At 38.3% G+C, this 53,490-nt stretch overlaps 2 protein-coding genes across 2 annotated transcripts in view; both read left to right on the top strand.

Annotated features, from left to right (window-relative positions):
• LOC139745660 (solute carrier family 25 member 16-like) overlaps window positions 1-5,666 on the top strand; it is a 14,217-nt gene extending 8,551 nt beyond the window's left edge. Inside the window, exons 7-9 of the mRNA XM_071656054.1 lie at window positions 235-397; window positions 3,196-3,258; window positions 4,810-5,666. Coding sequence (XP_071512155.1) covers window positions 235-397; window positions 3,196-3,258; window positions 4,810-4,990 — 407 coding nt within the window. The 3' untranslated portion in view covers window positions 4,991-5,666. The remainder of the gene's footprint in view (window positions 1-234; window positions 398-3,195; window positions 3,259-4,809) is intronic.
• A 7,727-nt stretch (window positions 5,667-13,393) lies between these two features.
• Window positions 13,394-50,469, top strand: LOC139745658 (isovaleryl-CoA dehydrogenase, mitochondrial-like). Its single transcript, XM_071656053.1, has 11 exons — window positions 13,394-13,586; window positions 35,981-36,070; window positions 36,971-37,022; window positions 37,878-38,047; window positions 38,699-38,792; window positions 40,219-40,352; window positions 40,958-41,054; window positions 43,445-43,538; window positions 44,827-44,908; window positions 45,903-46,080; window positions 50,278-50,469. Exons 1-11 carry the CDS (start codon window positions 13,410-13,412, stop codon window positions 50,421-50,423), a joined length of 1,314 nt encoding a protein of 437 aa, XP_071512154.1. The 5' UTR covers window positions 13,394-13,409; the 3' UTR covers window positions 50,424-50,469.
• Window positions 50,470-53,490: the final 3,021 nt, after the last annotated feature.

Raw genomic sequence — 53,490 nt, 5'->3', positions numbered from 1 at the left:
GGTATATGACCTCTTTGTTGGCAGACATCTTAGTCATTTCAAAACTGATTTTCACCACATAAACTTTCCATTCCGTGTAGTGTATGCTCTTAAGTACAATGTATTTCTTAAAATTGGTTCTCATTGTCTTACAAAAGGTCAAAATCTGAATCTCCACAACCAAAACAATACCATCCCTTTGAATATGCAAAAGTCTTGACAATTTCTTACCACCCCTTCCCTTTGTATTGCAAGGTACTGCCTTCTACACCTACGAGATGACCAAAGTCTTCCTGCTAACGAGAGGTCCACCAATGCTCTCCAAACCATCCCCAACTGAGCCTGGGGAGCGTGTCCTCATCATCCCTGCTAATCTCTGTGTCGGTGGCGTAGCCGGGGCAATAGCACAGACCATTACGTGAGTTAGATTGGAAGTTGTGGGTCGAGCCATGTATGGTGCACTACAAAATCTTTGACATGTGCCTTAGCCATGTGCATGCATGCATGAAACTAAAAAATGCTTCCAGCATCGTATGGGTACAAATGAAAAAAAAACGGTGTACAGGCAAAGTGCGTGTGTGTTTTATGTCTGTGTAATGTTTAACAAGGTTAGCAGATGATTTGAATTTTATTTATATATTCAAATTCTAATACAGTAGAATATTCAATAATTATCCGATATGCTTGATAGTATGCATTTCTTGTGAAATGTGAATATTTCATCATTGGTTAGTATATGAGATCCTTACAGCTGTGAAATTTTGTTGTAATCATGTCTTTATTGATAAGTAAAACAAAGGACATGTTGACATACTGTATATACCGGGTCCATGGTCCTATCCTAGTCACATGGCAGGTAATGACACACTTACACATACTTACACAGTGAATAAATAACAATATAGCTGTATTCGCAACAGATTTGTGAGGTTGACAACAATTACACAAAATTAAATACATTTCCCCACGCAGTACACATACACTGTAGTACCAATGACCAATGTAATAATTCTACATAATTACTACATTATTACTAAGTGCCTTTCATTCTTACATGTTACTTTCTAAGTGATTTACATCCCCCAGTTCTGTTCTTTTCTTGCATAGAATATGGTGAATAATGAAACTATTGCATATCTGCTAATGTCTTGATAGAATGCAGTGGGACTTTGTTTGGATTAATATGTTTTTGAGTATTAAGAAGCAAAGCCATCATTAGCCATATGAACGAGAATATTGACCAATTTTCTCCCCCATTGCGATGCATTTTGCTGAATCTTAGGCTGCGTTTATCAACTTTCCCCTGTTTAAATGACATTCGAAAGCCGTTTTGATAGCCCTTTCCATAGCCCTTTCCATAGCCCTTTCGAAAGCCTGTCCACTCCCTGTACTATTAATGTGCCGCTTGTTTTCGTCGGCTGCGTTTATCAACTTTCCCCTGTTTAAACGGCTCGATAGCCCTTTCGATAGCCCTTTCGAAAGCCCTTTCCATAGCCCTTTCGAGAGCCCTTTCCAAAGCCCTGACTGCCTGTACTATTAATGTGCCGCTTGTTTTCTAAGAAGGGACGGCGAAAAGCAATTACCATCATAAAGACATATCTTCCTTTGAGAGTGACGAGTCATGATACAATGCCACATGAATCAATTGTCTTCCTATCTGTGAGGCAGCTCCAGCTTAGCACATACTTCAAATATTTCTTAGTGGCGGCATGAGACATGGGATCAAAGGGAATGAGACTGTTGTTACTTTATTTCTCAAATCTTGTTGGTGAGAGAAACATCTCCTTGTTCCAAGCATATGTGTGCATTACACACAGCTGTATGTATACACCTGTGTACACGTACTAGTGTGCACTTTACGTGGCGCGCGTCTTTTCAGAAACCGGAAACGCATGGTTGCGTAACCGCAGTAGGGCGACCTAAAGGGCTTTCAAAACAGCTTTGTGTTTATCAACTTCGAAAGGCTTTTACAAACAGGTTTCTGATAACCTGTTTAGGAAACCTGTTTGGATCGTCACAAATTTGGGGCTTTCAAAAAGGCTTTCCGTAGGCTGCGTTCACATAGAAGTATACTATTCGGGTATTCGGGGCTCGTTTTCGAGGGCACGTGAATAGCTTGAATCGAACGATAGGATTTCCTCACACCGGTTCACATAAGAGGGCACTATTCGAAAGTACTGAATAGCTGCGAATAGTATAGCAAAGTGGGAATCGAGCTTGTTCGATTTTCTTGCAGCGTATACCGTCTCTTGTTTATGAAATAATGACAATTTTGGTCTGGATTTGCCCTTTAGCAAAAATAAGCATGTAGACTGACATTCTGATGCAGTTTAGAAATTTTTAATAAGATTTGCTGGGATGTAGGGGGAAGAAATCCTCACTGCAGGATGGTGAGTTGACGGTGGGGGCGATGGTGTACTCGGTGCCCGAATAGCGAATAGCGAATAGCGAATACCGAATACCGAATACTTCTATGTGAAGGCAGCCTAAAGGGCTTTCAAAACAGCTTTGCGTTTATCAACTCGTGAAAATTCCTTGAAAGCTGTTTGGATAACCTGTTTCTGCCGAGAAAGGAGAGTTGATAAACGCACCCTTTCGTAAAAGGCTTTCCTGAAGTGCTTTCAAAACAGCTTTGCGTTTATCAACTCGTGAAAATTCCTTGAAAGCTGTTTGGATAACCTGTTTCTGCCAAGAAAAGGAGTTGATAAACGCAGCCTTAGAATGATAATTATGTCTAGGTTTACATCATGTTTTTAAACTGGGTGATACATTTTCTGAATTTTAATATTGTCAATGAATACTTGATTATATTTTATCTGTGCGAGATGATGTGCTGCCAGCTGTTGTTACTATGCCTTGCTCAGAAATGATTAACGGTGCTGGCTTATCTATTTGACCTTTGTTCTTCCATCGCCGTAAAGTCTGTTTCACTTTCATACACATTACACCAGGATGTTTTAATGTTTTACATTCCCTGTCTATTTGAGATGTACATGTACACCTGTTGTACAACTTACTGGAACTGTAATTTGTTTTTATCATTTTCTATAGAAAATGTATGTATCATCAATTGAATGCCCATTTGTTTCCAACTTATTGTCTCAGCAGTGTAAGCTTTTTGTTTTCATGGAGATGTAATGTATAAATACAATGTACTATAATCAAGATTTGATGTCTCATGTACTTGGTTTGTTTCCTAATTTGTTGCGCTCTCAGCTATCCACTGGATGTCGTGAGGAGAATAATGCAGCTCGGGACTATGGTACCACACGCTTCAAAGTAAGATTCTCCTCAGTCTTCTCTAGCTGTGAATGTAATTGAGTACATGACTTTCTGTGCATAGATATTAGGGGCTTCACACATACACCAATTAGCGGGATACAAATCTCGAGATTTGCATCGCGATCGGTATCTCGAGTTTTTTGCATGTGTGGACACAAAAAACCTTAAAATTAGCGCGATCAGCATCGCGATGCTAATCCCAAGAAATCTTGCGCTAATTTTCCCCACGCTGGTACGTGTGAACAGTCGGGTTTAGAATCTCGAGTTTTTATATCCCATCATGCAATGCGCACATCACAACAGCCAGGCCTATGCGAAGAGGTCCTTCACCTCTTTGGCGCACCACAACAACAGCGCGTGAACCATACCACTTATGCCAAAAAAACAATGGGCAAAGAGAAGCGCAGACAGTGAAGCGCGCTGTGTGACCCAGTTTGCAGGTTTGGCTGTTATCTCGATCGGCAATTAGCGGGATAATTCTATACGTGTGAACGGTTGCAAAACACTTGAGATTCCGAGCGCGATCGCTATCCCGCTAATTTGGAGCGTCTGAACGGTTGCAAAAAATCTTGAGATATGGAGCCCGATTGTCATCCCCCTATTTTGTACCTGTGAATCCGGCTATTGTATGTTCAGGCACATGCTATCTGAGCCCCTATTGGATAGGACATTTCATGCTTAGCCTGATCTATTGCCCTGTGTTACTTACGTACATGGCATTGGGAGAAATCTCTCTGATACTTCACCAAACTTTTTTAGAGATATTAATTTCAGATTATGAAAAGGAAGCAATGCAAGACTTGTTGATAAAGTGACATGTGGGATTGACTAGAACCCTTGCCTCAAAGCTGATATACTTTTGTATAGCTCATACCACAGAATGTAACTACTAGATGGATGATTTGTAAATATTTTGTGTGATGCATTGAGTACAGGCAGTCTGCAGCATGCTGACATGGGGACATGATATGTCAGACCCTAATCATTCCCCAAATAAAACCAATGTATGAGTAGTGAGGATGCATCAATTGACAAAGAAAATGCTGATACTGGAAACTTTAATTGGTTGGAGGAAGATATATCCCTACAAAATTACCTGTTAGCTTCAACCAAAGTTTGTAAATGACTGGCTAGCTTTTGTCCATGACTGTGGAAATTTCCCAGTGGAAGAATGTTTCCTTCACACCTTTGCTGCCTGCCTGTTGATGCTTTTGGATCAATGAAACAGAGATAGGTGACAAGGTCTATCCAGGAGGGAACCATCTAGAATTCCTTTTCAGTGGTGGATGAAATGTAACCAGTCAAATAGAAAGATTGGTTGAAGTTTAATTTTGTTACGATATGATAAAGAGAACAATGTTGTGTCATTATTCTTTTGAATGCATGAAATGAAATCAAGACTTTATTAGTGAGAATTTGCATGCCACTGTTTCTGTAGGTATTCCACTCCTTGAATGACAGGAGTATGTAGATTATGTAGATTATGGGGAAGCTTTTGTTATGTCAACAAGTCATTGGATCATATGTACATTGTACCATTCTATGCAGCTACATACTTCAGAACCTGATGACCGTCTACAACGAGCAAGGCGTGAGGGGTCTCTACCGGGGTCTGACCATCAACTACCTGCGGGCCATCCCGGCCGCGGCCGTCTCCTTCACCGTCTTTGAGAAGATGAAGCAGTTCCTCACAGTGTCATTCCCCTCGCACTTTGCCCACGGGTCATGACCAAGAACGGGACAGTGCAAACTTCCTTTCTAAAGTCAGCAAACTGTCGGTAAACTGTGATGATGGGATCACTTCAGTTTCCTAGAGAACAGCCCCAGCTATGACGGAGTGAGAAATCGTAAATCAGCTCATGACTACTGGTGGTTGTTTTAGACCACCTGATGTCTAGATCTGAAATAAATTCAGGCTGTGGAGCTTCATCGTCCCTATAAAGCTCCAAAGGAGGGTAAAGCGGTGCTGACTAGAACTTTTCAGTACACAGGATCTGGCAAGACGGATCAAACATTCGAACTTCACGTTATTGCACTATCAGTGGAATGGCATATGTCAGGTGTCTCTTGCCCCACTGATGCTGGGAATCACTTTTTATTCAGTAAAGAACCATAAGGGTGTTAGTGCTGTGCAAAGTCACTGTGTTTAATGCCCTTTCTTGCTCTCAAGTGGTGAAAGATTCATATATATGGGGAGTTTTTGATGCAGTGTAACATGCTCTGAAGGGTGCAGCAGATGAATGATCTGAAATATGATTGCTGTTTGTGAAAATGCAGTGAGATTTAACAGAGATTTTCAGGTTAAGCTCTTAATCAAGTGCATATTGACCAGTATGACAATGACTTTTTAGGTTTTTAAAGATGTGCACTGCTTCAAAGGTTTTGATAATCATGGACTTCTTCAAAATTGGGGATTATGGGTAATTTTTATCTGCTTTCTATTGATCTATCTGAAATATGCTGCACATGGTCAATCACATGTTGAATGTATATTGGATGTGATGTGTGGACCATTTCAAAGAAAACAAGACCAAATTTGTTGAGGATTGTATTTCTACTGAAAACTTATGTTGTATGTTCGTACAAAGTTTTAGGCTTGTCAAAAAACTAAAAAGCAGAATTTTAAGTCTTAAGAAAAATATCACAATTCGGTAATTTGCTCACGAAATACTGGCATGCACTGACATTATATGGGGCAGTCTTATCCTTCCCTTATTTATTTTTCTCCTGTTGGATATTGTATGGATGTTTGAGGGTGTGAGTAGATATTTTATGGCAAGTGTGCAGTAGTGCTTTTTCTCATCAAGACTAACACTTTGACATGGTCATTACAACTCAGTGTCTGCATGAAAACAGCAAGATAATGCCTGTTTTCTTTACAACAATTAGCCAAATGTGAATTGTGTCCTACCATGAGGGAAAAAAAACATTAAAAAACTGAGAGATGTAGAGATTAACATCTTCAATAAGTCACACTTATTCCCATAGCAGAGGAATGCAAAATGTGTTTTATTATATACTTCTATACATCTCTACATCAGGAAGAGTCTTCTGTATCAGTTTACTGAGTAAATTAAGGTATTTATTATTGCTCTCACTCTTGAAGTTTCTTTTATTCTTGTTTTGTTTGTGTCAGTTTTTGTGTGTGTTTTTTTAAAGCAGAATTATATCAAGTTTGATGCAAGATATGGGCAATGAAATATGCAGTATTGTGACTGTAGGCTGCACATCAAGATGTTCTTCCTGATTAACGCTGAAGTCCACTTTTTATTTCATGTGACGACTCGATTTATGTGATTTTTTTCTTGGTGGTATATTGCTGGTTTATGTTTTTCTTGTCTTTATGTAAAAATGACATTACACAGATGGTACTGACTCACTATGAATGATACAATTGATTAAATTTCTTGCCTGTGTATTTTCATATTTTGATATTTAGGTGTGGTACATTCTCTCAAAGTAATGAATAATATAATTCAAACATGAGACTTGTTGCCATTAAAATTAATAAGAATTGTTAGGTTTCTTGTCACTAAATTCTCTGGACTCTAGGCTCTTTGATTATATATGGACATAATTTGTTTTTCGAAAAACTACCACAAAAATGATGTGAACGCTGGCTTATAGAAAAACATAATGAGAGATATTGAGTTGAAAGTTTAGTTGCGATTAAATATGCAGCCAATTCGGTATTTAAACACAATAGGCGAGTGAAAACACAATAGAAGCGTACTTAATATGAAATGACAAGTTTTGTAAATCTAACACATATTCAAACTTTAAATTTTGGATAAGTCATTGAGATTTTAGCTGTTTCACTCTGAAGGATTGAACAAATGTGAAGTTATTATTTTTGTAGCCAGTGACAATATCCTCCAGCTTTCTTGGCTTTTCAATATTGGGGACTTTATCAGAGCAACACCCTGCAACAGGTCACGTATGTAAAAATGTGATGATTCTTTCCTTACATGATATGAAAGTGGAAGGAAAACAGGGATGAAAGCATGACAATAATAGGCTTCTTTTCTTCCACTCACTGACTTTTATATGACCTCAAGAGTTTAATGTATTTTATTGTATTCAATTTTTTCTATCCACCATCAATCATTGATCCTATTCATGTATGATAGTTGTTGCACGTTGCACTACCTTTTATAGAAGACTCATCATCTATGAGGTGTGAATCTTGGTTTTCTCTTGTATGTATTCCCTGTTTCTTAATTTATCTCTCTGGTTTCCTGATGACAGTTTTAACATGACGGATATTGGTGTGGAGCAAAGTTACAAGTTTTTAAATAGCCTTGAGTTATGTCCGACCCTTTACGTGCTCTATGAGCTAGGAGACAAGTTTTTACAACTTTATGTCATTTGCTGACTGGTGTGCGGAACTTATTTTGCTCAACTTTTTTGTCACAGTGACACATACTAGTATATGTGTGGCCATGCAAAAGAGTTTGAAAATGATAATTGAAATTTGTGATCCATGAACCACACAGTTGGAGTATCACAGTTAGCTACTTTGTATGTTGCAATGTATGCTCAGGGCACTTTAAATTGCATTATTGTGGTAATGAACCAGCTCTTCAGTCTTCTGTAATATCAGAGACTCCAATTCTCCCACATTTGACAGGAGATCTCCTGCTTTGAGGTCATTTTTGCAAAGTCTCCCATATTCCTGCCTGAGTTTAAATTTCTTCCACTTAGTCTATGTGTGTCCCACATCAGATGGATTTTTCTCAGGCTTGAAATTCAGCTTTCACCCCATGCAACTTAAGTTTTGTAATATATGTTAAAAAAGGGGGCTAAAAAAACACCAGAGAGCATGATAGAACCCTAGATCTGGACTCTTGCCACAATGGACATTGCACTTCACACTCCTGATGTTGGCTGCGGGCAAATAATATTACACGCATGTTCGTGCGATGAGAGTCTCCAGTTTGCTAGAGTGTCCAGGCAAGAGGATCCCCAGTTAAAGAGATGCCATTAAATACCAATGCCAATGCATGCAGATAAGTTTGCCAATGATAAATACAGAGATAGAAATATTACAATGTCATATTGTGTGTGAGTGTGTGTGTGTGTGTGTGTGTGTGCAGAGGGAGGGGATGGTTAATGTAATTTCTATGAACCTTGATGGACCACTTATGTGTTAACTTGTATGATGGTACTTTGTAAGATATCAAAATGTCTCTATTGAGATATATATGTATTATATAATGACAGCTTCCTACATATATACTGTATACGCCGAATATTTCACGAGGTTTTTATTTTTGCAAATTTTGCGAATCGGGTGCTGTTCGCGAAATTAAAGACACGCGAAAATATTAACTCTGATCCCGATGTGAATGTGACGTACGCATGTACATTTCTCCGTTCAGTACAGGACTCCACGATCGCAAATTTAACCACTCGCAAAATCGTCAGGAATTCCCGATTCGCGAAAATTTAGACTCGCGAAATATATGCCGTATACAGTAGTATGCAATGGAGGGGGTTTGTCGTGGCCACAGACCTCTAAACTACATGGACAGCCATGTCAGTATGAGGAATGAGAGTTTATTGTAACAATAGCTTTCTGATAAAATGTGTATCAGAATGGCACATTTTATGTCTGGAGGATATAAATATGATTAATTTGTACCAATACAGTGGAAACTCAGTATAACGAGATCCTTGGGACCAAGACAGTTTGTTCTTTAGATCAGATATTTTGTTATATCAGCAGTCAATAAACAATACAAAACAAAGGAAATAAATTCATTGGGACCGGAGAAATCAATTTGTTATATTAGGTAATTTGTTACAGCGGATCTCTTTATATTGGGTTTCCACTACTGGGCCCTGTTTCATAAAGCTGTTCGTAAAGTTACAAACAACTTACGAGCAACTGGTGATCAGTTCTGATGTGCTATACTTATCTGAATTTCCATAATTCAGCACAAGAACTGATCACCAGTCGCTCGTAAGTCACTCATAACTTTACGAGCAGCTTTATGAAACACCCCCCTATGTCCACAATGAATGGACAGTCCATACAAGTCAATGAGTTCCCACCAAACTCTTAAAAATCATTTCAGTCATTGATCTCAAGATGATGTAGACACACAAATATGAATGTGAACCTTTATGGTATTACTGAATTGGAGGTTCGATTAATTTATGTGTGATTGAATTGGAAATGTGATTGTTTATGTGTGAATTAGTTTCTGTGATACAGATGTGAGGCAAGTTGCAAGCAGTTCTGTTCCCCTGTGACATTGCTCACAAAATGCAGGGCAGTTTTAATCATATAAATATCTGGTATATCACAACTTCAAAGGCTCTAGTAAATTATTATGCATGAAAATATTTGTTCATTCTTTGTTTTTTTTATGTCTATGTTTTCTTGACTTGGACCACATTGATGCAGCGATGACAGCATTTGTGTTTGGTGCCATCTGTCCCTATGTGTAAAAATGATATGAATACATGCAATTTTCATTCTTGGATATTGTTTTTAAAGGGATGGTACAGTATTGGTGGAGATGAAAATTGGGCTTTAACTTTTTGCGAGATACCAAGAAAACACTTATGATATAGTACAGAGCATACCAGATTAAGAGGAATTCTAAGTTTATTTGATGAAAATCATGTCTGGAATGACTGAAACATTCAAAAATAGAGTAAAGCAAAGCGATCGTAATAAAGTGTGGGTCCCACACTTTATTAGAATTGCTCTTTTTTGGATATCTCAGCCATTTCAAAACCAATTTTCATCAAATAACTTTGAATTCCTCATAGAATTACATGCTCTTTCATATTTCATATAAGGTTTCTGATTATCTCACCAAAAATGTTAGAAACCTGAAATTAGGTCTCAACCAAAACTGTACGATCCCTTTAAACTATCTTGAGAATTTTAACTCAGTGAAGTTCATTCAGAAGTATCACACTCTCTCTGAACTTCCATTTTCCATTCTGACATCATTTTGAGATATCTCTGGATTTTCATTGTCTAAGAGATCTTTCCTGAAGTTTATGTATAATTAAATGATTTCCAAATCTGTGGGCAAGTCATGGATGAGTGTTAGAGATCGACTCCATCTGAATTTTGCTTGAAATGTCTCATCCGAACATATTTCATAAGCTTCTTGCCAGATGAGTGGAATGTCTGATGTACAATTCATGAAAATCAAATTGTCTTCAGGTTATTGACCATTTGATCACACCTGACTTGCTTTTTAAATGAGGGGTTCTTTTCAAACTCATTAATAATAGACCCCGTCACTCCATAACTTTCTAAAAACAGGTATGACACATAGGCATTGCCACGTGGTTCTCGTAACTAGAAATTGTATGTGCAATGATTCGAAGTAGCCTCTGAATTTGTATGCCAGAGATTTTACAATTTTTGAGTAAATGGGTTGAATACAGAAGTGTTAGCTCATTAAAAAGAAGGCACTTCACATTAGTAGCAGCCACAAATAATTAATGGAGAGTCATAGTTGGGATTGTGGTCAGTGTGAGACAAGGGATTTAGTGAACATATGTAAGTTGAGTGGTCCATTTCACATGAAGGTTTGCAAAAGTTATGAAAACCTCAGTATGAAATGGACCTCTGATATCATCATGTCTTTTATGTGTGTAATATATTCTCACATGTATTTACAGACTTTATTTGGACATATTAAAGAAGTCCAATCAGATGATATTTTACTAATGTTCATATACACTGTGTTCATGTTCAGTGATTTACGTGCTTACCAGTGCCAGGGTGTTAACATGATGTATTTTGGACCTGTCACCAACCACCCCTCCCCCCCCCACACACACACATAGACACACACACACACACACACACACACACACACACACACACACACACACACACACACACACACACACTATATATATATATATATATATATATATATATATATATATATATATATATATATATATATATATATATATATAAATAATGTATGTAATGATAGTTGTAGTGTGTTGGTACCAGTATAGAAAAGATGAACTTTTTTTCCATGCATTTTGACATAAAATGCATTTTTTTTTTCACACCAATAATGATATCTGGTGGCAATGATATGCCATTCATGTTATGAGTAATAAAATTCCCTATCCATTCCCGTTTGAATTATGAAAATCGGTAAAATACTTTTTGAGATATATCCAAAAATGCTAGGGGGGAACTTACTTTTTTGGTTGAGTGTACCGGTATATATATATATATATATATATATATATATATATATATATATATATATATATGTATATATATATATATATATATATATATATATATATATATATATATGTATATATATATATATATATATATATATATATATATATAATTATTCTGATTGGTATATTTATATTCCCCAGACTCGCAGCCCTGTGATATGTCTCACATTACCAAGTATTTCTGATAACCCACCACAAGAAAAAGGTACAATGTTTGGTCTCCAAATAGATGATTTTGGGAAGGGTAAGCCTTGCAGTTCAGATGTGGTCAAATGTGCAAGTAATTTGAAGCATTCATATAATACAATCAGTCACTTCAAACACTATGGTTATGTACTTCATCAGAATATGAAGAGTTTCAAATTTTCAACATACATTTGTAGACTATGTGAATGAAATTGGACAGAGAGTATTTTGGATATCATACTTTTGGCTTTGAGTCAAGTTCTCTAAGTCTCTTTTTATTTTCATCCACTCATTGTGTGCTGGCAGGTACATGTATTTCACCTGTGGTGTCTGTCATTTTATCAGGGTAGTATGGTTAGAGCCGACAAACCAATATATTGTGTGTGTGTGTGTGTATATATATATATATATATATATATATTGAACAAGGAAGGAAAAACTGACCAGAAACAATTGTAATAATAAATAGCGAAAACTAAAGAAAAAACAAAACAAAATAAAGAGCAAAGAGAGTTAAGGGTTTGGGTCTAGTAATCCGGAGGTCTCGGGTTCGAATCCAGATGAAAACCCATTTTTTTTGCTCAAAGTTTTTGCTATATATATATATATATATATATATATATATATATATATATAACATACTCTTTATATATGTATTTACATAAATATATACATATATATATATATATATATATATATATATATATATATATATATATATATATATATATATAATATACTCTTTATATATGTATTTACATAAATATATATATATATATATATATGCCACTATATTTATTTTTCGGGCCACCAAAATTTGAAATTCAAAGATTTAGGGACCCAAATGGGCTGTCAGAGAACAAAAAGTTAGTGCTCAATCCATGACAATAGGCATCTTGAATGAATAAAAAGCATCAAAGAGCAACTGCTTATATGTGTACTAGTGAATATCAGTCATTGGAAGAAAAGTAAAACTACTTAAACTTTGATATTTGGATGTTGTGGTTTTATGATTCTTCTGATATTTTTTATATTTTTCCCCCACTTCACATTCTCTTCATTGAAGTTCTCTCTACAGTATATCTCTCTTTCTTTATCTTCCAAGAGAGATACGAGGAAAGCTGAGCTTCATATGCACTGTTGAGAAAAAAGTATGTAATTATACCTGTGACTGTGCATTGATCACAAAACTAGCAAAAAGTCATAAGACATGGATTCTGAAAAAGCAGACTCTAAGCTTTAAAAATGATTTGTAACTCAATATAACTGGACCTTCCTAACCTGTCTAAATAATGAAAAAATATACTCTTTGGAAGAGTCTTTACTTGGAAAAAAAGGTTTTGAAATTTAGTGTCTATTCAAGTGCTTTACAATCTCACCAAGTTGCACGATGTGCAATAGATGGGGGGAAAAATATAATGTAAAACTTTGTCACAACCACAACGAAAGGATTGTCAAATTAAGCTGAGATTTTCTACACTCTTTATTACACATTCTATTCATGACTGATCCTGTACCAACTTTAGATACAGTAGCACTATCCTTTCAAAGTTTTCAGAGCTGAAAAACCACTCCCACCGCCTCCCCCTCCCTCCGCCCCTCCCCCCGCCCCTCCCCCACCCCACACACAAACACACAACACACACAAATACCTACTATCAACTTTGCTGTTTACCCTTCATTCTTGGAGCACATGCAGCCGGTGTGTGGACATCATGGCCCTGACTGCTCTCCGTAATCTGCGGAGGACGAACCCCTCACTTTTATTGAAAGCATTCCTCCCTAAACCTCGATTATCCTCCGCGATATATTCAAGGCGACCAGCAAGTACTGTAAGCACCTTTTTTGAGGTTGATGATATCGTTTCGGGACTTACGGATGAAGAAAGACAGGTAAGTACAGAACAATCAATCCCTGGCTGGTGGCCTTGTCCAGCAAGTAGACTTTTGTGCGGAGTCGAGTCATCGTAACCCCGGTGGCGGACGGGGTAATTCCCCGGGGTCTCGGTGTCGGGGCACCGGCTCCGGCTGCGAATATTTTTTCTTTGGAGTACGTGGAGCATTTTACAGACCCAGATAACTATCGATCGGGCTAAGACCCAGACTGTCATAATACTAGAATTTAGAAACGAATTACAGTCCTATATAGGTACCGGTAACGGCTCTCCTCTCAAAGAAAAAGTACTTAGATCTAGTACAGTCCACCATGAGGTGTATCAGCGTACTGGTTGGGTTAGCCCCGGAGACCCGCCGCTCTGCGGCGGGCTGCCGGTCGCAGTTATGGTTGGGTGTGCAGTGCAGGCAGTTTACAGTGGCAGTGCTCCAGATAAAATTCATTCATAAGAAAGAAAACAGGTTCTCACTACAACCTCTCTTTGACCAATAAGATGTTTGGAATTCATAACGACGAGATCCATGATCAGGGGATCGATAAACTGTTTGTTTTTGTATATGAAATTCTACATTTATAGATGTAGATTTCAGAAAAAGCAACCAAATTTTCATGCTTTTATTGTGTTTATGAAATATAAAATAAAGATCGGGTACAAAATAGCACAGAAACAAAATAAGTTAAATGCCCACTTCAAGAAGTGGTCCTTCTCATTACACGATGTAAATCAAGTCTGACCTCAATCCTAGTTTGTTTAGTTCTCATATGTTAACATTATATAGCCACTAAACCACATATGTTTCATTTTACAATTCTCATGTGTTACTGCTCCTGTGCTTCAATCCTTTTGTTAGAAACTGTGCACTATTTTTGTAAATATGTTACTTATTATTCTTCTTGTATCATCCTATATTATACACCTAAATACGTTAATAAAAACAAAAAGATTTAAAAAATACATGTGGGCTATGTACAGTGCTAGAAAAAAAAAAATGTGCAGCTAAAAAATACTCCCACTGTCTATAAAACGGAGCTGAAGATTTTGCACCTCCTCCTTACAGAGCTACCAAGTCTCACGCATTCTGCGTGAGACTCAAGCATTTAGGGGCCATCTCACGATTTCACGCATGACACCCATTTTTCTCAAGCATAGGGCGAAGTCTGCAACTTGGGCCTATGATAATGAGCATAGCTCAAAATATTAAAGTGATAGTTGCAATTGAAGGTATATTTCCCTTTTGTCTTTCAAAATAAGTAACAAATAGTCACTTAAGTATGCACCTGATTGCACCATTAAGAGCTAAAAATTGAAAACCCTCCCTACCGTGGGAGGCCACAGGGGAGAAAAACCCCTCCCACACCCTCGCTCGCGCGCACATTCGCATGCCGAGATGCCGAGTCATGAAATCTCACTCATAAAATTTTTTTTGAACTTTACATCCCTGTCCTTAAGATGTAAGTGGGGAGGTACATCCTATGAGCTGATCAGGTAGACTGTTCCAGAGTCATATTGCATCTGATATGAAGCTTTTTTGGTATGTCAGAGTGCGAGCATAATATGGAATATACAGCGTTTGTGAGTGTCCCCGCGGGTATTTATATGTGCAAGTAGGAATTAAGTCAAGTGGAGTATCTACATGTGAGTTCAGGATGGAATAAATCATGTACACTTTGGCTTGGGCTCTTCGTTCTTGGAGCAGGGTGGTCCACGAGGGGTTTCAGCATGTCGCTGCAACATGCTAAAATTCTTGTGCAACATCCTAAAAAGCCAGCAACATGCTATGCAACATCCTCAAGAATTTGCAACAAGCTCAAAGTAAAAGTATTCAAAAATGTGCAAAACATGTGCATAACATAAGAAACATCAAACTACTAGGTACTTTAGATATTTGTGTGCAAAACATGAGAGAGAACATTGAATGTAAGCAGCACAAAGAGAGATAAGCAGCAAAATATTGCGTACGATGTACTCATCGTGTGCGCTCCGCGCATATTCAATTTCTGCAATATTCTCAGATTGTGAGCTTGCAACATGCTAAAATTTCAAGTTGTGGACCACCCCGTTGGAGTGTGGGCCATCCCAGTTTAGCCATCATGTCTGTTACACTGATTGTGCGTCGTAGTCGGTAGTCTTGGAACACAAAGTGAGTGTAGCGGCGTTGGATCTTTTCAAGCCTGTTGATGTTGCACTGTGTGTAGGGATCCCATATTATGCTGGCATATTCCATAATTTTTCTTGGGCATGGGTGGATGTTTCTTTGGAGGGAAAAAAAGCACTGGTGGAGTTTACTTTCTTTGTAATTTGATTGATATGATGATTCCAGCTCAGGTTTTTGTGTATAAATTTATGTGGATGCCAAGGTACTTTGCTGTATTACTGTCTGCCAGTGATTGCCCATAGATGTTGTATGTCTCAATGATAGGTTTCCGTTTGTTGGTGATACGGAGTGCCTGGCACATGCTTGGATTGAATTCCATCAACCAGTCATTTTCCCAACGTTGCAGGGTAATCATGCTGCAGTTTGTGGGTGTCTGCTTCTGACTCGATTGTCCTGTAGACCATACAATTGTCAGTAAATAACCTAACAGTGCAGCTGCTGGACAGGTACATCAGGCAGGTCATTGATAAACAGCAAAAACAACAAAGGCCCTCTAACACTACCCTGTGGAACACCAGAGGTTACATTCTTGACGTCTGAAGTTGAGCCTTCAAGTATTTCTCTTTGGGTTCTGTTGTGAAGAAAATCTGACAGCCAGTCATGGAGCTTTCCCCTGATGCCATAATACTCTAATTTGTGTAGTAATCTGGCATGTGGGACCTTGTCGAATGCCTTAGAAAAGTCTAGTAATATGACTTCGATCTGCTGCCTGTCATCTATACCTTTGGCCAGGTCTTGGATTGCGAGAAGAAGCTGTGAGATGCAGGATCTCTTCTTTCGAAAACCATGCTGTGCTTTGGATAGGCTGTTGTGTGTGTCAAGATGTCAAGATGTCAAGATGTTCAAGCATTTTGCAGTGGTGTTACAGATGTTAGGGAGATCGGGCGATAGTTTGACGGGTCATGCCGGTCACCAGACTTGAAGACTGCATGGGGAGACATTTGCTTCTTTCTAGTCAGAAGGAATCTCGCCTTGATCGACCGATGCTTGGAAGAAGAAAGTAAAGATTGGTGTTAACTCCTGGGCTAGTTCTTTTCAAGAAGTCTAGTTGGAATCTCGTTCGGTCCTGAAGCCTTATGGGAGTCAAGTCTGGAGAGTTGCTTGAAGACTCCGGCAGGAGAGACGCATATCCTTTCCATGGACGGGAATGGACTCCTACCCTTGTCTGGGATAGTTGATGTATCCTCATCCTATTGAAGACAGATGAAAACTGTTGGTTGAGAATATTGGCCTTCTACCAAAAGAAGAAGAAGAAGAAGAAGAAGACTTTTTTTTTTTTTGACTTTTCAAAATGGTACTTTATTTACATCACTCTTGCACAAAATACAAAATATTTCTAAAAAGGGGGTACATATTCACCCTTGACATTTTATTATAACCATTATTATTTTGCATTTAATGCATCACGGGTGGTTTACAATTTCCATGGGGTAAAGTCGAGGTGTTAAATGCAAATCAGGTCAAGTATAACAATAATTAATGACTGCGTTTGCAGTCGACATGATTACATTATCATAACAACTAAAGGAGGTTTTTACAACAGTGCTGCAGTCAGCTTGCTAGCAGAGTGTTCGTAACGATGCTATTGAAAACTAATTGTTGTTTTCAGTGGGTATACATGAGTAACTCAGATATTCTTATTTGGCCAGGTTATGGCGTACATGCTGTGGTGGCAGCGGATAGTACTGTATATTTATAAACGTCGCAAAACATTGTGCAGCGTTATGGGGAGGCAATAAGCTCTACACCGAAGAAAAGGAAAACTTTATGGCTTTTCAAAAAAATACTTTGTTTACATCATGCTTGCAAGCTATTCACATTGGTACACGTTATGATGCGTACATACAAGTCAAAACAATTGATGACTGTGCTTACAGTCAGCATGAAGATTTCTCATGCTTTCGCTTAAAACGTGTTGAGCTAAGAGTGACACAGAAAACAAATATTAACTAGAGAGGGGCCGTCAAAGGCGGCAGACCCACGCCTAAGTACAAAGTCGGGGTAAACATAATGTGCATTCGGTCATCTACCAGAATTCGGCCACTTAATTGCCAGTGTGCTTTATCACCAGCCAGTGAGTTCTACCAAAGATCGTACACTGAAGTGTACGATCTTTGGTTCTACAGTCACATCACACGCAAATCACATAATTACACATACGGTATTAACACTCATTCACGTACAGGAAAGTCCTTAAGTCTCCTCCAAAAATCCATCGAAAATCCCAAATTCCACCGTCAAAAGTGCAGAATCGGAACTTTTCCAAGCGCGCGCGAATTAAGTCCAGTTTTAAGAGTATTGTCTACGCGACGGGTCGCGGAAAAAGCGCTAAAAATCGAGAAATACGCCGTTTTCTTGCGGGATATTTTGATTATAGCAAGCCGAGAGTGTGATGATATCAAAGGTCGTATGAGTGTACGATCTTTGATGGTATCCACAAAAGCAAAAAAGAAAAACAAAATTTACGTTCCCCCTAGGCAATTACCCCTATGATTAGTGTCTACGGGAATTATTCAATGCAAGGGTTGAATGCAAATGTCTACTGCACCAGTATTCGGCCACCAACGAGCGCCGCAACGTCCCCGGTGCAATTTTGCACCAACAGTGTAGAGCACGATGCATTTTCAGCGGCCTTGCACACGCATTGACATTGAGCACGCATATCGTGCAGTGTGACTGCGACCGAGCAAAATGCTCCTCCAACGAAAAAAACAATCAATGTTAATTTGAAAAATCATCAAATATCAAAGGTCGTATGAGTGTACGATCTTTGATGGTATCCACAAAAGCAAAAAAGAAAAACAAAATTTACGTACCCCCTAGGCAATTACCCCTATGATTAGTGTCTACGGGAATTATTCAATGCAAGGGTTGAATGCAAATGTCTACTGCACCAGTATTCGGCCACCAACGAGCGCCGCAACGTCCCCGGTGCAATTTTGCACCAACAGTGTAGAGCGCGATGCATTTTCAGCGGCCTTGCACACGCATTGACATTGAGCACGCATATCGTGCAGTGTGACTGCGACCGAGCAAAATGCTCCTCCAACGAAAAAAACAATCAATGTTAATTTGAAAAATCATCAAAATACGGGCCAGTTTGTGATGACGGAGAACGAACTTTCATAAATCTAGAAGGACATAGTCCCTCAAATAGGCCTAAACGTAAATTTCGGAATTCTTACGAACATTTGAGCAGCGAAGTCGGATCGTTGGGGAGTTTATGTCTTCGTATGGTAGCGGAAAATCGCAAAGTGAGAAACGGGAAATTTTCGGAATGGTCACTATACCATGGGGTCAAAACTTCAAGGTCACACAGAATTTGCAAGGGTCAACCGATTATCACCAAAATCTAATCGATTCTTTCCTGTCATTATCCAAACATTCCCTGAACATTTCGTGCAAATCCGTTTACCCGTTCTCTTGTTATCTTGTACACAAACAAACAAACAAACAAACAAACAAAAAAACAAAAAAACAAACAAACAAACAAACAAACAAACAAACAAACAAACAAACATACGGAACCCTTTACATAACCCCCTGCCGATTTTCATCGGCGTGGGTAATTATTATATCAACCATGTGCAGGGATGCCAAGTTCAAAAATTTTTCATGAGTGAGATTTTCATGACTTGGCGTCTCGGCGAGCGAATGTGCGCGCAAGCGAGGGTGTGGGAGCCTGGGAGGGGTTCCCCCGGCCCCGTGGCCTCCCACGGTAGGGACCTTTTTCAATTTTTAGCTCTTAATGGTGCAATCAGGTGCATGCATACTTAAGTGACTATTTTTTACTTATTTTGAAAGACAAAAGGAAAATATACCTTCAATTGTAACTATCACTTTAATCCTTTGAGCTATGCTCCTTATTATGGGCCCAAATTGCAGACTTTGCCCGATGCGTGAGATCGTGAGACGACCCCTAAATGCTTGAGTCTTACTCAGAATGCGTGAGACTTGGTAGCTCTGCATGTGATGTTTTCCCCGTGCATCGTGAAGAGTGAGTTGTTGTGAGACCATCGTTTTGTGAAGGTGCTCGTGTTGTTCTGTAACTTATAAAATTCATATTCAATAGTGATCCTGTTCTTTATTTTTGTCGTCCAAAAGGGGATCGGGTTTAGGAACCGAGAGGTACGATAGAGCCAATAGAGGGTGCTCTTTAGGCTAACAATCAAATAATTGGATAGGCACACGGCTTCCCTGTTTCGACCTCGCGCGTGTGGCACCCAGTGTCCAGTAGAGGTCGAAGTCGAGCTTGGTCGTAGGCAGAATATGTGATAGCAGGTTGTGGAGAAGGTCCAAGGCAGGTTGTATGGCCTGGCAGGTGAGAAACAGGTGAAGAATGGTCCCCCTTTCATCGCACCATCCACACATTGGTGAGATATCAGGGTTGAAGTGGTGGAGGACTGTGAGTGGTGGCAGGACATTGTGCAACAGTTTATACTGTATATCTCCATCTCGTTTGGAGGAGGGGGGACGATGAATGTCCGACCAGTGAATTGTCTTTGTTGGTGACAGCACGCTGTTTTCGTGCCAGGCTGTTGAGGTGAAAGACGGCAAAGAGTTCACTGATTTGTTAAGGATGCGGTATATGGAATGGGTGGGCATGATGAGGAGGTTTCGATTGTCACTGGTTCTGGCCGGAAGGGGGGAAACAATGCCTGCGGAGATGTGATGAGGGGGATGTGTGGATGACCGAAGTCCGTCAGTGGTGAAGAGGGCAGGGAAGTGTTCGATGAGAGATTCGTGTAGGTGGGGGAGTTCGTGATCAAGAAGGCGAAGTGAAGATCGTCGCAGAAGTGGGGGGAGCTTGATGTCGCTGGCTGGGAGCCACTTGCCATGGGTCGGGTTGATGAGATCTTTGACGAGTTTGGAAGAAGAAGAAGAAGAAGAAGAAGAAGAAGAAGAAGAAGAAATAGAAATAAATTTACAGTTTACTGCAGTACATGTGTTCCATGCTGTGCATATAGCCATCAATTCATAGCCATATCCTACTACTAGCTAGGCTCCATGCCATGACCATGAACTCTTTTCATACTTCATCGGTCGACGTAATTGTTACAAGTTTAAATGCCTTAGTTGATGCAATACAATGTCAGAGGGACACATTGCATCCTTGTCTTATTTGTATGTAACAGATTACAAGAAAAGGTGACTCCAAGCTCATTTTAAGGGTACGAATGCATTTCTTAATTAACTAGATTTTCTTTGGGTTTGTTGATTGTTTGTTTGTTTGTTTGTTTGTTTGTTTTAATTTTTTAGTGTAGCATAGCCCGACCAGATGTCGTGCGAAGCACAGGTTATACAGCGACAGGGCTGTGTATAGTTGAGTGTAGCAGTGATGTTGTAGGTCACAATGACCAATGCCCCTAACATTTCACTAACTTACAACGTAGTAAATATGTAAATTTATTATCATCATGTAATGTATTCACCATCTCTCCATCATATCAAATTGTATCCCCACTGAACATTTCTTTATCATATATTTCAACATGATATTCCAAAATATGCTATGAATATTAAGCGATGATGTCATCACCTCACATTTCTTTCAATATCCTTTAAAAAACAACAACAAACAGACAAACAAACAAAAATTCTCCACTACCAGTAAATATTTATACCAGCGTACTGGGACCATTACGGTATTTAAAAGGATACAACATGAATGGCTGTGTCTTTGCAGGTAGCCAACTCATCATACTGTCTGTAGAACTGTAAGAAACTGGTTTTGTTCATGCCGCAGCTGAGTTGTGATGAGTAAATTAATGTACATTGTTGTGGATCAGAGTTGATTTAAAGGACCCCTGAAATTCAAATGCATGTTGATTTGTGTTGATTTATGATACCCTCAACATCACTTTTGCAGTGAAATGAATACATCTAGAAACATTTCATATATTTTTAATGATTTTTTCTTCTATTTTTCTTCAGATTACTTGGGAACGCCCACAAAAAATCCTTCCAAACCAATATTCCTCAGATGACCTCATATGGCAATCATTGCTAAAGTACTGAAATGTTTAACAAAAGATATTGGAATGCACCTTCCCCTCGACTCAACATAACTTGCATGTTCCCTCGCCATGTCTTTTGTTAGTCACATTAATATCACTGAAACATGCAAGTTATGCTGAGTCGAGGGGAAGGTGCATTCCAATGTCTTTTGTTAAACATTTCAGTACTTTAGCAATGATTGACAGATGAGGTCATCTGAGGAATATTGGTTTGGAAGGATTTTTGTGGGCATTCCCAAGTAATCTGAAGAAAAATGGAAGAAAAAAATCGTTAAAAATATATCGGAATGTTTCTAGATATCCGTTTCACCGCAAAAGAGATGTTGAGGGTATCATAAATCAACACAAATCAACATGCACAATGGATTTCATGGGTCCTTTAAAGATAAGTATTGATGACTGAGAGGCTGAGGCAATGCAGGCTTTCCCAAGGCGATGACAAGCATGATTTCAATAACATATATGTGGTACACATAATATTTAAGCACTTGGAGTATTGTTTGCCATTAATGAACGCAGGTGTGGTCGCCCACATCTTGCAAAGGGAGAGGATAAGAAATTTCTTTCGGGTCTCATAAGGCGCTTTCACATCAGCCCGATGTTTCGAAATAGCGCGCTATTTTCTGACTTGGGAAAATAAAAAATATCTCGAACTTGGATTTTTATCGGGCTGATGTGAAAACGCCTATAGCAGCTCCTGTGGAGTGTTGGTATCAGATGGGTAGGGATGGTGTCTGCTCGCTTCTTTTGGTTCGAATGTCGATCAAATCTGAGGTCAGGGTGGTTGATAGTAGATCTAGAAGTGACGCGAATGTCAGTTTTGTGTTTATCATCGTCACTGGTTTGAGTGCCAGGTAGAGAGCACCTGCACACGCAAGCTGCCAATGCCAATGCATTAGGCTTTTACAGACCAGGTGTATCAAGTAGTTACAGTCCATATTGCAATGAGAAGCAAGTATGTCATCAAGTTAGTACGTATTATATTCCCCATACTAAGGATCTTGCTATATGATTGGTCAAGAGCTGATCGCGTGATAAAGCGTAGTTTTGCCCATCACATCACCTGAGAAGAACTAGGTCCCTTGATAGTACACAGTGCAACGCACTTTCCCTTCAGTGTCACGTGGTGCGCGCAGCAAAGTCATTGTTTTGTCATCTATAAAGACATCTGTTTGTTTTGCTGATCTCTGGCAGTCCATACAGTCTTAATGCGAGAGGAGTACGTGCGAAATAAAAGTGCGTTGCACTGTGGACTATCATTTAACTAGGTCACTTGATAGTACACAGTGCAACGCACTTTCACTTCAATGCCGCGTGGTGCGTGCAGCAAATTAATTGTTTTGTCATCTATGCGCACACGTAGCCTAAGTCCTAAAGATACCTAAAGACAGCTAAAACGGTTTCAGATGTGGAATAAAATGGGAATTTCTAGGACCCTAGATGTGGAATATAAAGCAAATAATCAACTTTTAGTTTCAGGCAATGAGACAAACTATCGCTTCCTTGGCGATCTGAATGTGTACGCTATCTTTCCTCAGCTGCGCTTCAGAAAGATAGCGACATCCAGATCGCCTCGGAGGTGATAGTTTGTCCCATCACCTTCACCAATGTTGATTATTTGCTTAATATCACAGTAACCACATCATTTGAGACCCCAACTCATTCGTGTTACTGGTACCTCGAGGTTGATATCACATAAATGGTGCCCCTGGCATTAATAGTTGTGATACATACTCAAAATTGGAGGCAAGTATATCATGGGTATTCTTATTTCTATATTATATTAGTTTAAAAGACAACAGATGTCTCCAATTGCACAGTGATATATTGCTTAAGCAATTTATCACTGTGACATATTTTGGAACATCATGCCAAAATATCATCATTGTACAAATGATGCACAGGACAGAGTGGATCAGTCAGAATTGGATGCGCAAGTTTAACTTTGGAACTGTTAAACCCACAAGCGCAGTGAGTGGGTTTTAGACGGTTTCCAAAGTGAAATGAGAGCATCCAATTCTCATCCATCCACGAAACAAGCCTGTGCATCATTTGTTTTATAAAATGAGCCCATAAATACTTGAAATTCAACTCTTTGCCCCATCATGCGTCCGATACGTGTACAACACTGTCCAAGGCTTGAGCCATGCGTTTGTATTTTACCGGAAGCATGGCTCAGTGTGGATCAGTAAAAATCAATGCATGACAATTGACCAGTCAGATTGCAGAGATTCTAAAGCCCATTTTATAAAAAGGAATGTTCAATGGTGATATAATTGTACAGGGAGGAGAGATGAATACATGATGATATTAGTAGAATGTCAGGGGCTGAAATTTCATTTTCTTGTATAACATTAGCTAGGAAAAGTGCAAATGGAAAAAGCTCTGTGTGAGGACGAAGGCTGGAAATAAATGAAGATAAATTTCCATAGAAATCAATGTGAACAGGTCAGTAGTCAATCGGTGTGTATCATGATCAATAAGCTTGTCAATCAGTCTGCATTATGTAATTACAGGGCCATACTTTGTTGGAATACAGTGAAATAGTGTGATCTTTTGAGGAGGTGGGGGTACATGGTCCTTATCTCCAGACATTATTATCTGTCTTCTTGTCATAGATTAAATATTGATGTGGTACAAAATAGCTGCAGTGTAAGCCTTGAAGTGCTCTTAACCTGTGCTTAGAAAAGTGTAATCACATACAAGCTATTCTTGTAGTCTGTTGAGAGGTCAACACTCTTAATTGTCCCCGCCGAACGAGTTCGAGCAGGGGACTATGAAACGGGCTCCGTACGTGTGTGTGTCCGTGTGTCCGTCCGTCCGTGTGTCCGTCCGTGTGTCCGTCCGTGTGTGCGTCCGTGTGTGATCAAAATGTTCAAAATGCTACTCCTTCGCCATTTCTAACCCGATTTTGATTCTGTTTGCTTTATATGATAGCACTACATGGGAGCTTTGAAACTTGTATACAGAATTTCAGTTGTGACCTTTGACCTTGACCTTTGACCTATATTGTACATTTTGCTTCAAAATGCTACTCCTTCGCCATTTCTAACCCGATTTTGATTCCGTTTGCTTTATATGATGGCACTAGGTAAGAGCTTCAAAACTTCTACACAGAATTTTGACCATTGACTTCTTTGACCTTTGACCTTGATTTTTGACCTATATTGTACATTTTGCTACAAAATGCTACTCCTTCGCCATTTGTAACCCGATTTCAATTCCGTTTGCTTTAAGTGATGGCACTAGGTGAGGGCTTCAAAACTTCTACACAAAATTTTGACCTTTGACTTCTTTGACCTTTGACCTTGATTTTTAACCTGTATTGTTCATTTTGCTACCAAATGCTACTCCTTCGCCATTTCTAACCCGATTTTGATTCTGTTTGCTTTATGTGAGGGCACTAGGTGAGGGCTTCAAAACTTCTACACAGAATTTTGACCTTTGACTTCTTTGACCTTTGACCTTGATTTTTTTACCTATATTGTACATTGGCTACAAAATGCTACTCCTTCGCCATTTCTAACCCGATTTCGATTCCGTTTGCTTTATGTGATGGCACTAGGTGAGGGCTTCAGAACTTCTACATAGAATTTTGACCTTTGACTTCTTTGACCTTTGACCTTCATCTTTTTACCTATATTGTACATTTTGCTACTAAATGCTACTTCCGGCGGGGACATATATTACGCACCGCGTAATTTCTACTTTTCCTTGTTCCTACTCTCTCAAGTAAATAAAAGATACATGTAGTTTTTGTGCATGATTTATCCTTTTGCATTGTGTTAGCTGTTCTCTTACACTTTTTAGTTGATATTAATGTCTTAGTTTATTGTAGAAGGTGTTGTGTATGTTTTCTTTTTGCATTTATAAGTGCATATATATAAGAACAGATCATTTAAGTTTTATTTACCACCAAAAACAACAACATGAAAACTGTATGCAGACGAAAATGAACTTCATTTTGTCACAATTCAAAATGCTGCACAAGTTGCACGAAGTCACACAAGTTTTGTAGTGACTTGTTTTACTGTTGTACAGTGTCAGTAAACATCAAAGCAAAGCAATGTTTCTGTACCGTTTCTGAAATTTGTTCTTCATTTGTTTTGCAGTCACAAGTCAGACATTGATTAAAAATCACTAGCAAAAAGGTAACAATGTAAATGACCCTTGACTGTAAAATAACCAGCGTCTGGGTAAGGATGGAACAAAGCAAGTAATGTAGCCTTATGTATGGATCAGAGCTGCCATTCAGGATTTCATGATGGCTATTGTGTTTATTGAATTCTTCCAAGTACAGATCTCTCTTGACTCTGTGTAAGCAGAATATTTTGCTGTGTGTTTGTTTATTCATTGCAAATTATGGAAGTCAACCAATATTCTTGAAATTGATTTTACAAAATACTACCTCCTGTATTAAACACAAATATATTATCTATTGCATGTAAGGTGGGAAATATCCAATTTTCTCTTAAATAGTAGTGATACTTCTATCTCATTCCTTCGGTGTGATTCTTGCTTGTTAGTTCAGCCACTTGCCTCATGAACCTGATCCGCAAAATATCACACTCGCAAAATGTGTGGTGCACATGATATTGATGCTTTGCTGGGGCTTTTGCTTCTTGGTCTCTTTGTCACTGGACTTACAGTCAACAAAATTCATGAAATTCAACTCTTTGAAATTCAACTCTTTGCCCCATCATGCGTCCGATACGTGTACAACACTGTCCAAGGCTTGAGCCATGCGTTCATATTTTACCAGAAGCATGGCTCAGTGTGGATCAGTAAAAATCAATGCATGACGATTGACCAATCAGATTGCAGAGATTCTAAAGCCCATTTTATAAAAAGGAATGTTAAATGGTGATATAATTGTACAGGGAGGAGAGATGAATACATTATTAGTAGAATGTCAGGGGCTGAAATTTCATTTTCTTGTATAACATTAGCTAGGAAAAGTGCAAATGGAAAGAGCTCTGTGTGAGGACGAAGGCTGGAAATAAATGAAGAGAAATTTCCATAGAAGTCAATGTGAACAGGTCAGTGGTCAATCGCTGTGTATCATGATCAATAAGCTTGTCAATCAATCTGCAGATCATTATGTAATTACAGGGCCATACTTTGGTGGAATACAGTGAAATAGTGTGATCTTTTGAGGAGGTGGGGGTACATTGTATGCCATTGAACATGGTAACATGTAGCAGCAGCATTACTCTAGCTGTTTTTAGCTCACCTGAGCCAAAGGCTCAAGTGAGCTATTGCGATCGCCCTTCGTCCGGCGTCCGTCGTGCGTCGTGCGTCGTGCGTCGTGCGTCGTGCGTAAACTTTTTACATTTTCATCTTCTTCTTGAAAACCCCAAGACCGATTTTCATCAAACTTGGCAGGTAGCATCCCTAGGGGGTTAGGAACTCAATTTGTTAAAATGGGCACCATGCCCCACCCAGGGGGCCCCCAGGGGGGCCCAAACCCCCCAAAATTAAGGAATCTGTAAAAATCTTCTTCTCTAGAACCAGAAGTGATAGAGCTAAGTTAATACTATGAGTTAGTACATTGATGACTGTAGTTTCAAGTTTGTTCATGGCAGAATCAGGGGTGCCCCCCTTGGGACCCAGGGGAGGGGGGTGGGGAAGGGTTCTAATGGGGCCTAAATTGTACATTTTCATCGTCTTCTTGAGAACCCCATGACCCATTTTCACCAAACTTGGCAGGTAGCATCCCTAGGGGGTTAGGAAATCAATTTGTGAAAATGGGCACCATGCCCCACCCAGGGGGCCCCCAGGGGGCCCAAACCCCCCAAAATTAAGGAATATCTGCAAAAATCTTCTTCTCTAGAACCAGAAGTGATAGAGCTAAGTTAATACTATGAGTTAGTACATTGATGACTGTAGTTTCAAGTTTGTTCATGGCAGAATCAGGGGTGCCCCCCTTGGGACCCAGGGGAGGGAGGGGGTGAGGAGGGGTCCTAATGGGGCCTAAATTGTACATTTTTATCTTCTTCTTGAGAACCCCATGACCTATTTTCACCAAACTTGGCAGGTAGCATCCCTAGGGGGTTAGGATCTCAATTTGTTAAAATGGGCACCATGCCCCACCCAGGGGGCCCCCAGGGGTCCCAAATCCCCTAAATGAAGGAATCTTTATAAATCTTCTCTAGAATCAGAAGTTATATATAGAGCTGAGATAATACTATGAGTGAGTACATTAATGACTGTAGTTTCAAGTTTGTTCATAGGAGATCCAGGGGTGCCCCTCTTGGGTAGGGGGGGGGGGTGGTGGTTGGAAGGGTCCAAATGGGGGCCTGAATTGTACATTTTCATCTTCTTCCTGAAAACCTCATGATGGATTTTTGTCAAACTTGGCAGGTAGCATCCCTAGGGGGTCAGGATCTCAATTTATCGAAATGGGCACCATGCCCCACCCAGAGGGCCCCAGGGGGCCCCCAATCCCCCCAAATTAAGGAATCTTAAAAAAATTGGGCCCTTATTGTACATTTTCATCTTCTACTTGAGAATGCCTGGTCAAATTTTGGTAGAGCTGTGAATAATTTAGATTAGTGACTGCGTGAAAGGTGAACTTGCGATACTCAGGTGAGCGCTAGACCCGCGGGTCTCTTGTTTGTTTTTGTTTTTCTAAGAAGCATACAATCTACGTGTATGGTCCTTATCTCCAGACATTATTATCTGTCTTCTTGTCATAGATTAAATATTGATGTGGTAATAATAGCTGCAGTGTAAGCCATGAAGTGCTCTTTACCTTTCGCTTAGAAAAGTGTAATGTACAAGCTATTCTTGTAGTCTGTTGACAGGTCAACACTCTTAATTCCTACTCTCAAGTAAATAAGAGGTACATGTAGTTTTTGTGCATTATTTATCCATTTGCATTGTGTTAGCTGTTCTCTTACACTTTTTAGTTGATATTAATGTCTTAGTTTATTGTAGAAGGTGTTGTGTATGTTTTCTTTTTGCATTTATAAGTGCATATATATAAGAACAGATCATTTAAGTTTTATTTACCACCAAAAACAACAACATGAAAACTGTATGCAGACGAAAATGAACTTCATTTTGTCACAATTCAAAATGCTGCACAAGTTGCACGAAGTCACACAAGTTTTGTAGTGACTTGTTTTACTGTTGTACAGTGTCAGTAAACATCAAAGCAAAGTAATGTTTCTCTACCGTTTCTGAAATTTGTTCATTTGTTTCGCAGTCACAAGTCAGACATTGATTAAAAATTACTAGCATAAAGGTAACAATGTAAATGTCCCTAGCTTACTGTAAAATAACCAGTGTCTGGGTAAGGATGGAACAAAGCAAGTAATGTAGCCTTATGTATGGATCAGAGCTGCCATTCAGGATTTCATGATGGCTATTGTGTTTATTGAATTCTTCCAAGTACAGAACTCTCGTGACTGTGTATAAGCAGAATATTTTGCTGTGTGTTTGTCTATTTTATTGCAAATTATGCAAGTCAACCAATATTCTTGAAATTCGGTGTGATTCTTGCTTGTTAGTTCAGCCACTTGCCTCATGAACCTGGTTCGCAAAATATCACACTCGCAAAATGTGTGGCACACATGATATTGATGCTTTGCTGGAGCTTTTGCTTCTTGGTCTCTTTGTCACTGGACTTGCAGTCAACAAAATTCATGAAATTCAACTCTTTGAAATTCAACTCTTTGCCCCATCATGCGTCCGATACAGTACGTATACAACACGGTGCAAGGCTTGAGCCATGCGTTCATATTTTACCGGAAGCATGGCTCAGTGTGGATCAGTAAAAATCAATGCATGACGATTGACCAATCAGATTGCAGAGATTCTAAAGCCCATTTTATAAAAAGGAATGTTAAATGGTGATATAATTGTACAGGGAGGAGAGATGAATACATGATGATATTAATAGAATGTCAGGGGCTGAAATTTCATTTTCTTGTAAATAACATTAGCTAGGAAAAGTGCAAATGGAAAGAGCTCTATGTTAGGAGGAAGGCTGGAAATAAATGAAGAGAAATTTCCATAGAAGTCAATGTGAACAGGTCAGTAGTCAATCGATGTGTATCATGATCAATAAGTTTGTCAATCAATCTGCATTACAGTATTACAGGGCCATACTTTGGTGGAATACAGTGAAATAGTGTGATCTTTTGAGGAGGTGGAGGTACATTGTATCCAATTTGACTACATGGTAACATGTAGCAGCAGCATTACTCTAGCTGTTTTGTTTTTCTAAGAAGCATACGACCTATGTGTATGGTCCTTATCTCTAGACATTATTATCTGTCTTCTTGTCATAGCTTATATATTGACATGGTAATAATAGCTGCGGTGTAAGCCATGAAGTGCTCTTTACCTGTTGCTTAGAAAACTGTAATGTACAAATTGTACAAGCCATTCTTGTAGTCTGTTGAGAGGTCAACATACTTAATAGACTACTCTCAAGTAAATAAGAGGTACATGTAGTTTTTGTCCATGATTTATCCTTTGGCATTGCATTTTATAGTGACTTGTTTTACTGTTCTACAGTGTCAGTAAACATCAAAGCAAAGCAATGTTTCTCTACCGTTTCTGAAATTTGTTCTTCGTTTGTTTCGCAGTCACAAGTCAAACATCGATTAAAAATCACTAGCAAAAAGGTAACAATGTAAATGTCCCTTACTGTAAAATAACCAGCGTCTGGGTAAGGATGGAACAAAGCAAGTAATGTAGCCTTATGTATGGATCAGAGCTGCCATTCAGGATTTCATGATGGCTATTGCGTTCATGTACAGATCTCTCCTGACTGTGTATAAGCAGAATATTTTGCTGTGTGTTTGTTTATTTAATATTGCAAATTATGAAAGTCAACCAATATTCTTGAAATTGATTTTACAAAATACTACCTCCTGTATTAAACACAAATATATTATCTATTGCATGTAAGGTGGGAAATATCCAATTTTCTCTTAAATAGTAGTGATACTTCTATCTCATTCCTTCGGTGTGATTCTTGGTTGTTAGTTCAGCCACTTGCCTCATGAACCTGATTCGCAAAATATCACACTCGCAAAATGTGTGGCACACATGATATTGATGCTTTGCTGGGGCTTTTGCTTCTTGGTCTCTTTGTCACTGGACTTGCAGTCAACAAAATTCATGAAATTCAACTCTTTGAAATTCAACTCTTTGCCCCATCATGCGTCCGATACGTATACAACACTGTGCAAGGCTTGAGCCATGCGTTCATATTTTACCGGAAGCACGGCTCAGTGTGGATCAGTGAAAATCAATGCATGACGATTGACCAATCAGATTGCAGAGATTCTAAAGCCCATTTTATAAAAAGGAATTTTAAATGGAGATATAATCGTACAGGGAGGAGAGATGAATACGTGATGATATTAGTAGATTGTTAGGGGCTTAAATTTCATTTTCTTGTATAGACCAATTCTGTGACGCGCTATGTGTATATTTGGCATGGGCAGCGCCATTACTGTGGTGTCTTAGCCAACCCCCCTTCCCCTCTCCCCCACCCCCTTCCGCGCACGGAATGAAAAACATGCATGTTTGTTTTAGCCAATAGGCGTCTCGTACTAAGTGCACGAATGCTTGCTTAGTGCACGAACCTTTGTTACAAGTGCACAATAAACATGTTGCCTGGGGGTGGGGGAGAGGAGGGGGGGACGGCTAAGACACCTCAAAATGAGCTCATGGCACCGCCCAGTGCCACAAATTGTCTGCTACCCTCAACGAACCCGAATTGGTCTATAACATTAGCTAGGAAAAGTGCAAATGGAAAGAGCAAGTATGTTAGGACGAAGGCTGGAAATAAATAAAGAGAAATTTCCGTAGAAGTCAATGTGAACAGGTCAGTAGTCAATCGGTGTGTATCATGATCAATAAGCTTGTCAATCAATCTGCATTATGTAATTACAGGGCCATACTTTGGTGGAATACAGTGAAATAGTGTGATCTTTTGAGGAGGTGGGGGTACATTGTATCCCATTGGACTACATGGTAACATGTAGCAGCATTACTCTAGCTGTTTTGTTTTTTCTAAGAAGCATACAACCTACATGTATGTGACATCCATACATAAGGCTACATTACTTGCTTTGTTCCATCCTTACCCAGAAGCTGGTTATTTTACAGTAAGCTAGGGACATTTACATTGTTACCTTTATGCTAGTAATTTTTAATCAATGTCTGACTTGTGACTGCGAAACAAATGAAGAACAAATTTCAGGAACGGTAGAGAAACATTGCTTTGCTTTGATGTTTACTGACACTGTAGAACAGTAAAACAAGTCACTATAAAATGCAATGCAAAAGGATAAATCATGCACAAAAACTACATGTACCTCTTATTTACTTAAGAGTAGGAAGTAAGTATGTTGACCTCTCAACAGACTACAAGAATGGCTTGTACAATTTGTACATTACAGTTTTCTAAGCAACAGGTAAAGAGCACTTCATGGCTTACACTGCAGCTATTATTACCACGTCAATATTTAATCTATGACAAGAAGACAGATAATAATGTCTGTTCTTATATATGCACTTAAGCAAAAAGAAAACATACACAACACCTTCTACAATAAACTAAGACATTAATATCAACTAAGAAGTGAAAGAGAACTGCTGACGCAACGCAATTATGTATAAATCATGCACAAAAACTACATGTACCTCTTATTTACTTGAGAGTAGGAATTAAGAGTGTTGACCTGTCAACAGACTACAAGAATAGCTTGTACATTACACTTTTCTAAGCAACAGGTAAAGAGCACTTCATGGCTTACACTGCAGCTATTATTACCACGTCAATATTTAATCTATGACAAGAAGACAGATAATAATGTCTGGAGATAAGGACCATACATGTAGGTCGTATGCTTCTTAGAAAAACAAAAACAAAAAACAGCTAGAGTAATGCTGCTGCTACATATTACCATGTTAGTCCAATGGAATACAATGTACCCCCACCTCCTCAAAAGATCACACTATTTCACTGTATTCCAACAAAGTATGGCCCTGTAATTACATAATGCAGACAGATTGACAAGCTTATTGATCATGATACACACCGATTGACTACTGACCTGTTCACATTGATTTCTATGGAAATTTCTCTTCATTTATTTCCAGCCTTCGTCCTCACACAGAGCTCTTTCCATTTGCACTTTGTAGCTAATGTTATACAAGAAAATGAAATTTCAGCCCCTGACATTCTACTAATATCATCATGTATTCATCTCTCCTCCCTGTACAATTATATCACCATTGAACATTCCTTTTTATAAAATGGGCTTTAGAATCTCTGCAATCTGATTGGTCTATTGTCATGCATTGATTTTTACTGATCCACACTGAGCCATGCTTCTGGTAAAATACGAACTCATGGCTCAAGCCTTTGGACAGTGTTGTACACGTATCGGATGCATGATGGGGCAAAGAGTTGAATTTCAAAGAGTTGAATTTCATGAATTTTGTTGACTGTATGTCCAGTGACAAAGAGACCAAGAAGCAAAAGCCCCAGCAAAGCATCAATATCATGTGCACCACACATTTTGTGAGTGTGATATTTTGCGGATCAGGTTCATGAGGCAAGTGGCTGAACTATCAAGCAAGAATCATACCAAAGGAATGAGATAGAAGTATCACTACTATTTAAGAGAAAATTGGATATTTCCCACCTTACATGCAATAGATAATATATTTGTGTTTAATACAGGAGGTAGTATTTTGTAAAATCAATTTCAAGAATATTGGTTGACTTGCATAATTTGCAATGAAAATGAATAAGTATACATTGGCTAGTGGCTATTGTGTTTATTAAATTCTTCCAAGTACAGATCTCTCTTGACTCTGTGTAAGCAGAATATTTTGCTGTGTGTTTGTCTATTCATTGCAAATTATGCAAGTCAACCAATATTCTTGAAATTGATTTTACAAAATACTACCTCCTGTATTAAACACAAATATATTATCTATTGCATGTAAGGTGGGAAATATCCAATTTTTTCTTAAAAAGTAGTGATACTTCTATCTCATTCCTTCGGTGTGATTCTTGCTTGTTAGTTCAGCCACTTGCCTCATGAACCTGATTCGCAAAATATCACACTCGCAAAATGTGTGGTGCACATGACATTGCTTTGCTGGGGCTTTTGCTTCTTGGTCTCTTTGTCACTGGACATGCAGTCAACAAAATTCATGAAAATGAATTGCAAATGCAAATGCAAAGTGCAAATGGAAAGAGCTCTATATTAGGACGAAGGCTGGAAATAGATAAAGAGAAATTTCCATAGAAGTCAATGTGAACAGGTCAGTAGTCAATCGGTGTGTATCATGATCAATAAGCTTGTCAATCAATCTGCATTATGTAATTACAGGGCCATACTTTGGTGGAATACAGTGAAATAATGTGATCTTTTGAGGAGGTGGAGGTACATTGTATCTCATTTGACTACATGGTAACATGTAGCAGCAGCATTACTCTAGCTGTTTTGTTTTTCTATTAAGAAGCATACGACCTACGTGTATGGTCCTTATCTCCAGACGTTATTATGTCTTCTTGTCATAGATTAAATATTGACGTGGTAATAATAGCTGCAGTGTAAGCCATGAAGTGCTCTTTACCTGTTGCTTAGAAAAATGTAATGTACAAGCCATTCTTGTAGTCTGTTGAGAGGTCAACATACTTAATTCCTACTCTCAAGTAAATAAGAGGTACATGTAGTTTTTGTGCATGATTTATCCTTTTGCATTGCATTTTATAGTGACTTGTTTTACTGTTCTACAGTGTCAGTAAACATCAAAGCAAAGCAATGTTTCTCTATCGTTTCTGAAATTTGTTCTTCATTTGTTTCGCAGTCACAAGTTAGACATTGATTAAAAATTACTACCAAAAAGGTAACAATGTAAATGTCCCGTACTGAAAATAACCAGCGTCTGGGTAAGGATGGAACAAAGCAAGTAATGTAGCCTTATGTATGGATCAGAGCTGCCATTCAGGATTTCATGATGGCTATTGTGTTTATTAAATTCTTCCAAGTACAGATCTCTCTTGACTCTGTGTAAGCAGAATATTTTGCTGTGTGTTTGTCTATTCATTGCAAATTATGCAAGTCAACCAATATTCTTGAAATTGATTTTACAATATACTACCTCCTGTATTAAACACAAATATATTATTTATTGCATGTAAGGTGGGATATATCCAATTTTCTCTTAAATAGTAGTGATACTTCTATCTCATTCCTTCGGTGTGATTCTTGCTTGTTACAGTAGTTCAGCCACTTGCCTCATGAACCTGATCCGCAAAATATCACACTCGCAAAATGTGTGGTGCACATGACATTGCTTTGCTGGGGCTTTTGCTTCTTGGTCTCTTTGTCACTGGACATGGTATGGTTGTATGGTATGGTATTTTATATTAAATGAAATGTTCTCGCAGCCAAAAGGCTGAATTGCAACATTTGTTCATACAGTACATAGTTGATAAAAAAAAAGTATTTACAATTTTCAAATCATTCATCACTATTTAAAAAATAACAATTGACATCATTTACAACATTATTCATTATAAATATATTACATTCACTACATTCAACACACTGTACGTGACGAATAGACATAAACTGAATAAAAGGGACCCATGCGGTTACTTCCTTTTCTTACATTGTATTCACATCTTTCCCCTCCCTCTCTCTCACAAACACACACGCACGCGCAAACACAGTTACACTCACATACACATACACACAATCATCTCTTCATCACATCCAATAAGTGACTCTCACACACATAAACACATACAGACACTACAAATTCTCATTCTCCCACCACACGGCATTACTGATTATAACTGTATACATTCGTCACACTTAAACTGCATTTCAATCACATAATTTTTACAGACAGTCAAATGTACAATGTAGTGAAAGTTTACAAATATTGATGAGAGTACAACAAAATTATAGATTCTGTTTCATAAGATAATCTGATGTGGTGTGATATCATAAAATATGCCTAACATACTCTCATATACTCTCATAATATATCTCCGGGAATTAAAAACAGCGTCAAATGAACAAATTCAAATTATCAACAGTTACCAATGAAAAAAAAAAAAATGGGTTGCAAACTTGTTGAAAGGTTGTATGCTTTCCAAATAAAGTAATATTCATACTTACATGCAGTCAACAAAATTCTTTCTCTCATTTCTCTTTGTTCTTGTAGCTGCGAGAGACTGTCTTCAAGTTTGCCCAGGAAAATGTCTACCCCATTGCAGCCGAGCTCGACAAGACTGATATGTTTCCAGACATGAGGGTAAGAAGGAAGGTCTTGGCTCATTATTGTAATGTAATCTTTGTCCAGTGTACATGCAAGCTTAAATTCTAAGTGTGACCTGATTATTGTTTGGGTTTGTAGTTTTAACTTCCATTTCCATTTTTGTGAAAGAAATAAGTTACAAAACGAACATACAAGCAAGCATTCAAAATATTTCATGAATAGAATGAACAGACATTTTTATGATATGGTTCAGTAGCGCAACTCAGAAATGTCAAATTGAAGCAATTATGTTAATGTTTTATTTGTGTGTTCATTCTTGCAGAGGATCCAAGTACAAATACAGTAGGATCCAGTAAATGAAGATGTACGTAGCATGTAATATTGTAGATATGATATTGCGCATATGACAAGTGAATCAACTGTTGTTAGTTTAAATAAAAATGTGCAAAGTGTAACAGACTGGTCACAGGCTCTTAACAATGTTGAAACAAAATGCAATATCATCTACTAGATTAAAAAAATAGCTGTGATATGCCTCTACTAGATATTCCAAAACCCAATGCACCTGCTTAAAAAGTGACATACACTGTACCATAGGATACCAATTGTCAAGTCCCATCCTGCTTTGTACAAACATTTAATACAGACACCAATAGTGGCTTATATGGGACTGTATGGAGGATTAGGCCCACATCTTATTGAAAATGATCTTGTAAAAAGACAGGACAAGTTATCATTTTGCAGTTACATACCTCTGAGTGGAATGTAAGATGAAGATTTTGACCATGCTGATTTTGTCGTTTCCCTTCTTGCGTGCATGCACACACACTCACACAAACACACACACACAGTACACCATGCCCATATGTACATTTTGTGCTCCTCCTGCATGTTCTGTGTTGCAATCTTCCTCGTGCTTGGTTTTCAATATTGCAGGGATTCTGGAAGAAGGCAGGGGAGATGGGTTTCCATGGCATCACTGCTCCAGGTATGTGGCTTCCAGCATCTCTTCTTTGGGCTACGCCTTCCCAACAAAAGTACCTAATCTGTTACTCCGGAAAATGTAAATTAAGAATATTCCAATGTTATATATTGACTGAACAGCTGAAGTTGATACATTCTAGATCAAGCGCAAGAAGCGCCCTTCAAAGGCAGATACCGGCACTACATTGTATACAAGAAGCCATCATCATCATGTCAAGTAGGCCTAGATGATGCATTTTCATGTTGTTGTTGTTGTTGTTGTTGTTGTTGTCGTCGTCGTCGTCGTCGTCGTCGTCGTCGTCGTCGTTGTCGTCGTCGTCTTCGTCGTCTTCTTCTTCTTGAAAGTACAGTGTACTTGTTCCATTGTATTGACATTCAAACAGTGTCTTACACAAAGAGAGTTGAGCATTCCTTGAAAGGGGGTATTTTTAGAGGATGCTAGATGTTGAAAGATGTATATTCAAATATTCAATATTCAAACAGAACGAGTAAAAAAAGAATTGTTTTAAAAAATCACACAAAAAATTAGAAAGACCTGTATGGACTTTCAGATTTTCACATGTCAATTCAAAACAGTTATGCTGGTCTCAATCACAAGTTTATGCAATTTTTAGGAGATGATGATGTTATTTGCCTTTACTAGTTTCCACAAGTTTGCACAGAATACTTTAGTGAATGGCCTTTCATTCAATTAATTTTCAGTATATAGAGACAATAATAGGCATTATCAAATTTGCTTCAACAGAAAGCATACAAAAATATTGTGGATTGAGCTAACTCCCTCAGTTTTAGATGGGTGCATATTAATCACATTTAGTGATAGGTCTAATTTTGTTTGTCTGTTTTCACTTCTTTGCAGAGGAATTTGGTGGGGTGAATGGGTCATACATGGACCAGGTTCTAATCTTGGAGGAGATTTCTAGAGCTTCGCCGTCCGTTGGCCTGTCCATGGGGGCACACTCCAATCTCTGCATCAACCAGCTTGTGAGGAATGCCACCCAAGAGCAGAAGGAGAAGTACCTGCCAGGGGTGAGCGGAGCTCCTCTTTGTCCGTGACCTTTGAACCTGTTGATAACTATTTACAGACTGCATTTCATGTTGTTATTTTAAAGGAGAGTGAAACCCCAATTAGTATGTGAATTGGGTGAAAGAAGAAATATTTGTCGAACACATCAGAGAAGTTTGAGGGGAATCAGATTGTCTGTTCAAAAGTTATCTATTTTTTTAAGTTTCAGCACCACCGAAAGACAGAGATAGAAAGAAGAGAGTTCCACAATTTGTTTTTGTTACTTCTTCCACTTTTCACTGTTATGTGTTGATGGTAATTATATTTCCATGACCCTGTAGATGAGCATTGTATGCATGAAAGAGGCTACACATCTTAAAATGGCATCATCTTTATTACCGTTAATATGAAAGTCATTGATAGATGCAGGTCGCTATCTATGAGATTTTAATGATGCGCAAAATGCTTGTCACTGCCCTTTTGAAGTATATAATTTTGTCAAAATCTGAATTAGATTTTTTTTTTCTCATATGTATGCAAATCATCTGCACTTTCAGGAAGACATATAGTCATTATTCTCCACTTTGCTGCCCCCCCCCCCCCCCCATCAGCTAAATTCATATGAATACATGGCATTGAAAAGAAAGCATTGATTTAAAGTATTTTTCTTGCAGTTAATCCGTGGAGACCAGATTGGAGCTCTGGCTATGAGTGAAGCAGGCAGTGGGTCAGATGTTCTCTCCATGAAGCTACGAGCAGACAGACAAGGTAGTGCAAACTCATTTTAGTGATATTTTGCCCAACCTTTCTTGAGTCACTTGTTCTCTATTTTATCATTAGATGTAGGATCACGTGTTCATAAAGAGCTGTCAGAAATTAGACTTCTATCACAAACAGATATATAATTGCAATTAGCAGTATTCAATTTCCATGTGTTGAATTATTGAATGGGACAAATAGAGAAAATCATGTTTTGCATGTGATAGTCTATGGTGGTCTGGCACATGCAGATTATAATGTAATCATTTACTGGTAATTTTTTTTTGTTTTTTGTTTTGTTGTGCAGTTATTGTGAATACAGTAAAATCATATGTGCCATTAGTCTGCCAGGTGGTTACTGCAATTGAACCATTGTACCAAATATTTCTCAATAGAATATATCCTACTATCTATCATGCTAGTTTATGCATGGACACCAGCTCAACAATTCTTTATACAAATTTGGTCTGTTGTCAGGTGGATACTCTGTCTTGGAGATTTTGGGGAAGCTGAAACAGTATATACTCCCAGTATTATAAGCCCAAATCTGATTAAACTCAACCCTCACAAAATGTTAAAAAAGCAAGAAACTTCCCAAGTGCATGCAGGATGTTTTGCAGAAAGTGTTGCTGGTAACTTCATCAGAAGTTTACAGTCAGACCTCCCAAATTACGCAAAGAAAAATACTGGGAAACCAAAATTCACCTGGCTATAGAGGTTCAACTGCCTCAATCACGTACATGGCTCTTTGGCATTCTGTAACCATGAGAACAAGGTATGGAATCCAGTGGACGGAAGAAGAAGAATAGCAACATGAAGTAGATATCTAAAGCTGGAGCACAAGTTTGGTTAAAGGAGCATTCCAGATGATTTCAAAATTTCTCATCATGTAGTACATAAATCGACAGCCCCATGTTGTGGAATTTATTGTGGTCTGTGAGTAGAGAAACCAATACTCTGAAAACTCTTAAACAAATTACACTGAACAATGCTGATGACATAGGAGTCTCACATATTTCAGAAATGTAGCAGTGTAATTCCATAATACAATACCACTTGCTTAACAAGTTCACCTGTGTAGAATCTATTCATGCCTTCTTCTTTTGTTCTGCTTCCTTGAGCCTCAACTAATGCATTCTTATGTTGAGGCTACCATGTCATCATCCTTGTTCAGTGCAGTTTGTTATAACTTTTTTCAAAACATTCTTATTCCTCATCCCAAATACTGAAATTCTGAAACTCTGTACTCAGTATAACTAATTTATAGTTGTTCAAATGTAAAAGTCTGAAAATCATCCGGAGGTCTCCTTTAAGTTTTGCGAACCCCGAACTGGTCATCCAGTGTCTTATTGATAATCCTGTAATGTCACATTGTTTTGTTTTATTTTAGTTTGTCATTTTGAATTATGCTCACTCTCTTGTGTAATATTGTCAGGTGATTATTACGTCCTCAACGGCAGCAAGTTCTGGATTACCAATGGCTGTGAGGCCGATGTCCTTCTGGTCTACGCCAAGACAGACCTTGGGGTCGAGGCCAAGGATGGGGTCACCACATTCATCATTGAAAGGGTACAGTGAGGGAGCTGTTAAGGTTAAGAATCTTGTTATTCATTTATTTGAAAAAAAAAGTTCATGCATCAAGTCAGCAGAGAGGCTTACACGGGCATCAAATAATCAGATGTACGTCACTGTGTTCTGTTAGCATTCTGTCGAACTGGTGGTGATGTGGTAAAGTTGTATATTTTTTATAACACGCCCTGTATTTCACATTAAATAAAGAAAATTATGTGTACAGGCTTCTTCTCTTGTCCTTTGTTGTTGTTGTTGTTGTTGTTTTGCCTTTATATTGTCTATCTGACTGGTTTGTGCAGAAGAATTTTGTCTTATACATTGTGTAGTGAGCTGTCTCTCTTGGTACTGGTCTTATTTGCAGGGTAAAAGAGAATGTTTTTAGTCTACAGTGCACTCCCGTTTTAACAAAGATAGTTATAGCAAAATTCAATTATTACCAAGTAGAAATTCAGGTCCCCAAAATCATTTTCTATATGATTATCTTTATATACTTTTTTGTTTGGCTGTATTGAAGTTTTGATGTAACTCAAGAAAATTGTTGGTCCAGAGGACTCGTTAAAATGGGAGTCACCTGTATATTTCTTGATGATGTCATCATACAGGGAATGGAAGGGTTCAAGTCAGCTCAGAAGGTAGACAAACTGGGCATGCGGGGTTCCAGCACCTGTGAGCTTGTCTTTGAGGACTGCAAAGTACCGGGTGAGTCCTAGGATTTGTTTGTTTTTTGTTTTTGTTTTTTGTGTGTGTTGTAAATCTGGTTTTGTAAGATGATAATAAGCAGAAGGCATGTTTTCTTCTAGCTGTCTACATTGTTTGTTCCATTGAAATTTTCAGAGGTGAGTCAAACTGCTGATGAATGTGAGCAGCTTTGTAAACCAAATTTATTTTGAGAGTGTATGTGACACAACAAAAGGATCCTAAAGTAGCTGATGGCTGAGCCAAGAAAATATAGTTTGAAGTCAGATCATCAAAATCGGTCAAATCAATCAGATTTCTGTTCTAATGCATCACCTATCATCTGCCGAAATTTTGAAGCTAAATGATCAAAGGAAAGGCAAGAATTTAGCGTTTTTCTGGGCCATGATTTTCCAACTTCACAATGGAACAGAAACTTGTCTGAAGATTTGGATTTAGCGCCGCAGCTAGACTACACCCCCATCAAAGAGGGAGTGATCGTATTGGTCAGTGTGTGGCATCCTGGTTACTGATTGGTCTTGCGTAGACTGCTGGCACTGAACTTCAATGAACATCGCGGAGGTTGCTAGGAGCATACCTTCTATTGTCAAGAGGTGAAAACTGTCTTGTTTCCCCTTGATCATGATAGCGTCGGAAGGAAAACTTTGAAGGCGATTTTCATGAAACGCTGATCTCCTAACCACTCAATATGCGCTAATTAAATCACCGATATCTCTGCAACTGAGTACTTTTATGAGTCGTTTTATTTATGAAATTAAAGTGGAAGAGTAAGGGAATAATGTCATGTCATTTTAGGAAAATTTTCCTCCCGCGACTTTCGGATCCTTTTGTTGTAGGGGGCGTGTGTGTGTGTGTGTGTATGTATGTAAAGGAGTTCTTCACAACTTTTATATTCATGGGGGAGGGGAGGATTAATTTAAAAGTTCGAAGTCACCCTTGTGAAGTTCTCTACCATATTTACACATAAAGTGCATTTTTGTTATGCATGGGCAGAAATAGACATGCCATTTGCATCCACACTATTGAAGGCATATTTTATCATTTGCAGATGAAACAGAAACTCAGCTTTAGTGCATCAAAATAGTTCTGAAATGTGAGTTAGGGATAGAAACAATCAGTGTATAAAAAAAGTTAATCAGTGTAATCAATGTAAAGTGTTAATAGATATACAAAATGTTAACAATAGGTATGATAAAATTGTCTCTAGATTAAACCATGTACAGTTATGGTTTAGTGAAAAAAAAAATGGTGATATCTCCTTATATTTTAGGCTTTATTGCAAAGTTTTTATATGGTCGGATGTTTTGTGATACAACTGACCTACACATACATGCATCACATGTGATAACTTGAACATCTTTTAATTAGTGCTCCCAAGGGTAAACAGTACCTTTAAGTGTTTATATAGATTTCTCATACTTTGCCCTTTGTGTGCCCAGGCATTTAGCTTTATAGTTTGCCAAGCTTTTTCCATGCATGTAGTAACCCATCCAAATGATACAAGTCACAGATAAGCAAGCCTACTCTGGTGTGGAAATGTGCATCACATCAACATCGAGGCCATGGTGTCACATTGGGGATTAGGTCATCTCTATTCATTATTGACAATTATTTTTCAGGCATCAGTGTTTATCAGCGAAAAAAGCTCCAGCTTGAGCGCCAATCAGCAAACAAAGGGTCAAAGGTCAAGTTCACCTTCATAGACATGTGGGTTGAGTGAATGCGGCAATATTTGTAGAACACATCAGTGAGAGTTTGAGCAAAATCAGACAATCTGTTAAAAAGTTATGAATTTTTGAAGTTTCTGCTCAGTCACAGCTGGATGAAAAGACTACTATAGCTTGTGATGTCACATGAGTACAACGATACAAAGAAAGAATAAAGAAAATTAAACGTAATTCCATTTTTCTCGCATAACAAAAGAACACTCGACTTCTCTCTTTCAGAAGGTAGGGGGAATAATATTACCCTTAACATACGTCAGTACCAAGTTGAAGAAATGTGCACTTTTTCAAAAAGTAAAGTTTTGTGAAATTCTCTTTTTATTTTCCTTATGTAGTTGTACGCATGTGACATCATACACTGTAGTAGTCTTCTCTTCCAGCAGTGACTGCACAGATACTTAAAACATTCATAACTTTTGAACGGATTGTCCAATTTTCCTCAAACTTTCACTGATGTGTTCTGCTAATATTGCTGCATTCTCTCAATCCTTACGTATATGAAGGTGGACTTGTCCTTTAACTATCTACAATGCACAAGACAGGTTTATTCTGATCTAACCCTCCTACTTTGTTTGTTTTGAGTTTACCTCTTTTACAAATGTGCCAGACGGGTCTGTTCTGATCTAACCCTTCTTCGGGTTTCTTTGTCCATCTCTACGTCCTGTCTAGTGGAGAATGTCGTTGGCGGACTGAACAGAGGAGCCAGAGTTCTTATGAGTGGACTGAACATAGAGCGACTCCTCATAGCAGCGGCGCCTGTTGGGTGAGGCAGCACATTCCGTGCACCAGTACAGTCCAACCAGAGTTAGCTTACCATCACTTTTCTAGATCCCTCTATTGTCGGGAGAAGTAATGGCAAGCAATTGTCTTATACAATACAAAAAATGTCTTGCAGAAGCTAGACAGTAAGCAAATAATCAACGTTGGTGAAGGTGATGGGACAAACTATCACTTCCGAGGCGATCTGGATGTAGCTATCTTTCCGAAGCGCAGCTGAGGAAAGATAGCGTACACATTCCGATCGCCGAGGAAGTGATAGTTTGTCTCATTGCCTGAAACTAAAAGTTGATTATTTGCTTTATATTCCACATCTAGTGTCCTAGAAATTCCCATTTTATTCCACATCTGAAACCGTTTTAGCTGTCTTTAGGTATCCTTAGGGCTTAGGCTACGTGTGCGCGTAGATGACAAAACAATGAAGTTGCTGCGCGCACCGCGCGGCACCGAAGTGAAAGTGCATTGCACTGTGTACAATCAAGTGACCTAGGTCACATGATAGTCCACAGTGCAACGCACTTTTATTTTGCGCCTACTCATCTTGCGTTAGGACTGTGTGGACTGTGTGGAGATCAGCGAAACAAAAGGGACTATCAACATAGAGTGTAACGAACTTTTGTTCTCAGGTGATGTGATGGGCAAAACTACGCTTCGTCACGTGATCAGCCCTGGACCAATCCTATTGCAACATTCTTAGTATGTGGAATATGATAAGAAATATTATGACTTCAAGAAATATTATGACTTCATGTTGGCCATGAAAATAAAGACAGATAAAAAGCAGAGGAATCTTTCAGTTCATTTCATTTCATTTCCGACGAAAGTATTCAATATCTCATTTGGTATATGCAAAAGTCACATTGTACTTTACTTTGTTTATATGCAAATGCTATATTGTATACTCTCGACGAAAATGAAATAAAATGGAATGTAATGAAAGAGGAATCTTGACTACTATTATCACTCGGCACAGTATGAAGTATGAACACAGTTATGTAATGTTTTAAACAAGCCCTCAGACAAATAGCATAATTTACAAGGATAGATTTGATTCTCTTCTGAGTTTGGACCAGAGCTAATGCAGAATTAAAAAGCTCTCATCATGATATACAAGCTCTGTTAAACATATGTGCATTTAGTCTCATCAGACAACCTGTATATTATACAGGTTGTCAAGATTTTTACAAACAGCGCCCTCTCCCAGACTTTGTGTCATAGTTTGTTTTTTTTTTTTTTGCCCTCTCTCACTGCCTCTCTCACTGTCTGTCCTCCAGTATCATGCAGTCATGTATGGATGTTGCCATTCCATATCTTCACCAGAGGAAGCAGTTTGGCAGACCAATAGGAGAATTCCAGGTAAGATTGTCAAGCTTTGTCTGTTACTTCATCTTTGCTTTTCAGTCCCATTTACTCAATCTCTTGTCAGTAATATTTGTCATTGGTACCAGTCCTCCAAGTCTGATATGAAGGGCATAAACATGTTTGAAGTCTATGAGTGTTAATTAATTTGAAAGTCATATGCTCAAATTCTGCCCCTCTGTTCTTTAAAGTATGACAAATGGGAAAGGGGGGGGGGGGGGAGGTGGAGAAAGAAGGGAAGATGAAACCGTAGAAAGGGAAAGAGAGATAGAGAGAGGAGGAGGATATTGGTCAGATTTCATGATATAGTCAATGTGAGGACATGTGATTTTTAATAATTGTTCAAGGAAAAGCAACATTTCTTGGTGACAGTAACCATTATATTGAGTGTTTGCATTTAAAGGGATGGTGTAGTTTTGGGTGAGATTGGGGCTTCAGGTTTCCATCTTTTTTTTTGGTGAAATAATGAGAAACCGCTAATGAAAGTTGAAAGAACATACAACTCTAAGAGGAATTCAAAGTTTATTTGACGAAAATTGGTTTTGAAATGGCTGAGTTATCAAAATGCATAGTAAGGAAGGTGGTCGTAATAAAAGGTAGGGCTCACTTTGAATTAGAACCTCTTTGTTTTTGGATATCTCAGCCATTTCAAAACCGATTTTCATCAAATAAACTTTGAATTCTCTTAGAATAGTGTGTACTTTTATATTTCATAGTAGTTTTCTCATTTTTTCACCAAAAAAAAAAATGGAAACCTGAAACCCTGTCTCAACCAAAACTCCACCATCCCTTTAAGTTGTAGAAAAATTGATCTGCAATGTGGGTATGCAATATATGTTGCAACAGTCTTGTAAATCCAAAATGTGCAGTTTCAAGTTCATGACTGTCAGACATTACAGCACACTCTGATGGTGATTACATGGGGGCAAAAAGCGCTCTCACCACTGGTTATTATTTCAGACTTTGCCCTCTTTGAACTCTAACTCAACAGCTGATGCAAGCAAAGATGGCCGACATGTTCACCCGCCTCAATGCCACCCGAAGCTATGTCTACAATGTCGCCAGGGCTATTGACAGAGGCCACATCACGAACAAGGACTGTGCCGCTGTTGCCCTCTTTGCAGCGGAGAACGGTACCCAGGTTGCCCTTGATGCCATTCAGTGTCTAGGTGAGGCAATGATAAGAAAGAAAATATGATGCATCACCATCAAAGCCAAATAATGTCAGAGAAAATAAATTTTCTATTTTGCTTATGGCAGATATGAATTTTCCAGATGTTAAGTTTTAAATCCACATATAATTGGCCTGCTTTATTGCAAGGAAAATATTACAGAAACAAACTTGGAAGTTAGAGGACTGTTCTATTGCCAACGGCTGCTTTACATGCATTTTTCTTCCATTTATCACCTCGGACTTTATATGGCTAATGCGACGACACATGACAAATAACAAAAATATTGACAATTCTAGTGATGATGATGATTATGATGATGCTGATGATGGCAGTAATGATAATTGTAATCATTTTAATGATAAACTGATTATAGAGATACATGTAGTAATGATGATGGTAAAAAAGAAGAAGAGGAGGAAGGCTTGGAGGAAGAGGAGGAAGGCTTTGAGGAGGAGGAAGAGGAGGAGGAGGAGGAGGAGGAGGAGGAGGAAGAGGAGGAGGAGGAGGAGAGAGGAGGAGGAGGAGGAAGAGTAGGAGCGGAAGAGGAGAAGGAGGAGGAGAAGAAGGAGGAGGAGGAGGAAGAGGAGGAGGAGGGGAGGAGGAGGAGGGGAGGAGGAGGAGGAGGAAGAGGAGGAGGGGAGGAGAAGAAGAGGAGAGGAGGAGGAGGAGGGGAGGAGGAGGAGGAAGAGGGGAGGAGGAGAAGGAGGAGGAGGAGAAGGAGGAGGAGGAAGAGGAGGAGGGGAGGAGAAGGAAGAGGAGGAGGGGAGGAGGAGGAGGAGGAGGAGGAGGAGGGGTCCTGTTTACCTTTGGGAGCAGTAATTTAAAAATGTTCAAGATATTACTTTTGATACATATGTGTAGGTCAGTTGTATCACAAAACATCCTACCATAGAAAAATTTTGCGATAAAGCCTAGAATATAACCAGATAATACTATTTTTATGCCTCCGCTCACGAAGTGTTGCCAGAGGCATTAGTTTTCGGGTTGTCCGTCCGTCTGTCCGTCCATTCACCCTTCCATCCGCAATCAATTTTTGTGGACAGCGTAACTAAAAAAAAACGCTTTGAGGTATCTTAATGAACCTTGGCATGTGTATGTATGAGTGGGCGAAGTTGTGCCTATCAACTTTTGGGTGCACATGCTCAAGGTCAAAGGTCAAAAGGTCAAGGTCAAATGCTCAAAATCTATTTCCTCTATATCTATGCAATGCCTAAAGGTATTTTCTTGAAACTTAGTGTATACATGAACTACCAAATTAAGATTCACCAGAAAGAATTTTGGGTCATGAGGTCAGATGTCAAAGGTCAAAGGTTAAGTGAAAATGTTAACATTTCACTTTTTTTCTCCATATCTTACAAATCTTTCAAGGTATCTTCATGGAACTTAGTACATATGTATGTACGAACTGGCAGTGATCATCTAGGGGTCATGGGTCAAAGGTTAGGGTCAAAGGTTAAGGTCAACTCATCAAAATGTCACCATTTCCCTCTTATCTATACAATGCCTGAAGGATTTTTGTTGAAACATTAGTGTACATGTATGCATGTATTCCCCAAAAGAGATTCTCATGGAAGTTTCTTGTCAAAAGTTCAAAGGTCAAGTGAAAGAGCTAAATTTCACTTCTTTCTTAAACTTATGGAAGGGTCAAAAGTCAGGTATAAATCTTCAAATACCAAAGTACCTGCACTATTAGACAGAATAGCCATTCATCCAATTAAACCTAGCTCAAGGAAAGTGAACATTGAACACATTTGTGACAAATCTGTCATTTTAACATTTAGCCAATTATGTGAAACTGTCATCACACGTTGTCAAGACATTGTACTATAGACCTATTAGGAGAACCATACATTATGGCGGAGGCATACCAGTTGCCATAGCGACAGTTCTAGTTCTCATTAAACAATAACTTAAGACGGTTTAGTCTTGAAAATTTTTAATAATAACTATTTTTCACATTTTGTATATTTAGCAATACTTAACATCGATTATACTGGTTCAGATTTGTTACAGTGGTTGTTTCTATCCCTAACTCACATTTTAGAACTACAGCTGTATTTTAAAGCACTAATGCTGGGTTTTTGTTTCATGTGCAAATGGTGTATTATGCCTTTAAATAAGTTTTTGTGAGCTCTTAGCGTCAACTGTGATTCCAAAAAAACATTCATGTTACAGATATGAAAAGCAGTTTTAAATCACCGCCCTCTCACAACTGTTTAGAATGAGCAAGGTTAAAACAAACACTCATCAGAGGTTAACCTTTCCCATTGTGTTGACGTAATGTAAATATTGAGCTTTGTCCCCCCTTAATCGATCAGCCCTAGGCGTGGCAGGTACTTCGAGTGGCATACTTTCGAGTGTTTGATTTACTCTGTATGCAGCCATGCATGTGAAATTGACTTGATATATCGCTCTCTCATGCCTTTGTTTATGTGGTAATTGTTGTGTCTGTGCTTGGCATCCAAATTTGATCTCAAAATTCTATTGTTTCCATGTTCATAGATGTCATCCCGTCCAACTACTAGATTTTCATAGAACTACATATACTTGAAGATCAGTGTGATGTGGATATTAGGGGTGTGTCTTTGTGTTGTGTCTGTGCGCAGTCAGGAAAGAGTCAACATATCCTTATATGCTAGGACATATTAAAAGTAGGACCTGGTATTATTTTGCATTGATTCAAAATTTGTACAGGGAAACCTCGTTATAACGAGGTTGGTGGGACCACCATTTTTTCCTCGTTATAACCGGTTCCTTATTATAAACGTATGCACGTTTCTACTATTTTAGTATGTGCACATGAAAATGGGACCAGTAGAATCTCCTCGTTATAAGGGGTATCTCGCTATATCCGAGCTCGTTATAACGGGGTTTCCCTGTACATGAAATTAGGGTCACATTTGACTGTTGGAGCCAAGTGTAGCTTTTTTCTTTCTTTCTTTTTTTTCTGGTGGACCAGAGCAGTGATATTAGCCTGTGAACTCAGTTGTTTGTCCAAAGATGTATACATTATGCTCATGATGATTATGTTTACTTAAAGTGAATCTTCTTATTTTGATTAAGTGATATATACGTGATGTTACTCTAAATAAACTTTGATATTTTGTGAGTTCTTTGGACTGGTCTTACAATTCCTTGGCTTTCAGTCTTCTAGATGGTATGTCAGCTTGTAAATGATATCTTCACTTCAGAACTGCTGGAAAAAAAATCGTACTCTGCTCAAGATTTTTAAACATGCGATGTTTCCACACATTCTATAGCACAGACATGTCTGAGATTTTGGACTTGTCATCTGTACAGAATTGAAACGATGTGATTTTGTGTAATTTCTGTTTTATAGGGAAATGGAGAGCAATACCACAATTTGCGATGTCACAGCATAGATGTATGACAATGCTGAATTTGCTGAGTCCCAAAACCAATGCAAAAGCTTTAAGTTAAAGGAAACCCAAACCCAAAGAGAAATGTGGATTGAGTGAAAGCAGCAACATTAGTAGAACACATCAGTGAAAGTTTGAGTAAAATCAGACAGTCGATGCAAAAGTTATGAAGTTTTAAAGTTCTGGTGTCGAAATCACTGGATGAGGAGACAACTAGAGGTTATGATGTCATGTGTGGACAAAAATATGAAGAAAATATAAAGGGAATTCCACACACAAAAATAATCACTTTTCTAGCATAATGAAAGAGCACTTGACTAACTAATATAATTGCTACCCTTAACATGTGTCAGTATCAAGTTTATGGAATGTGTAATTTTCATGAAAAAGGAGTTTTTGTGGAATTCCCTCTATATTTTCTTTATATTGTTGTCCACACATATGTCATAGCCTCTAGTAGTCTCCTTAAATCCAGTGCTTCCAACATCAAAACTTTGAAAATTCATAACTTTTGCATCAATTGTCTGATTTTCCTCAAACTTTCACTGATGTGTTCTACTAATGTTGCTGCTTTCACTCAATCCACATTGCTCTTTGGGTATGGGGTTTCCTTTGACAGCACTTGAACTTTCAATTACATACAGATCATAGTAAAAATAAGTGAACTTTTTATTTGTGTTTTGAAGTTTCATGATTTTTTATATATTTTTTGATATGATAACTCTATCAGTTCTTAGGATGAAAAGTTATGCTGTGAAACAAGATAGGACTCACTCTAACTGTATCTATTTGACTGTCATTTCTCATCAAGGGGGCAATGGATACATCAATGACTACCCCGTTGGTCGATTCCTGCGCGATGCCAAGCTGAACGAGATCGGTGCCGGAACCAGCGAGATCAGGAGGCTCATCATTGGCAGAGCCATCAACGATGAGTACCGCACCACACTCTCCTGATGTGATTGCAAAAGAGATCATATGTGTACTTGTTTCAGACAAGAAATTACAGGCAATGACAGCTAGGACATGCATTTTGGTATTTTGTTGGCCGATTTCTGAAAGGGACTTTCACCCAATTTTGTCTTTGGATGCCTGTGTTGCAAAAAGCGTACTGTACCTTTAAAACTGATCTTGCTGAAATCTATACAGTTGTGAAAATGTAAAAGTAAAACAAATATGATAATACAACACTCTAAGATGTTTCAAGTGGTCATCTGGATATAGCACTGTACACTGAAATAGGGTATACATGAGTATTGCCTGCATATGGGGGGGAGGGTAAAAATGGCCTTCAGAATTACAAATGTGGTACAACTCTGTTCAATGAACCAAGGACAGCATTCTGTGCAAAGTACATAACTTATAGCATAATAATCAAAACTTTAAATCCTTATATTTCTCTGCAAGTCATTTTTCTATGCATTGGTGAGAGAAGTGAAGTCATTTAATTGACTTCTTGACATACTGGTCAAATTACGGTGTACTTCCACTGTACACTGAAGCTTATGTAACAGTTAGATAGGATTATTGATTATCAATCATGAAAGCCTACCAAGGTAGCCAGTTCTTTTCAGATTAACTATAGTTCACCAGTCATCTAAATGTTTTAGATGAGCATATTATTAATTTTATACTTTCTAATTTGATTTGATAATTTCTAATATCTGTCTAATTTGTTTTTATATAAGCACTCCTTCACTTGGGGTGGATGTTTACTACTCGAAGTCAGTAGTGAGCTTGGATAATAGTGCAGTGATCTGCAGAATTTTGGATCAGACACTTGCATGCATGTACATGTATATGCAACAGGCCTTTGCTAAATCACAGAATATCCTTTGGGCAGTCATGTAATGATCAATATTGACATGTACGGAAATGGATTCCATTGCATTGCTCCTGCAACAATTGCTCCCATGAAATATCTGCATGCTTAGACAAACATGAATTTTACCCAAGAACAAAACCATACCCCTAATCGTAAACCTCACATCAAACTAAACCTAACTAATACTAGAACTTATCACAACCCTAATCCTACCCCGATAACCTTGGAGAAAATAAGACCAGAGCAATTGTAGCAGAAGCAGATGTCATGTCACCACAGAAATGAGCTGTAATCTGTTTGATTCTTTTGGAAATGAGGGAGTAATCAAGTGAAATGTGTGCAATAATTGATTTACAATGTAAAAAAGACTTATCTGTTGATGGTTCTTTTTTTTTTTGCAACAGCACTCATAATGCCTGATATTTGTCAAAATATTAAAATTGTTGAATTTTTATGAGGACTATTTCCTCAGAAAGATACTATGTTGTAAATGGCATACATTAATGCAATTCTCTTTTGTCGATAATGTGATTGTATTCAGTGTTTCAATGAAAACAATATTGATTGTTCATTTTTGTTTTTGTTTTATGTTGAAGTATGCCATTTGCCAGAAGTCCATGGTGATAATATGTAGGTGTGACTGCACCTATCCTCTGATTCTCACTACCGTATGAGAATAATTCCTAGAGCACCTGATTTTTTAGCCTTATTTGTCATGCTGCAAAAATCTGAGTTCTTAATTTACATGATGTTTTATATTTCCATACAGTGTACAGTTGAAAATAAAGAATTGAGATTGTATTAATAAAGTGCCTTGAATTCATACTTCATGTACACTATGTATTTTTTCTCTTCAGTGTTGTCTGTTAATTGTAACAACATGTAATGCCTGTGTTTGTGTCTTGTTGGTCTTACATACGATTATTCTAGTATATATGTTTAAATGCTAATGCAACAAAGTGAGGATTATAGTCAAGAATTTTTATTTTTAATCGACAATAATCAGGCCTGAAGTTAAATGCTATTAAACTTACAGTCAAGCAAGACAACGTCAAGACTGATTGATATTAAAATTCCAATAACACCACGTCTTTATGAAGCAGATTTCCAGACTTGACAAGAATTGATCGATCAGACTTGATTTCATGCATGTTTTATCAATCAGATCAATTTTCTGCATTTTTCTGTTGATCACTAATCCAGGGCCCTGTTTTATGAAGAGTTATAATTGATCGTATAGTTGATTTCTATCATAAGTCTATGGCAGCCTGTGTGGTAAGGAAATTTATAATCGATTATATCTTGATAAAACGGGGCCCAGGTAACAATATAAATCATGTCATATCATTTTCTCTTTATCTGTGTAGCTTGCTTGTATGCTTTGTCTACATTAAGGCATATGAAAATGAACTTCTTTATCTCATTAAAAAAAAAACCCAAAAAAACTAACAATCAGTTGCATAAAAAAATCTCGACGGAAGAATTTAATGAATTTTAATGAAGACTAATATACAAAGAAAAAAGAGAAATGGCAATTTTGAAAATTATTCTTCATTGCAATGGTATAACGTTTTCATACTGGAAAACCAATAAATGAAGATAGGGATAACACTGTACTGAAGGGAAAAGTAGGTAGGGCCTACATGTATATACACTGTATACGTATCACAGAGGTTGTAGTGTCTACGTATATTTGTACTAAAAGGCCAGCTAACTGTGCTCTATGGGTGCGCAGAGTATTTTATTGTATATACGGTTTTTTTTTCATGAAGCTGTTCTTATAGTTACGAACGACTTAAGAATGACTGGTGATCAGTTCTTGTGCTGAATTATTGAAATTCTGATAAGTATAGCCCATCAGAACTAATCACCAGTCGTTCTTAAGTCATTCGTAACTTTAAGAACAGCTTTATGAACCCCCCCCCCCCCCGCTTCGCGGTCGGATTGCAGCTGACGCCCGTTGTGACTCAAACACATACTAATGGTGCACGAGATGACGCATAGTAGACCATAGAGGGCGGAAAATTGCCAGTTTGCAAGATTACACCAGGCTCTTCCTTGCAATGTAGAACTTGCCATGTATCGATCGCAAGAACGAAGTGGTAAATGTACTTCGTATGCAATTCTCATGCAACCCTCTCGTATCCTTCATCCACACATTGCATGTTGTGACTGATGAAACACACTGCATGGTCTTAA

This window comes from Diadema antillarum, unplaced genomic scaffold (assembly GCF_040938485.1).
Source record: "Diadema antillarum isolate AM-2024a unplaced genomic scaffold, OU_Dant_1.0 seq00001284_RagTag, whole genome shotgun sequence".
Taxonomy (NCBI): domain Eukaryota; kingdom Metazoa; phylum Echinodermata; class Echinoidea; order Diadematoida; family Diadematidae; genus Diadema; species Diadema antillarum.
The sequence above is the reverse complement of the archived record's forward strand: the minus strand, read 5'-3'. Positions and strand labels throughout refer to the sequence as shown.

What these genes read in the sequence shown, in the direction of transcription:
- LOC139745658 (XM_071656053.1), top strand. Translation starts at nt 13,410, where the DNA reads ATGGCCCTGACTGCTCTCCGTAATCTGCGGAGGACGAACCCCTCACTT. An exon ending in TGAGGACTGCAAAGTACCGG is followed by an intron (nt 41,055 to 43,444) that starts GTGAGTCCTAGG and finishes CGTCCTGTCTAG; the next exon opens with TGGAGAATGTCGTTGGCGGA. An exon ending in GACCAATAGGAGAATTCCAG is followed by an intron (nt 44,909 to 45,902) that starts GTAAGATTGTCA and finishes CTAACTCAACAG; the next exon opens with CTGATGCAAGCAAAGATGGC.